The following is a 72089-nucleotide window of genomic DNA, read 5'->3' as shown; positions in this document are numbered from 1 at the left end:
CTCCTTGTAGCCATTTTTTTCCCTTATATTTCTGACTATGTCTTTGTTCACCCTAAGAAGTCATGGATTACACTCAGGAGGTACCAAGTGATGGGTGTCAAGATCCCACTCTGTCCTGTGCTCATTGACAGCCATTAGCATGGCATATTCCAAATGGGAATATCCATGGGATATTCCATGGGAGACGTCCTCTCCCTGAGCTTGGTGCTTGGCTGTTTGTAGTGAGGGGTGGAGTAAGGGAAGACAGCTTGCCTCATTGCCCAGTCTGATTGAGGTGCCTTCGTTCTGAAAAACAGTGCACACAAAAGCAGTAGGCTCCAGAATCTGGTCATCACAGAAAGAGCCCTTTACTGAAGATGGCACAAATGCCTGTTTTCATACTTTAGAGAAACAGTTGGGGGCACCTCACAGGTACCACACAGACAATGCTCACTCCATCCCTGATGTGGAAAAAGCAAGGCAAACAAAGACCCAGGGCTCTCCAGGTCCTTCTTAGGGAAGAAGACAGGCCTTGGATGACAGTTCTCCCAGGAGGAGAATGTAGAGGGTTCTTTGGCTAAGACCTGTGGGTTTCGTCCCACAGCTAGATTTCTGGGATATGGTGCTGGGAAGTTGTTTCTACATAATTCCCCTTCCATTCATTCAATGGTCTTGGTCTCCTCTTACATCTTTACAGTTTTGTACAAACAAGGTCTCCTAGAATCCATTCAAAGTCCGTGTCTCACAGTCATATCCTCTGCCTTCCACCTGGCTGTAAGGTCTAATCTTTCTGACTGTGGAAGATATAATGTCATCCTGGTGATATTAATTGTGTTTCAAAAATATGTTGCGACCCAATGGTGCTGGACAATTGAAGCTGCCCAGCAGAGGATGTTTGTATAGACTGGGCCAGAGGTTTGGGGAGGGAGATGGCCTCTGTCTGTGTCGAGGTGAAATGAAGTAAGACTTCTTACCTAGTTATCCCAATTCCCGATGGAAAAGTCTAGCTTTGGGCCTCCTTACACATATTCCCTCCCGTTGCTGTATTTCTGGCTATATTTTTCTCCCTTAGGAGTCATGGATCCATCCCTCATTCAGCTGGCAACCTTTGGTAGGCCGCAAACTCCCACTCTGCTCTTGGGCTCATTGAGACGTACCAGGCTCTGATCTAACAAGGGAAAGAAGGCCTTTAATCCGGAGTGCTGGGGGATTGGGCTGTTGGGGTATGGAAGGGGAAGGCAAGGTACCCTCCCTCACGGATCTGGAAGATTGACTTGCCTTTATTCTGATAGCAGACATTTTGCACATGGGCAGCAGGGCCAGGAGGTAGTCAGCATGGGGAAAGACCTTTCCAGGAATAGTGAACAATGTCCTTGTTCCAGACTCCTGAGCAACAGCCAGCAGAGCCCAATAGCTACAGGTCATGCACTGATACCTCTACCAACCGATAGAAAAAGCGGGAGGGACAGACATAACTAGAAATCTCTGGCTCCTAAGGAAACAATGCACACTTCTTGCTAACAGTCGCTCCCAGCTGTAGTCATTCAGAGGATTCCCTTTGCCTAACCCCACAAACATTTCTTCTTCCAGATTCAACCAGGTCGATGAGGCCTGTGCTGGGCACTTCATTCTCAACATTTCCCACATCTCATGCATGAAGAACTCTGACCATCTGTGTCTCCATGTCCACCCATTACCCTGTTTTTGAATAAGGTTCTGAATGAAATATATTCAGAGCCATTGTCTTAGAGTAATATTCTCTTCTTTTGGCTTGTGAGTCTGGTGGAGACCTTGTGATGGTGAGACAGGTATTGCAATGGGACCCTCTCAATCGGGTTTCAGAACATAGGGTGTATGAAGGCGCTGAGGCAGAATACTTGTGGTAGGCTCAGCCAGAGATTAGGGATGGAATCTGCCTTATGGATGGGAAGAGGGTAGGGAATATAGATTATCTCCTTCCTCTCTTTGACCCATATCCATTTGAATGCAGAACTTTGTCCTGGGAGTCATTACTAACCCATTGCTGCTTTTCTAATTTGGTCTTGATTCACACACCAAGACCTTGGGGCTGTCCCATACACAACCAGTGTCCATGGATTGCAGGTGAGATTCCAGGCAGTTCCTGACCCAATGCAGTGCTCTAAGATTCTGATGTCTGAGAGGACAGCTAGCAGTCCTGTCACTGAGCCCTCAGTACTGAGCAAGCTAAAGTCATCATGGGAATGGGTAGCCACACTGACTCCCACCACTAATTGATGGAGGTACCCTCATTTGGAGAAACAGTCTGTGCAGGTGCATTTTGCTGCATGACCTGATCAGAGCACAAAAATCCGAAGCCTCCATTATTTCTTCAAGTAGAGAGGGGAAAGCCTTGGTTTTGGATGTCTTTCCTGCCATCCTATCGGAGATGGGCAGCAGAGATGCAGCAGGGTGTATGTGGAGCACTGAGGTGTTGTGTTTGCTAGGTGTGTGGTGTATGGAAGGGGCATGTGTATGTGGATTATCAGCAATACGTCTCTGGTGTATGTGTGTTGTGTGCATTTCTGTGCATGGTATATGTGAAAGTGTGTGTGGGGAGGTGAACTGCTTGTGCTGTATACGTCGTGTGGTGTGTGGTGTCTGGACCATGTGACGGATATGTTTGTGTATGTGATGTGCTTTGGGTATGTTCCATGTAAATTGCGCATGTCGTTTATACGTATGGTGTGTGTCCAATGCGATTTTGAAAGCAGTGTCATCGTGTGGCACGGGGGAGGTTTGAATGCGTGTGGTACTTGCAGTGTGTTGTGGTAGGCTTTGTCCCTGTGCGGCGTGTTGGTGTTTATGTGTTTCTCAGGCACTGTGGCAGGTGGAAGTGCGGTATTTGTGGTGTGTAAGACTAGGTAGGTGTGCAGAGTGTGTTTGGTGCGTAGACCTTGGTGAGTTGGTTACAGTGTCTGTTGTAGTGCGCTGGGTGTGAAACAAGAGAATTTGGTGTGTTGGTTGAGAGGCAGGTTCTCCACATTGTTGTCTCCCAGGATTGAGGGTATGGAACTTTCCTTAGAGTTCCTCGAATAGGGTTTCAAACATGTCTAACGTAGTGAAACAAGATGTTGGGCGAAAGATGGTTTCTTCGTGGTTTATTTTCAAGGCGCTGAGTGTATGGTACTGTCATTATGCATTCAGGCCTAGATTTCCCATCCCTTCTCAGCTGGGGAACAAGAGGCTAGTTGAACGATATTTTCTTTCTCCACAGTGTTTTATCACAGAGTTGAGTATATACACGGTACTGTCCCTTAAAGGGAAAGGCTTAAAGCCCCGTATATATTTTCAAACACATCCAATGCGGAGTGAAACAAGTTAGTTCAAAGATGTATTCCCCAGGGTGTTTCATACGGTTTCCTACACTCTCGCTGTAGGCCCTTCCTGTGTTTTCAAACAGTTCTCACTGAGTGAAACCCCATGTTCGTTGACAGATGGTTTCACCACACTGTTGTCTCACAGGGTTGGGTACATGACAAAAGTTTCGGTGTCGGCCTGGCATGGCTTTGAAACACTTGTAACTTAGTGAAACAAGGTGTTAGTTGAAGGATGCTTTCCCCAAGGTGTTGGTTGCTAGAGTTGAGTACACGGTAGCACTTTAGGCCTAGGCCCCGCGTAGGTCCTCACACACTTCTGGCATAGTAAAACCAGATGTTACTTGAAAGAGTTTCCCCACAGTATTTCCCCCCCACCCGAGGAGACGAGCTCATAGTTCCCAGCATTGGTTTACACGCCCTTCTAACTGAGCGAAACAAAATGTTCATTGGAAGATATTTACCCCACAGTGATGTCTCACAGAGTTGTGTCTATGGCATGTCCACGCATGGTTTTAAACACTTCTAAAGTAGGGAAATCAGATGGTAGTTGAAAGACGGTTTCCCCACAGTGTTGTTTCACAGAGTGTAGTGTGTGGCACTTAGCTTACTGTAGGCCTCCCATAGGTTTTCAAACAGTTGTCTCTTGGTGACATCAGACGTTAGTTGAAAGGCTGTTTCACCACAGTGCCGTTTCACAGAGTGGGGTGTATGGCACTATCCGCCTGACCCGCATGGAGTGTATGGCACTATCCGCCTGACCCGCATGTGAAGTCAAACGTTTCTAACAGTGATAGCAGATTTGAGGGGAAATGTGGTTTCTCCACCGTGCTGGTTCGTGGTTGCGTATATGGCACTTTCCGGGCAGGCCCTGCGAAGGTTTTCAAACTCTTCTAACTTTGGGAAACCAGACGTTAGTTGAAAGAGTTTTCCTCCACAGTACTCTTTCACACTGTCGAATGTACGTCGCTTTCCACATCATCCCCTCCCCCTGCGCCCCCCCCCCAAGTTTTCATACAGTTCTACCTTAGTGATACAAGATGTTAGTTCAAAGGTGATCTTCACAAAGTGGAGTTGGACAGAGATGAGTATATGGCACTTCTGGCATTGGCCCCACAGAGGTTTAGAAACACCTCCAACTTAGTGAAACGAGATGTTAGTTGAAAGATGGTTTCCCCACTGTGTTGTTTCACAGAGTAGAATATACGGCACTTACCCTGTCGGACCGCCTAGGTTTTCAAAGCCTTGTCATTTATTGAAACCTCAGGTCAATCGACAGATTGTTTCACCACAGTGTTGTTTTACAGAGTTGAGTGTATGGCACTTCCAGCATTGGCCCTGCAAAGGTTTTAGACACTTGTAACTTAGGGAAGCAAAATGTTAGTTGAAGGATGGTTCCCCACAGTGTTGTTTCACAGAGTTGAGTACACGGCACTTTAGGCATAGGCCCCGCATAGTAGTCCAACACTTCTAACAGACACTATGTGTTACTTGAAAAGAGGGTTTCTCCACAGTATTTTTCACAGAGTCGGGTTTATATCACTTTCCTCACAGTCCCCAGCACTGGTCTGCAAACACTCCTAACTTACTGAAACATGATGATAATCGAAAGATTTTGATCCCACAGTGTTGCTTCACAGAGTTGAGTACATGGGGCTTTCTGACTGGGATGTGCATTGGTTTTCAAATCAAACACTTCTGAACTAGGGAAATCAGATGGTGGTTGCAAGGTGGTTTCATCACACTCTGGTTTCACAGTTGACTAGATGGTACTTCCCTCATAGTTCCCCACGTGGGTTTTCAAACACTATCCAACTTAGAGAAACAAGACTTTAGTTGAAGATGGTTTCCCCAAAGGGTTGTTGGACAGGGTTGAGTATATGGCCCTTCTCCCTGGAGCACCTGTAGGTCACTTAGTGAAACAAGATGGTGGTTGAAGAGGTTTCCCCACAAGGCTGTTTCACAGACTCATTTAGCACTATCTGCATAGTCCCCGTGTGGGCTTTCAAACACTTCTAACTTCGGGGCACCAGACGTTAGTTGAAAGATGATTTCTCTACAGGCTTCTTTCACAGAGGTGAGTGTATTGCACTGTGCTCATAGGCCTCGCATGAGTCTTCAAACACTTCAAACTCAGTGAAACAAAGTTTAGGTGAAAGAGCGCCTCCCCCAACAGTCTTATTTCAGGGGGTTGAGTATTTGGCACTTTGTATGTAGGTCATGCTTGGGTTTTCAAACTACGTTAACGGTGTAAAACCAGATGTCAGGTGAAAGGTGCTTTCCCCACAGTGTGCTTTCGCAAAGGTGAGTGTACGGTACTTTCCTCATAGGGCGGGCGTAGGTTTTCATACACGTCTCACCGAGCGATGTTAGTGGAAAGATGGTTTCCTCACAGTGTTTTTCCACCGATTTCAGTACATGGCACTTTCCACATGTCCCTTTCCACATCGATCCCCACAAAGGTTTTCAAGCACTTCTACCTTAGTGATAAAAGATGTTGCTTGAAAGACGGTTTCCGCCAAGTGCTATAGAAGGCATTTTCGGCACAGGTCCCGCAGACATTTTCAGAAACTTCTGACTGAGTGAACCGAGATGTTAGTGGAAAGACGGTTTCTGCACGGTGTTGTTGTTTCACAGAGTCGAGCACATGGCACTCGCCGTCTAGGCCCCGCATATGTATTCCAACCCTTCTGACTCAGGGAAGGATTGTTTCTCCACAGTGTGGGTTCACAGAGTTAAGTGTATGGCTCCTTGCACGTAAGCCATGCAAAGGATTTGAAACCATTTTCACTTTGTGAAACAGGATGTTAACTGAAGGATGTTTATCCCACAGTGCTGTCTCATAGAGTTGAAAACACGTGCTTTCTGCCTAAGATGCGCACAGTTTTTCAAACACTTCTAACCGTGAAACAAGATGTTAGTTGAAAAATGGCTTTTCCACAGTAATCTCTCACAGTGTCAATAAGTCCCTTTCCTAATTGTTCTCCGCGTAGCTTTTCAAACACGTCCAACTGAGTGATGCAAGAGAGTAGTTGAAAGATGCTTTCCGCAAAGTACAGTTTGACAGAGTTGAGTATATTGCACTTTGGGCATAGGCCCCACGGAGTTTTGAAAACCTTTTAATTTTAGGGAAACGAGATGATAGTTGAAAGATGGTTCCCCCGCAGTGTTGTTTGAAAGATGGTTTGTCCACATTATTTTCTCACGACGTCGAGTATATGTCACTGTCCTGATCGTTCCCCATATAGATTCTCAAACCTTTCTAATTTAGTGAACCGAGATGTTAGTGGAAAGACGGTTTGGCGACAGGGTTGTTTCACAGAGTTGAGAATATGGCCCTTGGCCTGTAGGCGCCGCACTTGTCTTCAAAGAGTTGTCGCTTAGTGAAACCTGATGTTAGTGGGAAGTTTTTCACCACAGGGTTGTGTCACAGAATTGACCATTGGGCACTTTCGCCGCAAGCCCAGCAAGTTTGTCAAGGAGTTCCAACAGTGAAGTGGGATGTTAGCTGCAAGGTAGTTTCCCCACAGCGTTGCTTCAACAGAGGTGTGTCAATGGCACTGACCGCGTAAGCCCTGCATAAGTGTCCAAACCGTTCTCACTTAGTGAATTTAGATGGTAGTTGAAAGACTGTCTCAACACAGTGTAGATTGCCAGAGTGGCGTATAAGGCACTTTAGGTGTCGGCCACATAAGCAGTTTGAACCACATCTACCATAGGGAAACCTGATGATTTTTGAAGGATAGTTTCAGCACAGTGTCTGTTCCATTCAGAGTTGAGTATTCGGCACGTTGGTCATTGGCTCCGCAGAATTTCTCAAACGCTTCTAACTTCTGAAGCAAGATGTTCGTTGAAGGATCGTTTCCACACAAAGTGTCTTTGCCAGAGTTGAGTAAAAGGCACTATCCCTCAGGCCACCCATGTATGTGCCAACGAATTTGTGACTTAGTGAAGCCAGATTTTGGGTGATGGCTTCCCTTCAGTGTTGTTTCCACAGAGTAGAGTATATGGCACTTACGTTGTAGCCCCCGCGTAGAATTTCAAGGAGTTCTCACTAAGGTGAAATCAGGAGTTGGTTGAAAGAGAGTTTCACCACAGTGTTGTCTCCCAGAGTGGAGTATATGGCACCATCCGCCTTGGTCCCGAATGTGTATTCAAGCGTTTCGAACTTCGTCCAAGCAGATTCTAGGGGAAACATGCTTTCCCCACCGTGATGTGTCCAGAGTTGCGTCCATGGCGCTTTCCACAGTAGTTCCATGCATAGCTTTTCAGAGTCTTCTTTGTGAAACTGGATATTTAGTTGAAAGCTGTTTGTCCATGCTGTTTATTCGCAGAGTTGATTACCTGGCCCTGGCCACATAGTCCCCGCCTAGGTTTGAATACGCTTCTATCGAGTGAAACGAGATGGTAGTTGAAAGACGGTTTGTCCACAGTGTTCTCTCAATGTCAAATGCATGCCACTTTCCACATCGTTCCCCGTATAGGTTTTCAAGCACTTCGAACGTAGTGATATGAAATGTTGGTTGAACGACGGTTTCCGCAAAGTGCCGTTTGCCAGAGCCGAGTATATGGCAGTTCCGTCACCGGCCCCGCATAGTTTTTGAAACCCTTCTAACTTGGTGAAATGAGGTGGCAGTTGAAAAATGGCTTCCCCACGGTGCTTTTGCACAAACTTGAGTATATGGCACTTACTGTGTAGGCCCCGCCTAGGTTTTCAAAGAAGTCTCTCTCACTCAGTGAAACAAGATGTGAGTTGAAAGACGGTTTCACCACAGTGTTCTTTCACAGAGTGGAGTATAGGTCACTTTTGGCATAGGCCCCGAAAGCGTTTTCAAAGAGGTCTGTCTCAGTGAAATCAGATGAGCGTTGAAGGAGGGTTTCAAAACAGTGCTGTTTCGCAGAGTGGAGTATATCGCACTATGTGCCTAGGCCCCGCACGTGTAGTCTAACTTTTCTAATTTAGTGAAATCAGATCTTAGATGAAATGTGGTTCCTACTCAAGTGTTGTTTCGAGAGTTGAGCATATGGCTCTTTCCTTGTAGGTGATCCATACGTTGTCAAACTATTTTAACTTGAAGCCAGATAGGTAAAAGATGCTTTGTCCACAGTATTTTCGCACATAGTTGAGTATGTGGACCTTTCCACATAGTTCCCGCATAGGTTTTCAAATCCTTCTTAGTGAAACAAGATGGTAGTTGAAAGGTGGTTTTGTCCACAGTATTCTCTCACAGAGTCGTGTATATGTCACTTTCTCCAGCGTTCCCCGCGTATGTTTCCAGATACTTCTAACTTAGGGCAACAAGCTGTTAGCTGATAGATTATTTTTGCCAAGTGCCAGTCGACGCGGCTGAGCATATGGCTCTTTTGGCCTAGGCCCCGAATACGTTTGCAAACAGTTCTCACCTGGCGAAATCAAGATGAGAGTTGAAAGAGAGTTTCAAAACACTAGTGCTTGGCAAAGTGCTGGTTGGCAGAGTTGAGGCTATGGCACGTCCGGCATTGTTTCTGAAACAACTCTAACTTCGTGAAACGAGACAGTTAGTGGAAAGAGCGTTTCCCCACAGTGTTGTTTCACAGAGTCCAGCATATGACACTCTCTGCCTAGTCCCCGCATTGCTCTTCAAACAACTCTAACGTAGTGAAAGGACATGTCAGTTGAAAGATGGTTTCCCTACAATGTTGTTTCACAGAGTTCAGTATATGACACTCTGCCCAGGCCCCGTAGATGGTTACCAACACGCCTTTGTGACGAGAGATCTTCCTTGCAAGACGGTATCCCCACAGTGTGTCACGGAGTAGAGGATATGGCAGTATGCGCATAGTCCCCGCCAGGGCTTTCAAACACTTCTACCTTAGGGAAACGAGATGGTAGTTGAAAGATAGGTTCCCCAAAGTGCTACTTGACAGAGTTGAGTACATGTAACTTTCCTCATAGGCTGTGCTAAGTTGTCCAACAAATGCCAAGGTAATGAAACAAGATAGTAGTTGAGGGATGTTCAACTTGGCTGGATGTCCTTTTCCACATCGTTCCCTGCATAGGTTTTTAACAATTCTCACTCAGCGATACAAGATGTTAGTTGAAAGCTGGGTTCCGCAAAGTGCAGTTTGAGAGTTGTGTGGCACGTTGGGCATAGGCCGCGCTTGTTTTCTCAAACACTTGTCACAGTGAAAGGAGATGTTAGTTGAAAGACGGTTTCCCCTCAGTGTTGTTTCTCCGTGTTGAGTATATGGCACTTACCCTGTAGTCCCCGCATAGGTTTCAAGCGGTACTCACCTAAATTAGCGAAACCAGATGTTAGTTGAAAGATTGTGTCTCCGCGGTGTTGTTTCCAAGAGTGGTTTCAAGGAGTATGACCCTTTGGGAATAGGCCCTGCACAGGTTTTCAAACAATTCTACCTTGGTGAAACGAGATGTTAGCGAAAAGATGGTTTTTGCACAGGAGTCTCTCACAGTGTCGTGTATATGTCCCTTTCCACATCTTTCCGTGCATGGGTTGCCCAACATTTCGAACTCCGTGATGCAACATTGAGATGAAAGATGGTTTCCGCACAGCGCAGCGTGATAGAACTGGGTGTGTGGCACTTTCGACATCGGCCCCGCCTAGTCTTTCAGACCTAGTGAAAACGAGACGTTTACTTGCAAGATGGTTTTCTCCCACCCCCCCAATGTTGCTTCTTAGAGTTGCGTATATGGCACTTGCCATGTAGCCCCCTCCCCACACGCATCGGTTTTCAAACAGTTCTCAGTGAAATCAGATGTTAGTTGAAAGGATGCTTTACCATGGTGTTATTTCAGAGCGGAGTGTATGGCACTTTACGTGATGGCCCCGTAAGGGGTTTCAAACACACCGAACCTAGAGAAACCAGATGTTTGTTGAAAGTCTTTCACCCCAGTGTTGTTTCACAGAGTTGAGTCTATGGCACTGTCTGCCTAGGCCCCGCATGTGTAGTCAAAAACAATTTTCCCTTAGGGAGACCAGATATTAGGTGAAAGATGTTTTCCCCGCAGTGTTTCACAGAGTTGCGTATGTGGCCCTTTCCCTGTGAGTGATTCATAAGTTTTCAAACTATCTTAACTTACTTTGTAAAACCAGATGTGAGTTGAAAGACGCTGCGTCTCCACGGTGTTGTTGTGTTTTGTTTTGTTTTTTTCTTTCACAATGTTGAGTATATGTCGCTTTCGGCATAGACCGCGCACAAGTTTCCCACCCCTTCTCCCTTAGCGAAACAAGATGTTGTCGGATAGACGGGTTTCCTCACAGTGTAGTTCCCATATTACGGTATATGGTGCTTTCCGCATAGGTCCCGCATAGGTTTTCAGACAGTTCTCACTCAGGTGAAACGACATTTTAGGTGAAAAGTTGGTTCCCCAAAGTGCCGCTTGACCGGGTTGAGTGGCACTTAACCCACGGTTCCGCATAGGTTTTCAAGCACTTCTAACTTAGTGAAACGAAATATTACTCGAGAAATAGTTTCCACACAGTGTTTCACTGTGCTTATACGGCACTTTCCGCACAGGGGCGGGAGAGGTTTCGAGCATGTCTAACTTGGGGACAGCGGGTGGTAGTTTCTTTGAAAGAAGCTTTCCCCACAGTGTTGTTTCACAGAGTTGAGTGTACGGCACTATCCTCCTAGGCAACACATTGTTTCCATCAATTTTTAGCAGAAGGAGATGGAAGGAGCCAGATCGCTTCCCCATAGTGCTCCCTGACAGATTTGAGTATATGGCACTTTCCGCTTAAGCTCCACTTTGGTTTTCAAAGACGTGTAACTTAGTGAAACGTGATGTTAGTGGGCAGACCTTTTCCCCTACGTGCTGTTTGACAGAGGATAATGGCACTTTTCTCATGAGCCCCACAGTTTTCCCACACTTCACTTGTGCAACGAGATGTTTGTTTAACAACGGTTTCAGCACAGTGATGTGTGACAGAGTTGAGTGCCTGGCACTTTCCTTGTAGGCCCCTCATGGGTTTTCCAAGACTTCCAACTTAGTTGAACCAGTGGTTTTTGAAAGTTAGTTTCCCTACAATGATGTTTCACAAAGTTAAGTCAAAGGTGCGTTCTTTATACTAACAGACCCAGGATTTCTCCACTTGTAACAGTGAAACATGATATGAGTTCCAATATTCCTACACAGTGTTGTTTCACAGTGTTGCCTCTAGGGCACTTTCCTTGTAGGTGTCGCACGGGTTTTTCAAACACTTCTAACTTAGTGAGCCAAGGTGTCAGTTGAAAGCCCCACAGTGCGGCTCTACATATCGTAATATATGGCACTTCCCTCCTAGGCCCCCTTAGGTTTGCAAACACGTCCAACTCAGGGAAACAAGATGTTAGTTGAAAGATGGTTCGTCCACAGTATTCTCCCACCGTGTCGAGTATATGTCACTTTCCACATCGTTCCCCACATGGGTATTCAACCATGTCTAACTTGGCGGTACGACATGTTAGTTGAAAGATGATGGTTTCCGCATGGTGCTGTTTGAGAGACTATAAGGCACTTTCGGCAAAGGCCCCGCAAGTTTTCCAAACATTTTTAACGTAATGAAAAGAGGCGTTCGTTGAACGTCAGTTGAACGTTTCGTTGAACTGTTAGTTCTCCACAGTGTTGCCTCACAAAGGAGAACAGACAGCGCGTCCCTTGTGGGCACCATATAGGTTTAAATTACTTACTGAAATCAGGCCTAAGTTGAAAGGTTGTTTCACCACAGTGTTGCCTCACAGAGTTGACTGTACGGCAGTATCCCAATAGGCCCCGCAAATCGTTCAAACACTTCTAGCATACTAAAGCCAGATGGTATTTGAAAGTGTCAGGACGCTGTTGTTTCACAGTCTTGAGCTTATGGCGCTTTCATGGCGGACCCCCATGGGTTTATAGACACTTAACAGCGAAACCAGATGATATGTGAAGATGCGTTCCCCACAGTGTTGTTTTACAGCGTTCAACTTATGGCAATATCCGCATAGGCCCCCTCATGGTTTTTCAAACACGATTTTCGAGGTTTGTGATAACGTTTGCGGGGGGGAAATAGTGACTGTGACATACCCTCCATCCTGTGTAAAAGTATTGTGGAGACAGGTTCTGTCAACTAAAATCTCGTCTCCTGAGAAGTGTTTCAAATGCTATGCGAGGAACGATGAGGAAGGTGACAGATACTCGAGGGCGTGAGAAAATACCGGGGGCGAACCAACGTTCAACTAACATCTGGTTTCACTGAGTGGGAACTCTTTCATAACCTATGCGGGACCTACACGGTAAGGGCTGTATACTTAAATCTGAGAGAAACAATGTGGAGAAAGTACCTTTCACCTAACTACCATCTGGTGTCACAAAGGCAAAATGCTTTGAAATCCTTCGCAAGACCTACAAGGAAAGGGCCATACCCTCAACTCTGTGAAACGGCACTGTGGGGAAACCATCACCCCAAATCTGGTTTCACTAAGTTAGAAAGGTTTGGGTACAGTGTATGCGGGGCCTAGGATAGTGCCGTTTGCTCAACTCTGGCAAAAGATACTGTGGGGAAACCATCCTTCAACTAACAACTTGTTTCCCAACTTACAAGTGTTTGAAAACCTATGTGGGGTTTGATAACCTATGTGACGAAAGTGCCATGTGCTCAATTCTGTGCAAAAACAGCGTGCTGAAACTTCACCAGAACACATCAGGTTTCACTATGTTTGGTGTGTTTGAAACCCCGCAGGAGTCCGACACATTAAGTGCCATATACACCACTCTGTCCACCCACACTGTGGTGAAGCACTCAACCAACATCTGATTTCACTCACTGAAAACTCTTGGAAAACCTATGCGGAGACGACAAAGTACGTGCCATTTACTCAACTCTGAAGCAACAGTGTGGGAAACCATCTTGCAAGTAACATCTCGTTTCACTTAGAACTGTTTGACAAACTCTGCGGGGCTTGTGTCGTAAGCACCATATATTCACTTCTGTGAAACAGCCCTGGGGTGACAAACTTTCCAACATCAGGTTTCACTGAGAACTCTGAAAACAAATGCAGCGCCTACATGGTGTGCGCTAGATACTCAACTCGGTGAAACAACACGGTCGCCATACCATCTCTCAACTAACGTCTCGTTTCACTCAGAAATGTTTGAAAAATCTGTGCAGGGAACGATGAGGACAGTGACTTATACTCGACACAGTGACAGATTACTGTGGAAAAACCGTCTTTCAACCAACATCTTGTTTTCACCGTTAGAAGTGTTTGAAAACCTATGTGCATCTTAGGCGGAAAGTGCCATGGACCCCACCCTGTGAAACAACACTGGGGACAAAGTATCTTTCACCTAACATCTGATTTCCCTAACCAAAAAAAAAAAGTGGTTTCAACTCTTTTGCATGACCTACCAGGAAGGAGGCAAGCACTTAACTCTGCAAAACGGCATTGTGAGAAAAACATTCATTCACCTGAAATCTGGTTTCACTAAGTTCAGTTCACTTAGTTCAGAGCCTGAGTTCTCTCACTGAGCACAGGAGCAGGTGGGAGTTTCATGCGTACCCGGTTGAGCTCCCTGAGTTTCTGATAGCTCCATAGCTCCTCAGGGAGAAAACAAAATGTCGGGAATGCAGCAAGGTGAAGGCAGTGGGCATAAAGGGCTCCAAAGTTTGGCATACACAGTAGGAGTTGGGAGCCACTTGGAAAGGAAGTGTCTTACTTCGTTTGCCCTTGGCCCAAAAGAAGGCCAGCTCCCTACCCAATCTCCTTCGCCCAACCGACAAAAGAACACCCTTTGAGGGGACCCTTCCATTGGCCTGGATCTCCGAGTCACCACATCCTTCTGGAACCCAAAGAATTGATGAGGAATGAGCCCTGTGGCCAAAATCTTTCCCACAGTCTCCAGCCGGGACTGAATCAGACTCCCAAGTGAAAGGCAGAGGATATGACCATGAGACAATGACTCTGAAAGGATGATGGGAAGAATCTTTCCTCTACAAGAAAGCAAAGATGTGTAAAGGTGGAGAAAGAGGGTCAGAGCTCTTCAGAGTTTGAAAGGGGAATTATGTGGTGAAGGGAGGGTCCAGAAACAAGTATGTCATTGGAGTCTTGTGAGCCAGAGACCCTAACAAAGAGAGGGAAAATTTGGCTTTTGTTGTGTTTCTCCCCATCGTGTCCAGTAGATAGGGGCAGCAGGGGCTCCGAGTTATCAAGAACATGCTTCCATGCGATGATGAAGAGGTGGGGACGAGGCCTTGATGCACCATGTTTTCAAAAGGATTTCTGTGCACTGATCAGGTCATGCAGCAAACTGCACCTGCACAGACTGTTTCTCCAAATGAGGGTATCTCCATCAATTAGGGGTGGGAGTCAGTGTGGCTACCCATTCCCATGATGACTTTAGCTTGCTCAGTACTGAGGGCTCAGTGACAGGACTGCTAGCTGTCCTCTCAGACATCAGAATCTTAGAGCACTGCACTGGGTCAGGAACTGCCTGGAAACTCACCTGCAATCCATGGACACTGGTTGTGTATGGGACAGCCCCAAGGTCTTGGTGTGTGAATCAAGACCAAATTAGAAAAGCAGCAATGGGTTAGTAATGACTCCCAGGACAAAGTTCTGCATTCAAATGGATATGGGTCAAAGAGAGGAAGGAGATAATCTATATTCCCTACCCTCTTCCCATCCATGAGGCAGTTTCCATCCCTAATCTCTGGCTGAGCCTACCACAAGTATTCTGCCTCAGCGCCTTCATACACCCTATGTTCTGAAACCCGATTGAGAGGGTCCCATTGCAATACCTGTCTCACCATCACAAGGTCTCCACCAGACTCACAAGCCAAAAGAAGAGAATATTACTCTAAGACAATGGCTCTGAATATATTTCATTCAGAACCTTATTCAAAAACAGGGTAATGGGTGGACATGGAGACACAGATGGTCAGAGTTCTTCATGCATGAGATGTGGGAAATGTTGAGAATGAAGTGCCCAGCACAGTCCCCATCGACCTGGTTGAATCTGGAAGAAGAAATGCTTGTGGGGTTAGGCAAAGGGAACCCTCTGAATGACTACAGCTGGGAGCGACTGTTAGCAAGAAGTGTACATTGTTTCCTTAGGAGCCAGAGATTTCTAGTTATGTCTGTCCCTCCCGCTTTTTCTATCGGTTGGTAGAGGTATCAGTGCATGACCTGTAGCTATTGGGCTCTGCTGGCTGTTGCTCAGGAGTCTGGAACAAGGACATTGTTCACTATTCCTGGAAAGGTCTTTCCCCATGCTGACCACCTCCTGGCCCTACTGCCCATGTGCAAAATGTCTGCTATCAGAATAAAGGCAAGTCAATAATCCAGGTCAGTGAGGGAGGGTACCTTGCCTTCCCCTTCCATACCACAGCAGCCCAATCGCCCAGCACTCCGGATTAAAGGCCTTCTTTCCCTTGTTAGATCAGAGCCTGGTACGTCTCAATGAGCCCAAGAGCAGAGTGGGAGTTTGCGGCCTACCAAGGGTTGCCAGCTGAATGAGGGATGGATCCATGACTCCTAAGGGAAAAAAATTTAGCCAGAAATACAGCAATGGGAGGGAAGGTGTGTAAGGAGGCCCAAAGCTAGACTTTTCCATCGTGAATTGGGATCAACTAGGTAAGAAGTCTTACTTCATTTCACCTCGACACAGACAGAGGCCATCTCCCTCCCCAAACCTCTGGCCCAGTCTATACAAACATCCTCTGCTGGGCAGCTTCAATTGCTCAGGACCACTGGGTTGCAACATATTTCTGAAACACAATTAATTAATTAATAGTACCACGAACAATATCTCTTCCTGGAGACGTACCTTCAATCCTTGGACTAGGTTGTGTACCAGACCCCATGGATTTGGCGTGTACCTGAAACCTTGTTAGAAAAACAGCCTTGGGAAAGGATTACAAGGTGAGTGAAAGTTGTGCATTCAAATGGGCACAGGTCCAGTCAAGGAAGGAGATATCTATCTTCCTTTCCTCTTCCGCACACAGGAGGTGGGATCCTACCAAAATTCTGGCTTATCCCACACACAAGCATTCTCCTTGTGTACAATCACACACCCTAAGTTTGTGGATGGCCACAGAATTCTGAAATCAAATTGAGAAGGGCCCAATGCAACAATTATAGCACCATCAAAAGGACACTACCAGACTCCCAAGGAAAAAGATGAGGATGGTACTCTATGATATTGGCGCTGAGCAGATTCCATGAAGATCCATTTTTTAAAAAAAATGTCTCATTGGTGGAAAAGGAGACACACACTGACAAAGTTCTTCATCACACATGAGATTTGGAGAGTGTTGAGAATGAAGTAGCCAACACAGTCTGTCTTTTGTCCTAAGTCCATTTTTCCCCAGATCTCAACTGTGGGCCCCTCTTAGGGCCAGGGCCCAAGGTAGGGTTACGGTTAGGTCTCAGGAGGTGACAAGTGTGGAACTCTAGCAGCACAGTGGTCTCCTTGGACAGCTTCAATTTAGCCTGAAGGTCAGGCTTAGTGTATGGCTTTAGAGCTGACCATGATGTTGGCCAATGTTGGGTTTGGCTTCAGAATCGCCCTAGTTCATCTGTATCCCTGCTTTGGAAATGGCATAGTTCCATGCTGAATAATCCTACCAAGATAGGGGCTCCAAATCTGTTCTGTTCTCAGACGTAGGAATTGGGCCTCCACAGGGAAAGGGCCTTGGCTAGGGTGAGGGTTATGTCCCAGGAGATGTCAGCGGCTAAACCAACACCAGTACATTGACATCCTTGGAGGGCTGTGTTGATGCCTGTTAGGGTGCAGAACAGATATAAGGTTTTGGTGCAGTGGATGCCTGATTGTGTGCTCCCAGTTTAGATTTTGGCTTCAGATCCCATTCTGAGGCTCCATGCAGGCCCTGAAAATATCATGGTTAGGTCCTGGGTCCCTGTTAGGTCCTAGGATGTGACAGGTCTGAACCCAGGCAGCAAATGGGCTACCGGAAGGTAGAGTTGAGGGCGCAGTTTTGGATGTGGGTCAGGCTTAGTCTTTGGATTCAAGGGCCGGCCTATAGTGGGGGAGCCAAGCTTAGGTTTGGTCTCAGGATCTTCTTTGTGCAGCTCCATTCCTGCTTTAGAAATAGCATGGCCACTTTCCAAGTTCCATGGTGAAGAATCCTGCATCAGTTATGGGCTGCAAATCCGTTCTGTTCACAGACCTAAGAATTGGCCCCCCATAGGGAACGAACCTTGGCTAGGGATTAGGGTTAGGTTCCAGGATATTTCAGGGGCTGAATGAACATTATTCCGATGACCTCCCTGGAAGGGTGAGTTGAGGGCGACTTTTAGGATGCAAGACAGGCATAGGGTTTGGTTGCAGTGGACCCCCGATTTTGTATCCCAGGTTTAGATTTGACACTAGGTCTCCTTCTTAACTTCCATTCAGGCCCTGGAAATATTATGGTAAACTCCTGAGTTTCTTGCTCAACAGTTTGATGCCTTGCATTGATCCTTAGTCTTTTTTTAAATCTCAGACCTAGGAGGTGGGCCCTGTTTGAGCCAGAGCCATGGCTAGGGTTAGTTTTAGCAACCAGGAAGTGCCAAGGACAGAACCACCCACAGTACAGTGATCTCAGTGGAGGGCTGAGTTGAGGGTGCATGGTCGGGTGTGGATCAGGCTTAGAGTTGGATTCAGAAGCCAGAAGATTGGGTCAGCCAGGGTTGGGTTAGGTCCTACAATCCCCTCCTGCAACTCCATCCCAGCCATGGAAATGTTATGGTGACATTCTGGCTTCTACCCTGAAAGAGTCCATATTGGCCATTGGCCCCAAATCCATTCTTTTCTCAGACCTCTATGGTAGGCCCCCTTAGGGCCAAAGGCCTGCCTACGGTTAGGGTTAGGTCCTGGGAAGTGCCAGATGCTAAGACTGCAGCCGTGCAGTGATCTCCCCAGAGGGTTGAGTTGAAGACGTGTGGTAGGGTGTGGGCCAGGCCTCACAGGCCTCCCCTTTGTGCAACTCCATCCCTCCTTGGAAATGTCATGACCATTTTTTGTTCCCTTGGGATTAACCTGCGCTGGTCATGGCCCCAAATGTGTTCTTCCTTCAGATATAAGGGGTGGGACCCCTGAGGAAAAAGTCTGGGTAGGGTTATGGTTAGGTCTTTGGAGCTGCTGGGGCCTGAAATGACACCATTTAAGGCATCTCCCTGGAGGGATGAGTGTCAGGTACTGTTAGCATGTGGGATACCCTTAGCATTTGGTTCCAGGCTTGAGTTTTGTCACTGAATCCCCTTCTGCAACTCTCTTCTGACCCTGGAAATGTCATGGCCATCTCCTGTTTTTCTCGTTGCATAATTCTGTGCTGGTCATGGGACCCAAAGTGTTCTTTTATCTGCTTTAGTAGGTGGGCCCCTTTCGAGCTATTTTCCAATTATCAGAGAAACCACCACACACATACCACAGAAACACACTTCACATATACACTACCCACCCCAAGCTTACACCACATATACAGAAGACACATGCCACTTCCTTTGCACATACACTACATATACCACACACACTGCATATATAGATACAAACATGACACAATACACACCCCTACACCACACCTATTCTGAACACAGCCCACACTTTGTACAAACACATACATCACATAACACAAGAGTATCACACAACCACTTCATACATAAACCACACACACACCACACAAATATCTTCCACAATTTACTAAACATAATATACATATAACACACACACACACAATCCCAAACATGTAACACAAAACACACTCCACACATATAGCACATACATACCATACACGCACCACACACACCACAGTTATATTACACAAACTCCCATATGCCACACCACCAAACCATACATGCACCAATGACACAACGCATGTGCCATGCAGAAATCTACATTACACGTGGACACGAATACCACAATCACAACATATACACCACACTTACAGAACACATAAAGACACAGCACCTATAAACCACTAACACCCCATACACACACCACACATGGCAAACAAATGCCATACACAGACACAAACCACATATACACAACACATACCATAAATGCAGAAAAGACAAATGTTCTCAACCACAACCATTCCAAACATATACCAAACACACCACACATTTACCCCCTGGCTCATACCAAGACACCGCACACACCTTGTGATTAAATGTCTGAAACTACACTTTTCAAGTGTCTTTCACATTCATCTCATAGGAAGGTTGTTGAAACATTCTTTATTAGTGTGTGCTGGGAGAGCTAATATGGCAGAAGTGTATCTCATCCCTTGATATGAGATAGCTTGATAGCTAGCACATCATTCTAATACTCCAGAAATCAACCTGAAGACTGACGGACAACTACATGGAGAGAAGAAGCCACATCAACGAAGGTAGGAAGTGCAGAGAGGTGGTTTGGGGGAGAAACAGATAAAGGGTGCTGCAGAGGAGATATAGCCTGCATTGGGGAAAAGGGTGACAGAGAAAGGAGCACACAGGGGAACACACAAGGTGAGTATTTTCTCAAAGTCATGTGAAAATTTGATCATCACTCCTCATCAGGGAAATACATATCCAAACTGCAATGAGATACCACCTCACATCTGTTAGAAGGACTAAAATTAACAACACAAGAAACAACAGGTGTTGACAAGGATGTGGAGAAAGGGAAACCCTCTGACACTGTTGGTGGGAATGCAAACTGGTACAATGACTCTGGAACACAGTAAGAAGTTTCATAAACTGTTAAAAATAGTACTACCCTAGTGCACCTGGGTGTCTCAATCAGTTATGCATCTGACTCTTGCTATCCACTCAAGTCAGGATCTCAGGGTCATGGGATTGAGCCCCCTTTGGGCCCTGCACTGACATTGTGGATCTTGCCTGAAAGTCTCTCTTCCTCTCTCTCTCTGCCCCTCCCCGCTTCTTTCTCAAATAAACGAATTACTTTGAAAATCGCCCTTTAAAAAGAACTATCTTATTATCCAGCAATTGCACTTGTAGATATTTACCCAAAGGATACAAAAATAACAACTTGAAGAGATACAATGTTTTTAGCTGCATGATGAACAATAGCTAAAATGGAACAGATATAGATACAGATACAAATAGATATAAAGAGTGCACTTTGTAATGTGCACTGGGTATTGTATGGAAGGGTGGAATTATTGAATTATACCCCTGAAATTCATATTACACTTTATGTTAACTAACTGGAATTTAAATAAAAACTTTTTAAAAAATTCTATATTAGCCATAGATAAAGGTCCTGTGCTGAAGTGCCTAAAGAATCACTGTGTTTCAAGTGACACTCTTTTTTTAAAAATATAATGTATTGTCAAACTGACTTCCATACAACACCCAGTGCTCATCCCAACAAGTGCCCTCCCCAATGCCCATCATCCATTTTGCCCCTCTCCCCCGCCCCCCATCAACCCTCAGTTTGTTCTCTGTATTTAAAAGTCTCTTATGGTTTGCCTCCCTCCCTCTCTGTAACTTTTTTCTCCTTCCTCTTCCCCTCCCCATGGTCTTCTGTTAAGTTTCTCAAGATCCACACATGAATGAAAACATATGGTATCTGTCTTTCTCTGACTGACTTATTTCACTTAGAATAATACCCTCCAGTTCCATCCATGCTGCTGCAAACGGCAATATTTCATTTTTTCCCATTGCCAAGTAGTATTCCATTGTTTGTAGCAGCACTTTCAACAATAGCCAAATTATGGAAAGAGCCTAAATGCCCATCAACTGATGAATGGATAAAGAATATGTGGTTCAAGCGACATTCTTGTCCCTCATAGACATATATAGTAACACTTTCCCCACAACATCTCTGTGTAAACCCTTATGCTTTACTGCTGAAAAGTACCCTTTGTTCCCAAAGGGTTTTGAAAGCTTCTTGGGGATATGTAGTCAAAAGTATTCTTAAACCCATGTGTAGAAGTACTAGGAAATGGCCTAGCTTTAGGTGCCTAAAGGTACAGTGTGATAATGCATTCTTCACACAGCATTAAGTGTATATATAGTAGGAACTATTGTTTAAACCCTCTGTATTTGCACGAGGGAATGTCCATGTTCTTTGTTCCCAGAAAAAATGCTTTTCTTTTTCTTCTTTTTAAAAATTTTGTTTTAATGTTTATTTCTGAGACAGAGAGAGACAGAGCATGAGCAGGGGAGGGGCAGAGAGAGAGGGAGACATGGAATCAGAAGCAGGCTCCAGGCTCTGAGCTGTCAGCACAGAGCCCGACACGGGGCTCAAACTCACAAACTGTGAGATCATGACCTGAGCCGAAGTTGGTCGCTCAGACAACGGAGCCACCCAGGTACCCCAAAAAATGCTTTTCTTAAAGCATTTGTGAATTACTTTCTCATAAATATCCAGTAAGAAGTTTACCTTCATCCATCTATATAAGAATTTTGGAAGGCACATATACTGAACTACCTGAAATAGCTGTATTCTAAATGAGGATTTCAAATTCCTTTTCATTACATATAAGTACAAGTGTTCTTAAACTTGTTTTTATGAATGCTACGGAAGGGACTTATATTTAACTGCCTAACTACAATGTGCTTAATACATCTTTAATTTGGTGTTTAATTTGTATCTAGTTGGGTATTTTGTTTAAAGTTTCTTTATTATCAAATAGCTATGCACTTAATTGCCACAAACACCATTGTGGCTGAGGCAATTTGAGTTAGCTTCTTAGATTCATCCAATAAGAAGTGTGCTTCAATCCTCTGAATAATCACTAGGGACTGTACAGGTGCTTTGCCTGAAACAGCCATGCACTCAGTAAAATCTCTAATATTAAAAAAAAAAATGAAATAACAAGTTTCTTCGTATAAACTCCTATGCTTAATGGCTTAAAACTACCCTGTTTCAAGACTGGTTAATGACTTTCAATACAGGCAAATACACTCATTGGAACACTCTATACGAGAAAGAGGAAATGGCCAAGGGTTTAAGTGCTTAAAAGTACAGTGTTCTCTGTAAGGCTTTCACGTGGGATTTCACGTATATGTAGTTGGGCCATTTGTTTAAATACTCCATATTTGTGAGAGGCTGATGGCAATGTGTTTAACTTCCTAAAAGTAAAGGCTGTATGTCAAGTGGCTTGCATAGGCCTCTTACACAGAAAAGAAGTGCTTAGAGTAAAGCCCTAGAGAATGGATATGGCCTTAACTCCTTGAATCTGCAGTGTACCTAAACTCAGTTAGCCTTTTTGGTCAATGTAGGATGAAGTTCTAACACCTGTGTATGCAAACTAAGGACTGGTCTGCTTAATTTTCTAAAACTACTTTGCTGAATGTGTCTTACATGTAGCTTTTCACATACATCTCACTGGAACATTTATTGAAACAGTATATATTAGCAATATAAATGGCCATGTGCTTTACCTCCTAAACACATACTGTGCTTCAAGTGGCTGTCAATTCCCTCTTTAAAGTGTTTTTTTTTTCATTTTTTTATTATTTATTTAATTCCATTTAGTAAAAATACAGTGTTATATTAGTTTCAAGTGTATAATCAGAGTGATTCAACACTTCCATATATATCACCCAGTGCTTATCATGAGAAGTGCACTACTTACACCCCAAGACTATTTAACCCATCTCTCCATCCCTTACCTTCTGGTAACTATTAGTTTGTTCTCTACAGTTTAGAGTCTAATTCTGGGCTTGTCTCTTTCTTTCCCCTTCGTGTGTTGCTCATATATGTTTCACTTAGATTGCTGGCCCTGTTCTTTCATGGGGGATAAATTTCTCTGTCTTCTCACTTTCTCTATGTCTCCCTGTCTGTTTCTGTATACAATATATGTTAATAATACAGAAAGGCCATGTGCTTAACTTCCAGAAGCAATACTGGACCCGAAGCATATTTGAGTTGGCATCTTCAATTTTTCCAGTAAGTACTGTGCTTAAGTAATTCTGAATAAGAAGTAGGAATGCCCTTGTGCTTAACTGCCTGAAAGATCTGTGCGTTCCATAGGGATTTCATTAACTTTTAGGTTCGTGTGGTAGCAAGTCCTCCTAAACTTCATATAAATAGAATGGAAGGACTTTATGCTTAACTGCCCCCAAGTACACTGTTTGTAAAGGGTCCGGAGGTTCCACTTAGACATTCGTACAAGAAGTACTTCTTCATCCTTCTGTGTAAGTTCTAGAGCATGGCGGTGAGCCTGAAATTGCAGTGTGCTTAAGGCAGATGTCAATTAGTGTTTCAGATAAATGTAGTAAGAAGTGTCCTTAACCTCTCTCTCTGTAAACTCTAGCAAGGGGCCTTGGGCTTAAGTGTCAGAAACTTCATTGTGCTTATAGCATCATTCCTGTAGCCCTCATACATATCATAGGATCTTTTGTTGAAGCACTGTCTATTAACAGTAGAAAATGACCATGTTCTTAACTGCCTAAAACTACCTGGTGCTTCAGATATTCTTCATGTAGTCTTTGGCATAAGTCTCATAGGAGCTTTCATTGAAACACCATGTTAGCAAATGGAATGGCCATGTACTTCTCTGCCTAACTATGCTGTGCTTCAAGCCTAGTTCAAAAAGATTTTTGGATACACACAGTCATAACTAGTCTGACTCTGGTGTAGAAGCTCTGGAAATGCTTTTGCTCTTACGTATCTAAAAGTACACTCGGGTTAATGCATCTTTCGTGTCACTTATAATGGACATCTTGTATAAACTTTTCTGTAAACCCTGTCTATTTAGCCTTAGGAAATGCTCTTGTTTTTTTTATAAGATGATCTTTTTTTTTTTTTATTTTTTATTTTTTTTTTATTTATTTTTGGGACAGAGAGAGACAGAGCATGAACGGGGGAGGGGCAGAGAGAGAGGGAGACACAGAATCGGAAACAGGCTCCAGGCTCCGAGCCATCAGCCCAGAGCCTGACGCGGGGCTCGAACTCACGGACCGCGAGATCGTGACCTGGCTGAAGTCGGACGCTTAACCGACTGCGCCACCCAGGCGCCCCAAGGATAAGAACCATACGATTGCATCAATAGATGCAGAAAAGAACATTTGACAAAATACAGCATACTTTCTTCATAAAAACCCTTAAGAAAGTGGGGATAGAAGGAACTTACATCCACATCACAGAGGCCTTATATGAAAGACCTCAGCTAATATCCTTGATGGGGGAAAGCTGAGAGTTTTCCCCCTAAGGTCAGGAACATGACAGGGCTGTCCACTCTCACCACTGTTGTTCAACATAGTACTGGGATCCCTAGCCTCAGCAATCAGACAAAATTAAGAAAGAAAAGGCATGCAAACTGGCAAGGAAGAGGTCAAACATTCACTCTTCACAGATGACATGATACTCTATAGGAAAATCCAAAAGACTCTACCAAAAACCTGCAAGAACTGATATGTGAATTCACCAATGCTACAGGATATAAAATCAAGGTACAGAAATTAGCTCCATTTCTTTACACCAATAATGAAGCAGCAGAAAGGGATATGAAAAAATTAATCACATTTACAATTTCACCAAAAACCATAACATGCTTAGGAATAAACCTAGCCAAAAAGGTAAAATACCCGTACACTGAAAACTATAGAAAGCTTATGAAGGAAATGGAAGAATTATTCCATGGAATAATGGAAATGGAAAAATTATTCCATGTCCATGGGTTGGAAGAACAAATATTGTTAAAATGTAGATACTACCCAAAGCCATCCTCACATTAAATGCAATCCCATCAAAATAACACCAGCATTCTTCACAGAGCTAGAGCAAGCAATCATAAAATTTGCATGGAAACGCAAAAGAATCGAAATAGCCAAAGAAGTGTTGAAAAAGGAAACCAATGTGACAATAAATTTCATATTAAGAAAAACTACAACGATAAAACCTCCAAACAAAATAAATAAAAGCCATGACAAATGTTTTAACTCTAGGTTATAAAAACATTTTTAAAGATATGACACCAAAATAAATGTCCATGAAAGAATAATAAATTGGACTTTATTAAAATTAAGTCCTCTGAGAAACACTTTAAAAAAGAATCAACAAAGTTTTTGACTGGGAGACAATTTTACAAACATAAAAAAAAGAAAGAAAGAAAGAAAACCAAAGCTGGAGGCTCCACAATCCCAGACTTTAAGCTGTATTACAAAGCTATAATAATCAACACAGTATGGTAGTACACAAAAACAGAAACATAGATAAAGGGAATAAAATAGAGAATTCAGAAATGGACCCACAAATATATAGAAAATTAAACTTTGTCAAGCAGGACAGTATCCAATGGAAAAAAGACGGTCTCTTTAGCAAATGATGCTAGGAGAACTGGAGAGCAACATGCAACATGAAGAATGAAACTGGACCAATTTCTAACACCACACACAAAAATAAATTCAAAATGGATGAGAGACCTAAATGTGAGACAGAAACCTACAAGTAGGTTTCAAGACAGGAAATTCTACTGCTGTAAAACTGTCTGTAAAAACAGACAGCAACCTCTTTGACCTGGGCTTCCACAACTTGTTACTTTACATGTCTCCAGAGACAAGGGAAATAAAAGCTAAAATGAACTATTGAGATCTCATCAAGACAAAAAGCTGCTGCACAGTGAAGGCAACAATCAACAAAACTAAAAGTCAACCAACGCAATGGGAGAAAATATTTGCACATGACATCAGATAAAGGGTTATTATCCAAAATCTCTAAAGAATTACCAAACTCAACACTCACAAAGCAAATAATCCAGTGAAGGAATGGGCAGAAGACATGAATAGACACTTTTCCAAAGAAGACATCCAGAAGGCTACCAGACACATTAGAAGATGCTCAACATCACTCACAGAAAAAAAAAAAACAAATGAAAACCACAATGAGATACCACCTCACTCCTGTCAGAATGGCTAAAATTAAGAACTCAGGCCACAACAGATGACGATGAGGATGCAGACAAAGGTGAACACTTTTGCACTCTTGGTGGGAATGCAAACTGGTGCAACCATGCTGGAAAACAGTATAGAGGTTCCTTGAAACATTAACATTAGAACTACTCTATATTTTCCAATAGCACTTGAAGCTTTGATACTTGATGGTTGTAAATGACCAAGTGTTGCTTAATCCATGAAAGACATGTTGCAATTTTTTTCAAAGAACTTTTAAGTGCAGTCCTGAATCCACATCACGTGTTTAACATAATTATTGTGAGGAGACCCCGTGTTGTATGAAAGTATGTAATCACAATATTGTACACTTGAAATGAATATTAGACTGTGTGTTAGCTAACGGGAATTTAAATAAAAAAATTAAAAATAAATAAATAAATAACTTTTAAGACACTTAACCTAAAAGAATTGAAAAACCAAGGGGCATAGCTCTCCTTTTAATTATTTCAGAAAAATTATCTTACAAATGTAAATTTCATGGGGAGTTGCCTTTTATTTGACTACAGGGGTATGATCTGCTTTTTCCATATTACCATACTTATTTTTGCCTTGTACATTTTCACTCATCTTCAGTGTAGATTTATATTCACCTTGAGGAGACCAAGTAAGCATATTCTAGTCTTTAATCTCAATGGCACTCATTAATTCTAAGTCACATTTTAGTGCTTTCCTCTAGACGAATTGTGTGAGTGTATCACCATATCCTCTCTACTATGACTTGCAGTTTTCTTCTCCACAAGTATACACATCCCTGGGTAAGCATGAAGCAGTTAGTAACTGGCTTCTTATCAATAGAGCACAAAGTGATGAGATATCATGTCTACGTTTAAAAAACATCAAAGCTATTATGTCCCTGTTTCTCTCTCTTCATTGATTTCTCTCTCTCCCTTCCCCTTTCTCTACCTCTCTCTCCCCTCCCCTTTCCCTAACTCTCCCTCCACTTCTCTTTCTTCCTCTCCCTCTCCTTTTCTCTCCCTCTCCTTCTTCCCATGTCCCTCTCCCCTTCCTTCTCCCTCTCCATCCCTCTCTCTTTCTCTCTCTCTCCATGCCAATGTGCCCCCCTCCCCGTTTCCCTCATTTTTCATTGCCTTGTAATGGGAAAAAGCACTGATGTTAACATTGATTCCATGGACAGGCACATATAGGACAGAAGAGAGAGAAACCACATGCTAACAGGCAGAATGGAAGTCATGCTCTGAGAGCAAACTGAATCCTGACAATAGTCACATGAATGAGCTTGAGAGGAAATATTCAGTTGAGCCTCAGTTGAGACCACTGCTCCAACTTCATTGAGACCTAGAAATAGAGCGCCCAGCCTTGTTTTGCCAGGATTACTAGTTTCCAGTTTATGAGCTATTCAATATTCATGGTTTGGAGGTGCTGAGTTTTGTAGACTGTTGCAGGGAGGAATTGATTGTTAAAAGTCTATCAGACCCAAGGATGAGACCCAACTATCCATCCCCATCTCCTTTCTCATTTCCCAGGTCCCCTCCAGCCAAACTGACTGCCTTCCTTACCTCCTTTGGTCAAATTCACTTCTCTCAGTGAGCCTCTCACCCACGTGACTTGTCCTTGACTCACTGCTCCCAGATGTGTGCAGGGCTGGCTCCCTCTTCCTATTCTGGTTCCAGTAAGAATCTCAAGTGAGGCCTTTCAAACCCTCCTACACAGTGGCTCGCCAGACCTCCCTCACTGCACCCTGCTTTGTTTTTGTCTTAATTGCTATTTTTTTTTGGTCATGTTTTTGCTTTTGTAACTTTCACCCTTGGACTACGAGTTCTTGACAGGCCGAGAACACTTGTTCAATTACAGCACCACACTTAGGTGAACCAAGGTACTTGGCACTGGGTGGGTGCTCAGGGCATAGTGGCTGAATAAACTGAAAGATTGTCGAGTCCCCCTTTCCTCATTCTGACCAGCTCAGTCTGTGGAGATGGTCACTCATAATAATAGGTGCCTGATGTTTCTGAGGCAGGGGAAAGGTCAGAATGACCTCTGTATGATTCTTCCCTCCAGCTGCTGTAACAAATCTGAGCACAAACACATTCAGGAGGCTGCCTCCCCTTTGGTGGCCAGCACTAGCACTTAATCCCCACAGAGGAAACTTTATTTGGGTATCCTCAACGCAGAGTGTCTCCTGAACACCAGTGATAAAAGAGAAGACACTCAGTTTATGGACAAGGAAACTGAGTCCTTTCAAACTATGGTCCCCATTTTACTGTGGCCTAGCGTGTGTGCTCATCCTAGTCCTAAGAGCTGAGAATGGTGGGCGATAGGACCTCAGACTCTTCTCCAGAGACTACTATGGAGATGGCCTGTTCCCCTGCGAGACTATGGGAACTTTAAGAATCCCCTTCATGCTATGGAATTTTGTACATGTTGCCAGGAGAATAAATGTCCCTGCTCCATGTCAGATCTGTCTCCAAGTCTTTCCTCCTTTTTCCCTAACACTTACAGGCTATAAGCCCTTCCTTAACCACCATTCCATTATCTCCAGTGATGAATCCGTTTCTGTGTATGCATGTCTGTGTGCTCAGTTTAATGTGGAGAGGAGAATGATCTAAATTGGGAGGAGTTAGGTAGGGCTCACCAGGATCCTAAAGGCTCTCTTTCCAAAGCAAACTGGATAGACAGTGTTGAGCTTTGGCCTAGAAAGCCATATTCCTCATTTTTCTTCTGGACTCTGCTCACATACTGTGCCCTAAGCCAGTCTCAGCCTATTCCTTGGCCTCAGTTTTGCAAATATACAAAGGGTTGAATGTGGACTGCATAAATGCATGTGTAGGGGGATATGTTCTCAGACTCCATCAACACTAGATTCATCTGAGCAAACTGAGGCAGACACAGATGCACAGGCCTTTCTAACATGGGTAAATGACAAAGGACATACAGCAGGAGTGGAAAGGACTCATGCCTGGGACCTGTGTTTAGTTTCTATGTAAAGTAAGAATAAATTTGTGCAATGTTGAAAAATATTATTTTTATGCACATTGTTACAGCAGCCAACCTTAAATGATAGAAGTCTGGGGAGAAGTTAAGATGGCAGTGAAGTAGGTGGAACCTGGGCTAGTCTCATCCCTCGAACACAGATCAACACTATATCTCTTTTGAATACCTGGAAATTGATCTAAAGGTTAAGAGAACAATATGCATAATTTGAGGGAGAGAACATGGCAGGTACAAGGTGTGGAGTGGAGATTTGGGGGAGAGTAAAGCTTCAGTGCCACAGATGGGTGGGAGCCCTTTGCACAGGGAGGAGAAAGAAAGAGGGGGAGAGAACAGTGTATTGGGTTCACACAAGAAAAACACCCCCCCCCAAACCATTGATCAGGGAATTGTGAAGAAGTGAATATTGCAAGTTTTTGCAAACAGTGTAGCTGAAGTTCTGAGTTTTTGGAAGTCTGCATCATTTACTAGAGTAGGCCTTGGTAGGCAGTGGTACTCAATCTCCTGGGTTGCACTGGGATAGAAAGGTCCCCTTCCCTCAGTGCATTTACAGGAGGGTATATTGGCTCTTCAAGGACAAAAGACATGGCCGGCACCTTTGAGAGGGTATTGAATAGCAGGGGACAGAGACACATGCAGAGGGAAAATAAAGTGGTTACAGCTTTTTGCTGTGCTTCAACATAAACTTTAGACACGTTTGCAGCCCAAGGACTGCTTTTCTTGGACAGAAAAGTGCCAGTGCAACACTGCAAAGCTCTCCTCTGGAAAGGGGGAAGCAGGTTTACACCTTGCCCGTCCTTTCAAATTTGGAATTTTGAATCCCAGTCACACACCAGAGATAAACACAGGAGAGCTACGGCACTGGCATGTCCATGGTCTGGGCACAGAAGGGTTAAGGGCAGGGATCTGAGAGAAGCCTGGGACAGAGAAGGGAAGATCGTTTATCTGTGAGGGCTACCTAAACAGTGGCAGGCATCAGGTCCCCTACCCAGGAAAAATAGAGCAGGGTAATGCCATCTTCTCCCACCCACCAGCATGGTAAGCCTTCAGTGAGTAGCACAGCACCTCCAGTTGAGGCTGGAGCTGCTTACACCAAACCCCGCCCTCTGACAGGGTCATCTTTACAAGAGCAGGTATGATGGGCAGCAGGCCTCTCCCCCAGAGGACCAACACAGCTATACAAGGCCTTCCACATGCACTTAATCTACTGATCATAGACTGCTCTAAAGCCTTGTGGTGACTGGGTGGCTCAGTTGGTTGAGCGTCCAACTTCAGCTCAGGTCATGATCTCATGGCTCATAAGTTTGAGCCCCATGTTGGGCTCTGTGCTGACAACTCAGAGCCTGGAGCCTGATTTGGATTTGGTGTCTTCCATTCTCTCTGCCCCTAACTGCTCATGCTCTATCTCCCTCACTCTCTCAAAACAAAGTAAACATTAAAAAACAAACAAAAAACAACAAAAAAATAATGCTCCAAAGCCTCAATTTCAGTGTTTTGGTTCTGGTGGAAATAGGACCAGGCATTTTTTTTTTCTTGAAAAAAAAATTGCAGTTCTTTTGTTTTTTTATTAGTTTTATTTTAATTTCCTATATCTCATTTTTTTTTTTTTTTGGAAAGGCTACTTTTTCTTTCTTTCTTTCTTTCTTTCTTTCTTCCTTTTTTTTTCTTCTCCTTTTTGGCTATCTTATCCTTTGGAATTAGGCTTATGGTTTTTTGTTTGTGTGTTTGTTTTTCTATTTTTGTTCCTTTACTTTTTTCTTTTTGGATGAGGCTTTTATTTATTTATTTATTTATTTTATTTTTTTTTTAATTTTTTTTTTCAATGTTTTTTATTTATTTTTGGGACAGAGAGAGACAGAGCATGAACGGGGGAGGGGCAGAGAGAGAGGGAGACACAGAATCGGAAACAGGCTCCAGGCTCCGAGCCATCAGCCCAGAGCCTGACGCGGGGCTCGAACTCACGGACCGCGAGATCGTGACCTGGCTGAAGTCGGACGCTCAACCGACTGCGCCACCCAGGCGCCCCTAGGCTTTTATTTTTTTAAATCGGGCTTATTATCTATTTTAAATTGGGCTTAATGTTTACTTTTGAGCGAGTGAGTGAGAGCGAGAGAGAGACGGGGGGAGGGGCAGAGAGAGAGAGAGAGAAAGAGAGAGATACACAACACAGAATCCAAAAGAGTCTCCAGGCTCTGAAATATCAGCACAGGGCTGACCCAGGGCTCAAACCTAAGAACCAGGAGATCATGACCTGAGCTGAAGTTGAACACTTAACTGAGCCACCAAGGAGCTCCAAATCAGGCTTATTTAAAAAGAACAAATCAAAGCACATCTAGTCAAAGTTCCAAACACTTCCCACTGCAAGCAAGGAGGAACTCTGCAGAGGACTGGGCTGGAGGAAAGAGCAGCCAAATCACAACAGCAGAGTGCACACAGCATATACCATAAACACGTCCCGAAGTGCCAGGCCCTTGACAGTGTATAATCCCTTCTTAATATAGTGTTACACCAAGAATAGAAAACATAACAAGCTTTCACAACACGACAAAGACTGAAACCTAGACAAAATGACAAGACAGAGGAATTCTCCCCTCAAGATGAAGAAGAAACCACACCCAGGATTTTGCTCAAAACAGATAGAAGTAAAATATCTGAAGAATAATTTAGAAGAGCAGACCTAAGAATGCCTGCTGGACTTGAAAAAAAAAAAACCATAGAAGACTTCAGAGAAACCTGTGCTGCAGAAATAAAACACCTAAAAAGTAGTCAGGCTGAAATAAAACATGCTATAACTGAGATGCAAAATTGACTCATTGTAATTATAATGAAGATGGAAGAAGCAGAGGACAAAATAGGTGCTATAGAGGATAAAATTTTGGAAAATAATGAAGTTGAGAAGGAGAGGGAAAGAAAACTATTGGGTCACAAATATAGACTAAGAGAAATAAGCAATTCTATAAAGTGTAATAATACCCTTATCATAGGAGTGTCAGAAGAATGGGGAAAAGGGACAGCAAGTTTATTTGAACAAATTATAGCTGAGGCCTTCCCCAATCTGGGGAAGGGAGCAGCCATTCAAGCCCAAGAGGCACACAGTGAACTCCCCTCAATATCAATAAAACAGGTCCACACAAAAATATATCATAGTGAAACTTGCAAAATGCAAAGAAAAAGAGAATTCTGAAAGAAGCTAAAGAAAAAACGTCCTTAACCTATAAGGGTAGATCTATAAGGTTAACAGCAGACCTGTCTATAGAAACTTGGCAGGCCATAAGGGTGCGGTATGATATATTTAATGTGCTAAATGGGGAAAATATGCAGCCAAGAATACTTTATCAAGCAAGGCTGTCATTCAGAATAGGAGAGAGAAAGAGTTTCCAAGACAAGTAAACACTAAAGGAGTTATTGAGCACCAAACCAGCTCTGCAAGAATTGTTAAAGGGGACATTTTGAGTGGGAAAGAGAGGCCAAAGGCAACGAAGACTAGAAAGGAACAGAGACATTCTACAGGAACAGCAACATTACAGGTAATACAATGGCACTGAATTCATATCTATCAATAATTATTTGAATGTAAATGGGCTAAATGCTCCAGTCAAAAGACATAGCATATCAGAATGGATTAAAAAAATCAAGAACCATTGAAATGGTGCCTATAAAAGACTCGTTTTAGACCCAAAGACACATTGAGATAGAAGGTGAAGGGGTGGAGGGCCATTTGTCATGCTAATGGACATCAGAGGAAAGCTGGAGTAGCAATACATATATCAGACAAACTAGATTTTAAATGAAAGATTGTAATAAGTGATGAAGAAAGTCCTAATCGCTTCTCGGCCTTTTGGCTAAGATCAAGTGTAGAAAGTCTTATGTCATAATAAAGAAGTCTATCAAAGAAGAAGATCTAACAATTGTTAATATTTATGCCCCCAGCTAGGTACAGCCAATTATAGAAACCAATTAATAACAAACTTAAAGAAACATATTGATAATAATACAATAATAGTAAAGGACTTTAACACCCCACTTACATCAAAAGATAGATCATCTTAGCAGAAGATCAACAAAGAAACAATGGCTTTGAATGACACACTAGACCACACGGACTTAACAGATATATTCAGAGCATTTCACCCTAAAGCAGCAAAACACACACTCTTTTTGAATGCACACGCCACATTCTCCAGAGTAGATTATACTAGGTCACAAATCAGCCCTCTTATATTCAGACCACAATGCTATGAAACCTGAAGTCAACCAAAAGAAAAAAAAAATGGGAAACACCACCAATACATGGATATTAAAGAACATCTGACAAAGAATACATTGGTTTACCAGGAAATCAAAGAGTAATAAATAAAAGAATCATTTTTAAAAAATACATGGAAGCCAATGAAAATGAAAACATGACAGTCCAAAACCTTTACTATGTGGCCAGGCGGTAATAAGAGGGAAGTATATAACAATCCAGGCATTCCTCCAGAAAGAAGGAAAGTCTCATGTACACAACCAAATCTCACACATCAAAGAGTTGGAAAAAGAAGAGCAAATAAAGCTCAATGCCAGCAGAAGAAGGGAAATAATAAAGATTTTTAACTCTCTTGAGTTAGCTGCCTCCTGTTTGCAGGACATTGATGAGACAGGGTGACTTGAATATTGCCTCTGCTTTTCGGGACATAAGCATCAAATAGTGTTGGGTGTCCTCAGTAACGGATTATTTCTCAGTAGTTGGCTGTGTAGTCCTACAGCTCTAATGTGGGTCTTGTGTTAGAAGAACAGCAGTCAATTGACATAAAATAGCCTTGTTTCTGAATATAAAAGAGGGAAATTACTGCCCAGGTTCTTAGCATATCTTTTCTGTCACAGCTATTGCAGCATTAACTTCACACAGCTGGGTTGTTTGGAATTTATTTATGTATTCAGTTATCGTTTCAAAAAGGACTTACTGGATGCCTAGCGTATACAAGACACTGTGCTCAGATAACTTCAAAGGTGAATAAGTCTCAGCCCCTGCCTTCAAAACTTTATAGGCTACTAAGGAAGACATTAAAAAAAAGCATTGCATATTAGGAAAATGTGCACATGGCTGTGATCTCACCTACAATGAAGTTATACTAATTAGGATGTTTTCCACTTTAAGTAACACAAACCCAACTCAACTTGGTATTTTATTTTATTTTTTAATTAATTACTTATTTTTTTAGTTTACATCCAAGTTAGCATATAGTACAACAATGACTTCAGGAGATTCCTTAAGCCCCTTACCCATTTAGCCCATTCCCCTTCCCACAACCCCTCCAACAACCCTCTGTTTGTTCTCTATATTTGAGTCTCTTATGTTTTGTCCCCCTCCCTGTTTTTATATTATTTTTGCTTCCCTTCCCTTAAGTTTATCTGTTTTGTATCTTAAATTCTTCATATGACTTCAGTCATATGAGATTTATCTTTCTCTAATTTCACTTAGCATAATACACTCTAGTTCCATCCGCATAGTTGCAAATGGCAAGATTTCATTTTTTATTGGAGAATAATAATCCATTGTATATGTATACCACCTCTTCTTTATCCATACATCCATCAATGGACATGAGGACTTTTACCATACTTTGTCTATTGTTGATAGTGCTGCTATAAACATGGGGGTGCATGTGCCCCTTCGAAACAGCACACCTGTATCCCTTGGATAAACACCTAATAGTGTAATTGCTGGGTCGTAGGGTAGTTCTACTTTTAATTTTTTGAGGAACCTCCATACTGTTTTCCAGAATGGCTGCACCAGTTTGCATTCCCACCAGCAGTGCAAAAGAGATCCTCTTTCTCCTCATCCTCGCCAACATCTGTTGTTGCCTGAGTTGTTAGTGTTAGCCATTCTACATTGACAGGTGTGAGGTGGTATCTCATTGTGGTTTTGATTTGTATTTCCCTGGTGAGTGACGTTGAGCATTTTTTCATGTGTGTGCCATCTGGATATCTTCTTTAGAGAAGTGTCTATTCATGGTTTCTTCACATTTCTTCACTGGATTAATGAGTGTGTGTGTGTGTGTGTTGTGTGTGTGTGTGTGTGTGTGTTGAGTTTGATAAGTTCTTTATAGATTTGGATACTAACCCTTTATCTGCTATGTCATTTGCAAATATCTTCTCCCATTCCATCGGCTGCCTTTTAGTTGTGCTAATTGTTTCCTTTGCTGTGCAGAAGCTTTTTATTTTGATGAGGTCCCAAAAGTTCATTTTCAACTTTGTATATTAAAAAAGGAGTGTATTGGCTCACCAAAGTAAAAAGTCCAGAGGTAATTAGCTTCAAGCAAGGCTTGATCAAGGCACAAAAATGTGATAAGAACCAGGCTCTTATCTCCTTTCCTTCACTAAGAGCCCACTTCTCTGTAGGCCCTTTTGTCATAGTCTCAAGATAGCTGCTAACTATTCTCAAGATTACATGCTTCTAGACTAAAGATAGCAGGAAAGAGTGAATTCTCTTCCCTTTTATTTTTAGCACAAATAAAATTTCATGGTCTTGTTAATTCTATTGGCTGATGAATTAAGTGATTATCTCTAAAAATTATTTAGAGCGGGAATGGGATGTGTTGATTTTTTTAATTTGGTCAGTGCTTACTCCTTTCCCTCACCATCCCCCAAGTCACAGATGGGATCAGTTCAACCAAATTATAGTGTTGGTCATTTGAGGATAATATGAGAAAGGGTGATGTGGCTGGGAGAAGGAGGTCTCAGGATTGGGTCTAATTAAATTGCGATTTGCTTTTCCTGGAACCAATTTCTTGGACAAGATTGAGTATGTGGGAGTCAGACGGCCAAGCTAAACTGTAGCCTAAAGGTTGAGGGTGACTTGGAAGAGGTTGGTCCCATCAGAAGAGCTTGGGGATCTATCATTCTGTTCAGTGATGAGATTAAAACTTCACAGTAAGTTCAGCAGGGGGAAGCTTAATATGAAGAACTGTTAACTCCAATAGCAGAGTAGAGTTATAATGGTTTGGGTAGCAGGAAGAGAGCTCTAAGCAACATAGGAATAGCAGATATAAGGAGCAGCTGCTACCCCAAAGACTGGAATGGAGCACTTCAGGGAGACCATCCCAGCCACTCTGAGCTGGGGCCAAGATCCAGATATTCCTACCTCACTGGGTGACAGAGAGGTCACCGAGGTGCCACACAAGCTAATGGAACTTGCTGGAAATCTGCCCTTAGTGTGCTCATGGGGTGCTTGTGCCATAATAAAGGAGATAGATTCAGGTCAGACAACAGACTTCAGCTACAGAGAGCTTCACACACCAAGGGAAGGAACCAAGGGATGAGAGCAAGAGAAGGGACTTGGGGTGTTCTCAATAATATAATTGATTCTGTCTTGCTGGAGCATACAGGGCAAGGTGGGGAGAGGCACTAACAAAGTTGGATGGGGCAATACAAGTTGTTTAGTGCCTCAGATAACATGAGGATTCATTTGGACTCTGTGTGGATTATGGGGAGCCACTGAGTACTTGTAAGCCTTAGAATCAGATTTGGGATTTATATCAATAGTTTTGGTAGCAATATGGAGAAAGAATTAGAAAAGGGGTGCATCCGAGCAAGGAGACAGATGAAGAGACCAGTGAAATTATCCAGGCCAGTGACTGAAAGGCAGGTGAAGGCAGTGGCAGTGCATGTTGTGAAAAGGAGGTAGGTTTTAAAGATATTAAAGAGGTGGAATGACTAGATCCTGGAGACTGATCAGATGGGGCAAGGCTCTTAATGAGTGTTCATCGTCAACTGATCAGTACAACCCAAACCCAAACTCCATCAACGTCATAAACCTATCCTTTCTGGGAAACTGAGACAGTAGAGCTGGAGAGTTAAAAGCACGAACTCTGGCGCAGACTACCTTGGTTCAAATCCAGGTTCCCAACTCACTTGCTGTGAGACCTCTTGGGAAGCTAGTGTAACCACCCTGACCTCAGTATATCCTGCATAAAGTAAAAAATAGGAAAGCTATCCACTGAAAAGAGCTGTTTTCTGGGACGAAATTACGTATATATAAGCCATTTAGAACAGTGTCTGGTACATCCCATAAGTACTCAGTGGCACTGGCTAGTGTCATTTTTCTTGCAGCAGCTGAAAATAACTTTGGGAATATAAGCTGTATTATTGTGCTTTATAAAACATGACACGTTAAGAATACATGACAATAGCATTTAAGCATTCTTGCTTTCTGATGAAATCATTTTCTTCACTTGTTAACAAGAAGACAAAATTTAATCAGGAGGAGCGGCTTATGAAGGAAAGAAAATATTTAATCAAGAAGGCCAGCTTTAGGGAGCATCTGGGTGGCTCAGTTGGTTAAGTGTCCGACTTTGGCTCAGGTCATGATCTCATGGTTCATGGGTTCAAGCCCCGTGTAGGGCTCTGTGCAGACAGCTGGGAGCCTGGAGTCTGCTTTGAATTCTATGTCTCCCTCTCTCTCTGTCCCTCCCCTACTTGCACTCTGTTTCTGTCTCTCAAAAATAAATAATTGTTAAAAAGTTTCTTTTTTAAAAAAAAAAGCCAGAGTTAGGCAGAGACATAAAATATGATGGTGCTGTGGTATCGCAGTCAAACCAGAGTACATGATTAAACAAGTAAAGTAATAGAATGTGGAATCTTACATCTACTTAGCCAACTACTGGAATCTTAGCCAACTACTGTTTCCAAGATACTATATATTTTTGAATGTTTATTTATTTATTTTGAGAGAAAGAGAGAGTGAGAAAGAGGCAGAGAATTCCAAGCAGGCTCTGTGCAGAACCTGACACAGGGCTCTATCCCATGAACAGTGAGATCACGACTTGAGCTGAAACCCAGAATCAGATGCTTAACCGACTGGGCCACCCAGGTGCCCCCAAGACAATATTTTTAATTTAGCTGTAAAACTAGATCCTAATAAGAGAATTATATAAGACTTATTAAATAGTTTAGTTCAGGTCACTTAAAATCCAATCAACCCCATATCTATGGGAGGATCCTGAAATGAGGTTAGTCTGTCCCAACAGGATTGAGGATCCTTACGCCCTGATTTGTGGCCCTGGTATGGATGGTAAATATTGATGGGAGAGCCAGGTGACACTGTCCAGGGGGGGTGAAGGATCGACTCCTCAGTTCAGTACCCCCATCCCTATATATCTGCCTGACTCCTAGGAGCTGCTTAATAAGTATTGAATGACTACATGAATTCAGACTACTTTCGTATAATGAAGTAAATACAAGAAGTTCCAATCAGGAAAATGGGAGACTGATTTAAAGAGCTGGTTGCCAACAATTTGACAAAGCTGTAGTCTGTGGAAGGCAGGCTTGCTTTAGGAATGGGGATAGAGGCTATTTTGAACAATCTCTGTGAAAAGACCAAGATTTTAAGAGTTTTAGGTGACAAGCTCCGAAAATAATACCTAAATCCACTAACAAGGGAGGAAATTTTAATATCTTTTCTAGCTCTTTGAGTCTTTTCAGCTGTACCCTGCCCAAACTGCCAATATTAAGGACAGGTTTACCTGGTTGAGCAAAGAGTTCTCACTTTGGTGTTCACAGCTGGGCCTGCTGTGGGAGGAGAACACTTAATTGTGATATCCAGGACTCCAAGGGCGTTCTTAAGAAGGGAAGCTATGGCTGCTGCCTCTAAAGGCTTCCTTTATCAGCTCATTGGAAAAGACTTCCCAGTTCTGGACAGGTGCGTCTCTCAAGCATCCCCCTTATAACACCTCCCAGGAGCTCTGCTCTGCTTAGAGTCCTCGCTGGCAGGCCTTCACTGTGAGGCTTCCACTCTCCCAAGTGCCTGGTCTGCAGATGTTCCAAGCGCCTTGCCTCTTGGAAATTATTTGGGAAAACCTCTTCATTAGATACTTTCCTTAACAGATACTCCGATACTTAGCTAGACGCTGAGTGGCAGGTCAGTGTCTCTGTTTAAGGAGCTAATTCTTGCCGGTTATTCTAAGTGTTTGCTATTTTGCATTTCTTTCTTTCCTTTCCTACATATACAGAATATGTAGTTTGAGAAAAGAGTACAGAAGTCTTTGTTCCATTTCTGTCATATACTTGGATCTATTCAAGTTCTCTGTTTCTTTTTACATTCCTATTGGCATTTTATATATTTAGAATTTATTGCAGATACATTTAAAATTCATTAGCATGAGAGGTTTTATCTTCATCTTTTTTATCTTACTGTTTAAATTATCTCTTGTTGATAGCCTCTTGTGGGGTCTGTTTTTAAACGTTCCATCTGTTGGGGCATCTGGGTGGTTCAGTTGGTTAAACATCTAACTATTGATTTCGGCTCAGGGCATGATCTCAAGATTTGTGAGTGCAAACTCCACATTGGGTTCTGCGGTAACAGTGTGGAGCCTGATTGGGATTCTCTGTCGGTCTCTCAAAAGTTCCATCTGAGAGTTTTATCATAAATACAGTATTTAGCCCACTTATATTTATTTTCTAATTGAGCTTAGTTAGCCATCTTCATTTTTTCCATTTACAAACCTTCTTCATTTCTTCCCTAATTCTCACAATAACTTTGTGTAATATGTAAACATTTATTACCTTCATTTTATTAAATGACACTGAGGGTCTGAAAGGTTAAGTGGTTTGCCTGGATCATAAGGCAAACAAGTGACAGAGCTGGGGTTCAAACACAACGGTCTGACCTCACACCAAGCCTTCCTCACACATATTGACTCATATCTAACAATGTGGGGCCTAGGGAGGTTTTCCTCTTTTTTTTTTAAATTGTTTATTTATTTTGAGAGAGAGCATTGGGTAGGAGCAGAGAGCCAGAATCCCAATCAGGTTCAATGCTGTCAGCATAGAGCCCGATGCAGGGCTTGAACTCATGAGCGGTGAGATCATGACCTGAGCTGACATCAAGAGTTGGATGCTTAACCAATTGTGCCATCTAAGTGCTCTGAAAAAGTTTTTGGAAAAAGTGTCCTGAGTATTCTGTACAAGAACTGACTTTTAAAGTGTTTGTTTGGCTTATATCCCTGTAATTTCCTTTAATCCAGACACCCAGAAAGAAATTATCATTGGCTCTGTTTAAAAAGAACAAAAACAAAAAAAGGACCAACTTGGTTATTCTATTAATTTTGACTTCTCAGAAGAAGTGTGTCTTGTCACTGCCTTTTTTTCCCTTTTCCTTCTTGTCTCTTCAGCACACACCCCCCCCCCCCCCCCATTTGTCTGCTCCCACCACTCTCTACTATGGTCCCATTTCTTCCAGACCTTGGACTGATTCTGAACCCGTGTTTCTACATGAGAACTTTGCATTACTTGACCTTTGGAGATCCTTGTAGATTAAAACTCTAAGTATGGCTAAGTCTACCTTTACACAGAGACCCCATTGTTGGTGTTTCTTTTTAAAAGAACTTCACTGAATTAGAAACATAAATTCAAACTAGCATCTGGATTCTTCAGATACAGTCAATAAGAAAATGTAAGGTATAAACCCAATTGGTCTGATTAATATTCAGTAAGAAGCCTGATTTATATATGTATTAGAAAACAAATCCAACATTTATCTCCTTCTGAGATAATTATTTTGCTCTTGGCTGGAACCTGTTTTTACGTCCTCTGAAAAGATTTACAGCTCAAATAAGCACCAGGAACAAATTAACTGCCAAGAGCTGTCCTCTCCATGATGCTGATAGCCGTATTAAGATATTACAAATCTATTAGAAAGTGAGACATCACTGATTTGTTGTTTTAAAGGTTTGAGGTATAAGATTCTAATTAAACTATGAAAATGCTTTATCTGGCCTATTCCATACCATAAAATGTAACTTGATTTGAGTCCCTAAAAAATATCTTTACACACAACAGTCCTTTTTTTTTTTGTTCAATGATTGTTACTGTTTTTCCTTGAGTATTAGCCTGGATAGAAATTGAACAAGACTAACATTGAGAAGTGAAAGTATTTTATATTTTTCACAGTTAAGAAAAGATTCAGAATTTCTATAGGAAATGTGAATGGAAACAATTTTATGTGGAGTCTAGATTACAAGCATTCTAAATAACTTCCCTGGCTTGATACAATTCTTAATAAAAATGGGTTAGCCTATTTAGTAAATTGAATGGCACGTCTACAGAGAAAAAGGTTGATGATCTCCATTATCACTGGTTTATATACATGATTGTCTTCCTCCACGCAGTGAAACTTGCTAAGGCTGTTGAATTAGGTATCTTTGTGATTGTGTCAAGATTAAAGGTAGATAACTGTAGCTCAGAACTGCTAAACTCTGGCTTTTTCTAGTTATTTTAGTGGTCCTTTGTATTTCCGCATTGTCATACGATGAACTCCCTGCATGTTCCCTTTACATGCTTCAAATACAAAGAGCTAATCGTAATTTTTCATTAGGCCCTGCATTTTCTTCACTTCACGTGACTGAGCTGCCTGCTCTTTTTCTGTTGCCTCTATTAGAAGACAGCATTAGCAGAGGTCTGTCTACTAGGGTCCCTTTTTGTATAGAAGAACTTTTGATTTAGCAAACACATACCTGTCTTGTGCCTTAGTCAGAATTTTGTTCTTGGTTATTTCCCCTGACAAAATAGCAAGTTGACTGATGATGATGATGTCCTGGATTACTTCATATCTCAATTTTCGTTTTAATTTAAATCGAGACCCCAGGTGTTTAACGTTACCAGTTGTGGAAATCTTCACACTGTAGTAAAGTCACTCTGGAGGGGGCACCTGGGTGGCTCAGTTGGTGAAGCGCCAGCTTCTGCTGGGTCATGATCTCCTGGTTCATGAGTTCGAGCCCCGCATCGGGCTCTCTTGTCAGTGCGGAACCTGCTTCAGATCCTCTGTCTCCCTCTCTCCACTCTCCCACATGTGTGTGCTCTCTCAAAAATAAATAAAAACATTAAAGTCATTCTGGAGAAGAGACTTTAGTACCACCCAAATCCTCGAGTCATTTATTTTATTTTTTCTAATGTTTTTTATTTTATTTTGGAGAGAGACCTAAGGTGACTGGGGGAGGGGCAGAGCGGGACACACAGAATCTGAAGCAGGCTCCAGGCTCTGAGCTCTCAGCATAGAGCCGACGCAGGGCTTGAACCCACTAACGGGGAGATCGTGACCTGAGCCGAAGTCAGGGCCACCCAGGCACCCACCAAATCCTCAAATCATCTGTAAAGGAGTTCTTAGTGAAATTCCTAATTCAAGGCTAAGACCTCTCTGCAAAAGTTGCATGATCCAGTTGGCAAGAATTGGAAGCAGGGCACATCATTAGGGAGGCATGCCTGCTCTCATTCTGCTCACCTGCATTCTACCCCAGCTGACACCACCTGCAGTGACAACGAAGCTTCAGATGCACTTGCTTCTCCACAGGGAACAGCTCCTCTTTGCAGTGGATGGCAGGGAGTGAACTCGGTTCACAGTTACAGGCCGTTCAGCTCTGGCTGCACAGGTGTTGCCAAGAACTGTGGTTGCAGATTCAAGCGCACTCACGCTTCGGGGAATTCCTTCAGTTTTTGTTGGTGAAGCACTTCCTCCTGAAGATTTCTAGAATTAGTCTTCAAATTCCATGGTTTTTTTTTTTCTTCGATCGATTTTCTTGTATGTGTCTATGTGAAATTATTAGTCTGTATTCCTCGTCAGAATCCTAACCCAATAAATGACAATTGATACAGTTCTAGTGCTTCGAGAGTTCAGGCATTATCTTTTTAGGTAGAAAATATCCTGTGTGTTGTGAAGAAATATTCTGATTATAAGTACTTATTAGTGGTACTTCCATTTTATTTAAATGTGAATCCCTAGGCATAATTTTTTTTTTTTACAAATGACCATTTCTAACACGTTTAATATTTAAATTCTATCCACTGATAAATGTTCCTTCTTACCTCAGGTGGAAGAGGCCTTGGAAGCTGTCAAAAATGCTACAAATGAACAAGACCTTGCAAATCGCTTTAAAGGATTTGGCAAAGCAATGGTGACACTGAACTATGTAGCAGCAAGAAGACAACAGGTGGGGACAATTCAGGAAATGCTGGGCGAGAAAATGTGTGTTTAAGTAACCTCCTCGCTTGGTAGGCTTAAACAACAGATCAGTCTTATCTGCTGGTTATCAAATTAGCAAATGTCCTCAGAACCTATGATCAACAAAGGTTGCTTATTACATGGGCCAGTTTTCATAGCATTGTGGGCCCTGGGGTACTCTCTGCCCCCTGCCTACCTAGGGTAGGTCACAGGCCTCCTGTGTGACTGGTGGGAACCACTGTAACCTTTTTTCCACTGTAAGAAAAGCTCCCCCATCAAAAAAAAGAAAAAAGAAAATAAAAGAAAGAAAGAAAAAGAAAAAGAAGAGAAAAGAAAAGAAAAAAAAGAAAAAAAGAAAGGAGGGGAGAGTGGTTTCATGTAGTGCAGTGGATGCTTTCTGAGCACCACCCTTTGCCCTCACTTTTTGTTTCCTAGCCCTATAGACCCCATCATGCATATGCATAGCCCAAATGTGCAGCATGTTGAGTGACCCCTTTATGAAAGACAAGAGGACTATGCAAAGAAAATCAAGGAAAGGCAGAGAAGAAAATAAATGTGTTGGGGTGTGGGATAACACAGGTTAAGTGTGAGTTACTCTGATGAAGGTGACTGACGTAGTGTCTTCTGTCGTCCTTTTGTCTAGAGCTAGCAGTCTCAATTTAGTCTATTCTAGTTGTTTGTCAAGTACCATTAGGATTTTATCCTCAAGGAATTTGGTTTTATTTTTTTCCCCTAGGAAAAACATCTCCAGATGTGAAAGGGTCAGTTAAAACTCCTTCACCCGTCCTCTTGACTGTTCCTAGAATTCAACACGTAGGGCAATTCCTAGTGATTCAAGATGGTCTGTGACCAACAAGCAAGTTTTATTCCACAAACATTTGTCGAGTGTTCTTCTGTGCCAGGTTGAAGGAACGTTGGTATTACAAGCTGGACCAAGATCTAGTTTCTGCCCCTAACATGCTTGCAGTATTCTTTGTGTGAGAGAGGCACGCATGTGATTTGAGATTACTTGATGATTTAAGCGTTTTGTCATCAGCAGACTCAAATGAGCTCTTGTGTGATAGTCCACAATGTAAGATGGGTAGGAGTGAAGTTACTCTGAAACACCAATGTGAGACCAAGAAAGCTACTTAGCTACTTCAAACAACTGAGAAGAAAGCCATTGAATCTTGATCTTAGTGAACCACGCGGGCAGTTGGGAAGAAAGGTAGGGCCCAGGACATTGGGAGTCTTGCAGAAGTTTTGGATTTTATTGTAAGTGGGTGGGTAGTGTTTGAATAGTTCAAAGTTTGATATCAGTGTCTCAGAGTCGTATTTTAGGATTCTAGATATGCTGTGCAGAAGAGAATGGAAGAGGAGAGACCGGCTATAGTTGGGGGGGTGGGGGGAGCTGAAGTAGTCTAGGGGAGAGATGGTGGTCTTGATTCGTTTGTGGTGGTGGAAATGGAGGAAACTGCAAAGAATCCAAGTTTATTTTGAAACTAGAACTCTGAGGACCTGATGTGAAATTGGACATGTTAGGAAGTGACAGCAACCAGTTCAGTTCTAAGGTTCTGGTTTCAGCACATGAGTAAATGTTGGTAAATTTACAGAGATGGGAAAGACTGGGTCAGTTGGGTACAGAAATTAATATTTCATATTTAGATACATGGCTTCTGAGATGCCTGTAAAGTCTCCAGGAAAAAATTTCAAATAGAAGAGAGTTGTGGGTTGATGATGGACACATCAGGTACTGGTGTGTATATAGATGTGTATTAAAATTCATAGATGTGTATGAGATTTATATGAGAATACCCCTAAGTATCATTCATTTCATTAATACCTTATTTTGAATTAACTGCTAGTTGAGTCTCTTTCAAGAAAATTTAGAAAACAGGTAGAATTTGAAGAAGGAAAAAACCATAGAACATCCTACCACACAAGAAAAATGTGGTACAATTTTGGTATATTGCATTTTAGTTATTTATCTTCATATTTAACATATTTATAATCATAGTTTGCATACAAGTATGCATATTATGTTCTGCCTTTTCACTTATCTTGTAAATATTATTCATGTCATTTATTGAAAACTATAGTATGCAGAGTCTTTGAAATAAATAAATGCTTCAGTCATTTACTTAGCCAATTCTTCATAATTTAAAAAAAAAATTTTTAATGCTTATTTATTTTTGAGACAGCAAGAGACAGAGCATGAACGGGGGAGGATCAGAGAGAGGGAGACACAGAATCCGAAACAGGCTCCAGGCTCTGAGCTGTCAGCACAGAGCCCGACGTGGGGCTCAAACTCACGGAGCACGAGATCATGACCTGAGCCAAAGTCCCCCGCTCAACTGACTGAGCCACCCAGGTGCCCCCAATTCTTCATAATTTAACATTTAGATTTTTTTCAGGGTTTTTGAAATGTAAGTATGGAATGTTTCCTCAAGTGTTTTTATAGAGAGAATCCCCCTTCCATCTCTTCCTTTTTTAAGTGTAGGTACCCAGTAATATAATATGCAATTTCTGGACCAGAGTTGTGGAGGTTAAAAGGCTCTTCATGACTAGTCGGGAGAAACCTTTTACTTTGAATGCCTAGATAATTATCTGGCATAGAAAGTACACACATGTGTTGGTTACCTATTGGTGTTCATGTTTAGAACCAAAAAGAAATGCCCTCAAACTAGAAATCATGTTGGCGGGCTAAATTCTTTAGTGCATAAGCAAAAGAGGATAGATGGTTCAATTAATTATTACTTAATCTGCCTTGACAATCCTAGATAACCAATCCATTGTGCTTGTCTCAGAGTTGTTTTGACACACAAAAGAAAAGATACAATTGTTGCCAGGTCATTCATATAACACATACTGAATAAACAAATAAAAACTGAACCCCAGTGATTCAAGTAACCTTCAATGATGTTTTGAAACTGGAAAAATTTCTCTGAGATCCTCAGCTGGCCATCGTACATGGCCTCAGAGAGCAGCGCCGCCTTTAACATTTCCGTAAATGATGTGAACATTTTCTTAACAATGCTCTTAAAGCTGAAGATCAAGAGATTCCCAGGTAGTAGTATTTTGACAGCCCAAACAAGGAAGACACATCACCTTTGATCTATTTTTATTCCCTAAACTCAGTGATTGAGCTGCCATTAAAGATAGCTTTAAAAAAATAAAATGAAATGAACCCTAGTCCGAACCTCAAAATGAAGTGGCAGATATGCACTAAGCAAAAATCAGAAGAGTTTGATTTCCCATGTTTGTAATTGTCATTGACTATAGGGGCAAGCAATATCATAAGACTGAAGTCTGGGTTTTCCTCTGCTGCTTAACTAACTCCTATCCATGCAGGCTACTTGTCTGTATCTTGGTTTTTACATTTTCCCCAGCAATATTTGAGTGCCTTTTATAGGCCAATCATTTGCTAATATGTAAAGGGCCACTAAACAAGATCGGGTTTCCTGCTCTCAAGAGATACAACACAGGAGGGACACGTGCTTAAATATGTAACTCCAGTACAGTATAATAAGTATTGATGATAGGAGGGGATAGGGGCTTGTGGGAGCAGATAGAAGGAGACATCGCCTAGAGAGCTGGATGGAATAGGTTCCAGGAAGATGGGCCGTGTTGAGTGAAAGGGTTGGGTAGAAGAGGGGTACTCCAGTATTTCATATGGAAAGAACACCATACACAAAGTCCTGGCAGCTAGAGAGAGGACAAGGGAAGGTAGATGGTTTACAAAATTCAGTGGAGTTCGGTGCGTCTGACTCAGAGTTCAATAACAAACGTTTCCATGGCAAACTCCATGGATGTGACAGGTTTCATGTTTTGCACACACAGGAGCTGAAGGACCCTCACTGTCGGAATGAGATGGCAGCCCCCCAAGGGGCTCTAAAGAAGAATGCCACAATGCTGTACACAGCCTCCCAAGTGCTTCTCCGCCACCCAGATGTTGCTGCCACCAGAGCCAACCGAGATTATGTGTTTAAACAAGTCCAGGAAGCCATTGCTGGCATCTCCAATGCTGCTCAAGCTACCTCGCCCACCAATGAAGCCAAAGACCACACAGGCATCGGTGAGCTGGCTGCAGTCCTGAATGAGTTTGATGTAAGTGTCCCAGTGGTGCACACAGAGGGGTATACATTTGTATTGAAAAAAATGATTTGGGGATGAAGGGCCACAGTAGCATACATGAATTTACCCCTCGTGGAAGCTTAGGATAAAAGGTAAATTATATTGTATTTCTGTTGATGGGAATCCAACATAGTGGCAGAGCCTAGTTTTCTTGTATTCAAAGGATCTAACAACAATGTTGAAGAGGACCTGATGTTAGGCAAGCAGAAGCCCTGTAAATCATTAACTTTTTTTTATCCCACTGGTTATTTAGGGACCATTCATCACTTGGATGATGATCTTTATTTTTAAGGGGACAAATGTCATAAGCAGTGTAGGTATAGATTGCCTCTATGTTGTGCCTGGGTGAAGAACTACCCTCAATGTGTTCATTTTAAATCATTGACAAACGTTGTTGCCCACTGATCCCACATGGGATCGCCATCTTCCTTGAATAGACCCCTCTGGGTAATGCCTCTGCAGGACCCATGAATGACCCACACTCTGCACCTGCTGTTTCTGGGGGTGTGTCCCAATGAGTGAAGCAGTAGGAAGATGGCATCAAAGTGAATGGGAGGCATTCATGTAATCAGTACCCCAGAATGAGAGCCCTCACTTCTCCTAGATCAGGATATGGACCCACCTATGGGATGCTGGAATTCATCTGAGCTCATTCTGTGTTCAGTGTGAGAGTCTAAGTGTGTTGTGAGAACTACCAAGATTTAAAATAATTGGTATCTGCTTTCAAGGATTCTATTTCCCTGTAAGGAGATGGGAGAAGTAGAATATATTAAATACCTTTCAAGGGATAAAACACAGTATTAACGAAATTCATAAGAGAAAAATAGGTTACTTAATAGCTGTGGAGAAAGATGATGAGCTTGCTTTTGGATCTGTTGACATGAATTTTTGGCAGGAGATGACTGGCTAGAGAAGAGAATCGGGAACAAAGCAGTGATTGCTAGAGACCTAAAGCTGGAAGATCTAATGGAGGAATAATTATGATACTTGACCTAGCTGTTTTCATAGGGGTGTCTCCTCTTTTAGTTTTTTCAGTCAGTCAAAATATATAGAGATAGCTTAGACCATATACTGTTTCCTATGTTTTTTTCTTTTCTTCTTTTTTTTTTTTTGCTCAAGATTAAATATAATAAATTTAAAGTGCCACAGGATCACCTGGGTGGCTCAGTTGGTTAAGTGTTGGGAGAGGAAGTTAATAACTCACATATCACATTCAACTGATTTCATGCAAGTGACAGGTTATATTTATTTAAAGATATTTGGAAATTTAGGGGCAACTGGGTGGCTCAGTTGGTTAAGTGTCCGGCTTTGGCTCAGGTCATGATCTCATGGTTTCTGGGTTTGGGCCTGGCTTTGGGCTCTGTGCTGACAGCTTGGAGCCTGGTGACTGCTTCAGATTCTGTGTCTCCCTTTCTCTGCCCCTCCCCACTCGTGCTCACGCTCACTCTCTCTTAATAAACATTATTTATTTATTATAAATAATGTTTCAATGTCTTAAATAATATTTTTTAATGTTTATTTATTAAGTATTTACCACAGGGATTGGGGGTTAATATGTAATTCACAAAGTTTGAGGAGACAACTGAAAATCCATTGGAGCTAACAGAGTTCAGTAAGGTTATCAGTTTTAAATTATACGTCCACAGATTTGCAAAGTGCAAAAACATAGAGTAATGGAAAAACAGATCCTATTTTTAAAAAAATGATCTTGTTGATAGAAATGAAAAATAGTTTGTTGGCTTTATTTTATTCCTTATTTCCTTATAAATGTTGGAAATCATCCTGATACAGATGTGGAAGACTAGAAACAAAACATAAAAAGCTGAGTGGCAAGTTCTACTTCTGGGTATGATATCACAATGATATCACAAGCCTGGGTAGGAAAACTATTGATTCTTAATTTTTACAATGTTCAGACAATCCCAATAAAAATTCTAAGAGTTCTTTTGCAACTTGACAGAGTAATGATGAAGTTTTTTTTCTGGACTAAGAATGAATAAGCCCATATTTTAAGGAGATGAAAATGAGCGGGTGATGTACTCGATATTAAAACATTCTAATGCTACATTAATGTTAAAAGTGTGCATTAGACCAAAAAATGCCTAGTCAATTTAAACGGAATAGAAATTTGCAAAAAATCTCCAATACAAAATTATCTTATGAAATGATAGTTTTTAAAATTAGTAGGTGGATTAGTCAGATTTTGACAAAACTATATTTTTATAATCCTATGTTAACTTCAAAAAGTAAACAGTAAACCCTGCCAGGACCTAGTAATAGGAGTAGAAGCACTGAATGCGGAAAAGTCCCTGGAAGGACAGTCAGACCCTTCAGCTGCTGCCACCTTCTGCCCAAGCGTGAGGACTCCACCTTCCCATTTTCTTTGTATCCAGAACCTTCTCACTGAAAGGAGCTTTAACTAAAAATGAGGTTCACTATACAAAAGGCTTTGGACTCATAAAATAAAACTTAAGCCTGTATGGGGAAAATCTATTAGCAAAATATGTTGGAAATACTTAAACATTTGAAATGTTGGTTTGTGTGTATGTGTGTGTGTGTTATTTATTTTATTTTATTTTTTAAAGTTTATTTATTTTTAAATATGAAATTTATTGTCAAATTGGTTTCCATACAACACCCAGTGCTCATCCCAACAGATGGCCTCCTCAGTACCTACCACCCACCCTCGCCTCCCTCCCACCCCCCATTAACCCTCAGTTTGTTCTCAATTTTTAAGAGTCTCTTATGTTTTGGCTTCCTCCCTCTCTAACCTCTTTTTTTTTTTCTTTTTTCTTCCCCTCCCCCATGGTCTTCTGTTAAGTTTCTCAGGATCCACATAAGAGTGAAAACATACGGTATCTGTCTTTCTCTGTATGACTTATTTCACTTAGCATCACACTCTCCAGTTGCATCCACATTGCTACAAAAGGCCATATTTCATTCTTTCTCATTGCCATGTAGTATTTTGTTAACTGTAGTGATACGCTGTGCAAATATGGCTTTGGGAGGTTGATACAGAAATGTAAGTTTCTTAAAGAACATGACATATTAACTAAGTAATTCACTGTATTTTCACTATTACACTAGGTAATTTTTATTAGTTAAAATAAGTGTATTATGTCAATTCTATGCTTATATAATACCAGACTACTCAATTATATATTGGCTAAGTATATTAATCAAGTAATATTTTATTAAGAATGTATACTGGTTCACAAGCTATAAAAATAACTAAAGCATTATCTAATGTTTAAAACTTTATTTCTCAGAGATTGACAAATGTTTAAAACTTCATTTCTCAGAGATTGACAAAAATCATCAGAGAGAACCATCTATATTGGTGATTTATAGATACTAATTCAATTGGGTATGGTTCCCTAAAAATTTAGTAAGTGCAGTTTCAGTACTTTCTCAAACATAGTAATGCTAATAAAGTATTACAGAATATGACCAGACATAAGGTAATTAGCCATTTGTAGATGTGTTGTTTTTTCCACCATTTGACACCAGCAAATCTAGACAGTCCTTAAGGATATTTGAAATTATCACTAAACATTAATGTTCTCCTTCTATTGGTAACAGAATTCTCCATTTCTGTTCTTTAGTTGCGTAATGAATACTTTGTTTTTGTTGTTTTTATTCTGCGGACATAGTGACTTGAAATTGATTTTTGAATTCAGACATGTGTCTTATATCCTAAAAGCTATTCTCAGATATTAAACAAATTGATACCACATTGGGAGGGAAACTCACTCAAACTTCCTGTGAATTAGGTTTCTGGCAATATCCCTTCCTGATGCTAGGTTTACTGACTTGCCAACGTGAAGGAGATTTTCAAAAGGAAAGTATGTTTGAGATCCTGAAGTGAAAGGAACTATAGAAATACACAAGTCCATTGTGAGCATGGCTAGCATGCCTTAATGTTCAATTTCAAGCACGATTTGTATTGGTCATCAGTATGCAAAACCCAGTTTTAGGGGCGGTAGGATGCAGAAGTGACGTAAAGTTTGATAGCTGACTAAAAACAAGGTAAAAATTAGTATTTTTACATTAATTTGTTAAGTTGTAGGATTGATTTTTTTTTTTTAATCTAGGTAGTTAAAATTGTGGCTCAATGCATGGTGACCTATTTTCTGGCACTATTTTTCTGCCTACATGAAGAGTTGATGTAGTGATTTATGAAGCAAAGGTATGAAGAAAAAACCCAGGATTTTAACAACTTGAAACTGTCAAGGGAGTTTCTAATGATAAAATAGCAAAGAGAAAATGATTGCTAACCAATGGAAAAATCAGCCTCTGTTTAAAATGTGGCAGCTTGAGGTAGTTAATTTTATTGGTTGAAACTACTAAGGAATACTAAAAAGAATTTTAAAAATATAGTGACTACTCAGAAATAAATCCTATTAAAATGTCTATTTTACTGCCAGAAAACTTGAAAGAGTGAGAGAGAGGAAAATTAAAAGTTATTCCTACAGAATTTCTATTTTAAAGAGAAGAGAGTATACTATATCTTGTTTTTTGAAGCTTTTGTAGATGAAGGCACTTGAGAAAAATGGAAATTAACACCATTCATGGACCAGTCTTTATAATTGGTAGCTATTTGCATTTTAAACGTTTGTTTTAAATCAGATAGTAAGTAAACACAATCTCAAATTCCTCTAACTTTATTACCTTCTTACTTGTGAATTTTCTTACTTTTCCCCACCTGCCCTGGGTATTTGCTTGATTAGTAATTATTTTCTTGGACATTTCGTTTCTCTTTCTCCACTAGGAGAAATTCCCTCAGCCTATAGAAAAATGTATTTCTCTTCTACAGTCTAAGAAGAAAATAAAGCATTAGTTTACTATATTTACCATTTTTCTCATACTTCACTCTTCTCCTTACACAGTTCTTTAAGAACAGTTGTTAAATAAGTCAATGCCAGTCCTTGTTTCCGTGTCTTGGCTACCACTAGCTCCTACCTTTTTGAGCCTTGTCATGCAACTTTTACTGCCCCTCCTCTGTAACTCTGTGTTTGAATCTTTAAGGACCCCCAAGTCTATGTGATTTTACTTGCTAGTTCTCAACTACTTTAAATTTCGAATGGGGGGGTGGATTTTAATAGCATTAACCATATTCTTTTTTTTTCTTCGTATTATTTCTGATTTGCAAGATTTATTTTTATTGAAGAGTAGGACAATCAGACCTCAAATATATTGAGTGAAATATCACCATGACATACCAACTCTACATACATTGCCCTTGCTATTTCTACCTGATTTTTCACACCCTCTTCCCTCTGGTATTTCTCCCATTTTCTCCCTCTTCTTTCTTTTTAAGTATAATTGTGTGGATCTAATTGTAATTCTCTTACTGCTGGTATTCAGTGGATAGAAGTGTTGGAATGTGAGCATAAGACATCATGGAGCATCTACATCACAGGCCAATGAGGATAGCAAAACTCTTTATCTGACAAGGGTAGGGCACATAGACCAACTGCACTGATGGGAGAATTGTCCTCTGGGGAGCATCTCCATGTTAGGGTGGTCACTGCCCCAAGGTGATTCCAACTATGTGCACTTCTCAGGTATGTATGGACAATCTAGGAGATCTAGTTGGAAAAACGTGGTTAAGAAACAGGAGTTAGATGGTAACTCATTTCATAGCAAGACGCCAGCCCATTTTTGGGACATGGAGGTTTCTGGACACCCAAGCATAATAACCCTAGCCCAGGGTTTAGAACCCAGGGTTGGAATACAGGCCCAGTGGAGAGCTGGAGTGCTAATACAGGTATCTTAGGTAAGAAGCCCAAATGCATGACCTCATGCAGACCTATGCTTCAGGAGACTAAAGAAGTAGAGTTTTTCAGTTGGTACTCTACTCTAAACATCTCTCTTAATACCTTTTGAATAGTGAGATTAATTCTTAGATGCTCCTGTTGAAAGCCTGATCCCTTAAGGAGCCATGAACCAGAATTCTGGCTGGCTCAGTGATTCTTAAAGGGTTTTATTGACTCATGGTCTCTCCAAGGAGGCAAGAAGGAATGCCTCCTTAAAGTAGTACATTTTCACAGAGCACCTTGTTGAGCTCCTTCCCAGTTCTAACCCTCCCTTTTGCTGTGGAAATCAACATAGTTCTTTCTCAGAGAGGCCTACCCTAGGTCTCCTCTTCTCCTGTGATACTCCGTAAAGCCATTCTGACTGCAGACATGTGGGAACACTCACATTAGGTTATGGAAAAGGTAAGCTTCCTATGTATTACATTAGCATGAGGACAGAAAAAAGAGGAGAAATCCCTGACAAAATACTGTAAACATACTGATGAAGAAAACTCAAGATACAGCTTATGTCCTAAAGCAGTTAGCAAGAAGCAAGCCAAATGCATAAAAATTAAAGCCAGTAAGCAGGACCATTTAGCTTCTGGAAAGCAATTTTGGGTTCCTAATTCAGGTACTAAAAAGAGGAAGAAGGCAAATTCAGCAACTTTCTGTCTGAGTGTATGCCAATATTTTTGAAGGCTTAACATCTGTAGAGTTGTATCTGTTGTTCTTTAATGCTTTTATTGGTACTTTTTTTTTTTAAAGTAAGCTCTATTCCCAACATGGGGCTTGAACTCGCAACCCAAATAGCAAGAGTCGTATGCTCTGCTGACTGAGCCAGTCTGGCACCCCTATTAGTACTCTTCAATAATCTCTGCCATATTCCTATCAAATGGTTCCCATTTAATGGCCTTTGGAAGTAGCCCAGGATATTGGGAAGAGCTCAGGACTTGGATTGCAGTGTGTGGCTACTACTCCAAGCTCTGTAAAATTTTAAGAATGTGTGACCTTGGGTTGCGGAGATAGTATCTCTAGGCCTTGGAAAAAGATTTAGCTACAGGATAGCTAAGATGATTAAGAGTATAGAGTATGCCAAGTGAGATGTAAGAAGGAAGGACTGCAAGGTATAAAGGAGTAATACTCTGTAAACAGCTATAGTTACTGCGATGCATAAATGATGTGCTATACACTTACCTATGTAGTATGCACCTACATACTAGTGTGTGTTGGGGGATGGGTAAAATTAGGGAGGATCAAATCATAGATTTCCTGGAGGAGGCAGTGCATGAGTAGGAATTAACATGCTGATGTGTGAATGAGTATTTCTCAGAAAGAACACCATTTCATGTGGCAGCATTAATCACTAAAATAGTTCTGGAACCGAGGAATGAGAAGAAACCTGGCTGAGTGAGCTGGAGGCAGATCCCGGAGTGCTCTGTAGGCCTTGCAAGGCCAAGGACTGAGCTTCAACCTGAAGGCATTAGGAAGTTGCTGGTGCTCCAGGCAGGGGAATGCATGGTCAAATTTGTGTTTTTAAAGTGACCTCTGCCTACAGGGTGGAGAATGGACTCAGAAGGGACAAAGCTGCAGTGTAGGAGGGTGGTTATGGCGAGCAAGGTGACCAGTGCCCTAAATCCATTGTTGGAGGAGGAATGGGATAAATGGGTGGGTCTGAACCATGTTGAGGAAGGAGAGTGAACAGGCCTTGACAATTGTACTTGTCGTTTTCATATATGAAAAGTTAATGTTTTGTACAGTAGTCTTTAGTTAAAAAGACCAAACATTTGTAATTCCAACTATGAAATCTGGGGAAGTTTCAGTTGTTTGTGGGATATTTGATTTTTTGCATAAAAAAAAACCTTCTCACGCTTTTTTTTCCTGGCTCTTTAATTCACGTATATACACTACAGTATGATTATTAAATGCCTAGTAATTGACATAGATCTATGTTTTGGATAATTTAAATCTAAACTCTACATCTAGGATTTTCCTAATTAGTTTAAGTTATTTATATGCAACTGAGCTTTCATTAGTATGTGCTTACTAATGCACATTTTACTTTTTAAAAACTAAATTTTAGAGACACTTTTAAAAAAATGGGACATGGATTTCCCCATCTGAGAGGACATAGTATCAATGACTGGGGGTTAGTAGGGTCCAGAGATTCTCATCTTTTTTCCAGATACTATCACAATGTACTGCCTGTAAATCTGTCTGCTCTTTTCTACTCTGCCAAATTAAACTCTTGAAAATGGCCTTTTAAGCTTTTCTGGCTTAATGTGGTATTACAGCATTCGTTATCATGTACTGACATCTGGTGGCCAAATCGAACATTAGGAACACTCCAGTGCATTCCTGTATGCCTGTAAACCTAGCACAACCTAAATATGGGCCAAGACTCCCGATGTAAATATGGAGAAGGTGTACTCTGCCTTCACAGAACTTTCAGTCGGCTTCAGGCACCCTTCTGCACACTAAAATTATGCCATGGGAATTGCATTAATCCTTTTCGGAAAACTAGCTCTAGGAAAGTGGTAAAGATGGATACAGAGGCAGATGAGTTTGCAAGAAGAGAAGCTCCAGGCAGGAGGTAGAGCTGAGGGTCGTTCTGCTGGCTGTGTGTGGGACCAGGTCAGCCAACATCAACCAACAACATATTCTCTGCTTCCTGAGTCATACCACGTGCCTCCCCAGGACCACTATCCTCCTTTTTTGTCCAAGAAATCTTACTGTGGGATACTGACTCCTCCGATGACTTCTTGTCTGCAAACAGCTTTAATTTAAGGTGTTGTAAACCAGGAATATTTTCTGATCGTATCATTTAAATTTTTATTTTCTTAAAAGCTATTTCAAGGAAATATCCCAAGACAATTTAGTTTTCTATATTTCACTTAGTAAATATGGAGCTACAAAAATCATTGAGAGAAAAAAACAATATGATTTGAAATATTTGAAAGTTGTATTTGAAATTTCAAATCCTTATTACCCTCCATGTTGTCTGTAATTAAAATCATATTTTCAATCTTTTTATTTCTTTTCACAAGAGAAAATGAAAATCTTTTCTTCACTGAATAATGTTTTCCTTTTTAAAAAATTTTTTTTTAATGTTTATTTATTTTTGAAGGAGTGAGACAGAGCGTGAGTCGGGGAGGGGCAGAGAGAGAGGGAGACACAGAATCTGAAGCAGGCTTCAGACTCTGGGCTGTCAGCACAGTGCCTGATGCGGGGCTCGAACTCATAAGCTATGAGATCATGACCTGAGCTGAAGTTGGACACCCAACTGCCTGAACCACCCAGGTGCCCCAATAATGTTTTCCTTTGAGAATATTGGCAGATTCTGTGCATATGAGCTCACCTTTATTTCAAATAATTAGTTCTAAATGTAACTGATTATTGATGTAATGGATCATCATATTCTACATTGTCTAAACGTGTGATGGCAAATACCATGTTGATTATCATCTAATTAGTTATACTTTAAAATTGGGGAACCAAATGAGCTCTTTTATCTAGTGAACTATTTAGTGGTGAAAAATAGGATTTATTTAAAATATTGACCTCCTTAGTCTTAGTTTCTTTCGTGATTTCTTACGTTAGAAGTGCTTGTCGTAGCCCTTCAGGATTATACCTTTCCCTTTTATGCACTCTCCATATTACAAGTAGGCATATATTCAGTACTCATTTATAGGATTTGGTTTGATTCCGTGATGAGGTAAACACATGTGCTCATGCACACACACACCTGCTCCTCCCCCCTAAAAACACTAATTTTGATTTCTTATTAACCAAACTCCTTAATATACATCCTGAACTTCTCCGACAGTATTTTCTGGAAACTTTACTGTAACCTATTGAGTCCCATTGTTTATTTATCCAAATGTTCTCTGGGGCTGTTTTGTTCTTACTGCACACATTCATTGAGCTAAGAACGGAGGGGAACGGTTACCCAGAGATGCAAGTGTGGTAGTAAATTTGTCAGGTGGCTAACATCACTGAGGGCATGACTGGGGCCCATGCTAGTCGTCCTCGTTACAGTGGTCATACTTGTGGACAATGGCACAGCATGGCATAGGACAAACAGAACAAGCTTGTGTTTAAATCTGACCATACAACTCTTCCCTCCTTGCCTTTGTTTCTGCATCTATAAAATGGGGTAATAATGTTGACTTACCAAGATGGTGATAATAGTTATATGGGATAAACATTCTTGGGTGCCTCATCCTTGGTGGGCACTTAGAAATGCTAGTTGTCTTTTTCTCCTACTTCTCTTTACAGAAGTCACAGACAGATGTCTTCCATCCAAAGTTACTGTGGAAACTATTGGCTAGAAAATGCTTAGAGAACAGTTCCTAACTGAAAAGTTGTGTTCTTCCTTGGTCACATCCAGACCTCCAAGAAAAGTCTGGCCAAAGTGTAGATTAAATTACCACCTGGCCTAAGAATTAATTTCTTAAACTTTTTTATTGCAGTATAGTTGACATATAATGTTATATTAGTTTCAAGTGTGCAACATTGATTCAACAGTTCTATACATTATACGGTACTGACTACACTAAGTCTAGCTACCATCTGTCACCATACAACACTATTACATACAATTGATTATACTCCCTATGCTGTACTCCTCCTCATGCTTGTGACTTAAAGTTGAGCTTTAGTACCTCTTAATCCCCTTCACCTATTTTGTCCATTCCCCCACCCCCTCCCTCTGGCAAACACCAGTACCCTTCAGTCCATTTCTGGTTTGTTTTGTTTTTTTTAGGTTCCACACATAACTGAAATCATATGGTATTTGTATTCCTCTGCCTGACTTATTTCACTTAGCATAATACCTTCTATGTCCATCCATATTGTTGCAAATGGCAGAATCTCATTCTATTTTTACAGCTAAGTAATATTCCTGTGTGTGTGTGTGTGTGTGTGTGTGTGTGTACACAGCACATCTTCTTTATCCATCTATTGATGGACATTTCAGTTACTTCCATACCTTGGCTATTGTAAATAATGCTACAGTGAACATAGGGGTTCATACGTCTTTTCAAATTAGTGTTTGTTTTCTTTGGCTAAATAGTAGTAGAATTGTTGGATCCTATAGTATTTGTGTTTAATTTTTTGAGGAGCTTCCATACTGTTTTCATAGTGGTTGTACCAATTTACATTCCCACCAACAGTGCACAAGGGTTCCCTTTCTCCAAGGATAATTTTTTTTAATGTTTGTCTATTTTGAGAGTGAGAAAGAGTGAGAGAGAGTGAGAGAGGAGGAGCAGAGAGAGTGCAAATCTCAATCAGGTTCCGTGCCATCAGAGCAGAGCCTGAGGTAGGCTTGATCTCACAACTGTGAGCTGAAATCAACAGCTTGACCCTTGACTGACCAAGCCACTCATGTGCCCCTCTCCAAGGATGAATTGTAAAGAGTGAAGTTGTAAGTCTAGTGCTAGCACTAGGAATGTACGTTTCTCCCTTGGGTTTATTTGGTAATTCTCATTGCTTCTGATGTGGTGAGAGACCCCTTTATCTTCCTATTAAATATCAGAGTTATTCAGGTTTGGTGGTCTCTTAAGATTCTCCTAGTACACCAAGAAGGAAAAGAGTGGCTGACAGAAAGGGGTAAAAATGGAAGATGAAATGATGGCAAAGATTGGTGTTCTTCCTTCATCCAAGAACCACAATGCAAAGGAATATATAATTATTTTTTAACATGTTCTACCCAGGTGATAACTTTCTACCACAGTTAATTAGCAAGACACGACACTTGGTTTAAAAAGCCTAATACAAAAGATAAGGAAAAAACACCGTGAAAAGACATTATTAATGCCTACACTTAATGCTCAGCTTTTCTATCACCAATATTCTCTTAAAAACCTCCAGGATTAAACCCCTCAGTTTTGATGAGGAGAAGAATGGATCCATATTCCTGGAATAGAACATAGACTCGTAAATCAGAGGGAATTTCTAATACCTGGATGATACAGAGAATCAAAGATTAGTAATAATCTCCTTTTATTGTTGAGTTCATATAACCCAATTTGTAAAATAACCCAATTTAGTAGTGTAGAAAGTGATTTCCGAAGAACTCACTTAGTTCAAAGTGATAGAAACTATTATCCTTCTAGCCCAAGTATGGATATGTCTTTCTATTTCAGAGGTATTGGCCAAGAATGGTACACGAAGTGCTTCCTCTAAATTTCTATTAAGTCCCTAAAAGTACTCCCCCCCCCCCCATTAATGATGCAATCTAAGTAGAAGAATGTGCTTGTGGGGAGCCTGGGTGGCTCAGTTGGTTGAGCGCCTGACTCAGGCTTATGATTCATGGGATTGAGCCCTGCATCAGGCTCTGTGCAGACAGCTGACAGCTTGGAGCCTGCTTTGGATTCTGTGTTTCCTTTCTCTGCCCCCCACTCACACTGCTTGCTCACTCGCTCTCTCTCAAAACTAAACAAACACTAAGAAGAAAAAAAAGAATGTGCTTGCAATGCAGGTGCGGCTTCCAGACAGGTCCTGCCTTCTCCCTCTCTTACTAGTTTGCCTTTCCTACAGCTTTTCTTTGAAGAAATTCTGCAGCTGACATGCTTGTCTCCCAGGCCCAGGCTTTTAGTATATTCTCTGAAAGGATGAGACACACACGTACATCTGTGTGAGGGGTCTTCCTGTCCTCTTCGTACTTCTTCATGCTTAGCCTTCATCATACTTCTTAAGCTTATTCTGATTGCTGAGGGCCTCTAAGCTGGTAATGACCTTGGTGTTATTTTTTTTAAGTTTATTTGTCTTGAGAGAGTGTGAGCAGGGGAGGAGCAGAGAGAGAGGGAGAGAGAACATCCCAAGCAGGCTCTGTACCCAGAGTGGAGCCCGATGCAGGGCTAGATCTCAAGACCGTGAGATCACAACCTGAACAGATACCAAGAATTGGAGGCTTAACTGAGCCGCCTAGGCACCTCTTCTTGGTGTCATTTTCTTTTACTTTTCCTTCTCAGTTTTTGATGTATGTTTAGAAATTTAAAAATAAGCTTTCATAATCATATTTTGTATATAATGTACACAATTTTTTCTACATAAGAAAGAAGCTGTGATCTTTCCTCCTTTCGTTTTTCTTTTGTTCTAAATACATCTTGCAGCTTCATTTCTTCCAGGAGATGCTTATGCATATTATTTGAAAGACCAAATGAATTCCTAGTTGGGAAGTTTGAACTAATTGCAGTGACACCCCCCCCCCCCCAGGATACTTTCTAAACCTAGCAAAACTGACCAGATTTGCACATAAGTTAAGAATCTTCTTTACCTGAAAACAAGTATTACTCTGAAGAATATTTGCATGTATTTGAATGAATGATGCGAAGATTTTTAAATCCTCCATTTGCTCAAAATAGTCTGTTTGGCATAGCATTTAAACACAGAAGCATCATCAACCAGAAAAGTTTTCTCAGAAATTTCTTTCTTTCATTTTGTTTTAAACAAAGATCTCTGACAGATGTGAAGAAAGATGTCATTTGTGGATATCTGACGTAGATCTCCTAGGGTGAAAAAGGTAATGTGCTTGATCTGTTACTAGCCTCCTAAATGTGGCAGCCCTTTGGTCTGTGGATACAGGCTGGTTTTATTTTCACACTCTCTCAAGCCTCACATACCAGAATCACTTTTAAAATCTGGAGCAGCGAAATAAGCCGAAAGTGACACAAGGAAGATGCAGACTTAATACTAACATTCTAGGGGCGCCTGGGTGGCTCAGTCAGTTAAGTGTTCAACTTCAGCTCAGGTCATGACCTCACATTTTGCGAGTTTGAGTCCCACGTGGGGCTCTGTGCTGACAGCTCAGAGCCTGGAGCCTGCCTTGGGTTCTGTGTCTCCCTCTCTCTCTACCCCTCCCCTGCTCGTGCTTTGTCTCTGTCTCTCAAAGTAAATGAGCGTTAAGGAAAAATTTAATACTAACACTCTAGCACCTAAGAAATCACTTCCCTACAGCAGGTAAATTTGAAAAAAAAATTACAGTGAAAATACCCAATAAACCTGAATGTATGTTTTATGTGAATATATATGAGTATGAATTATAACATATATAAACTCACACCAGATGTTTATGGTTTTTCTTTGGCTTGTGATGACTGTTAAGAGTTTTTTCACCTATATTTCTTCCCAAACTTTGACAAGTGATTCCTTAATTAAAAAATATATTTTACGAGGGGTTCCGGAAGATGGCGGTGTAGGAGGACGCTGGGCTCACCGTGCATCTTGCTGATCACTTAGATTCCACCTACACCTGCCTAAAGAACCCAGAAAACCGCCAGAGGATTAGCAGAACGGAGTCTCTGGAGCCAAGAGCAGACGAGAGGCCCACGGAAGAGGGTAGGAAGGGCGGCAAGGCAGAGCTCGCTCCACGGACTGGCGGGAGGGAGCCGGGGCGGAGGGGCGGCTCGCTGGCCAAGCAGAGCCCCCGAGTCTGGCTGGCAAAAGTGGAGGGGCCGGACGGACTGTGTTCTGACAGCAAGCGTGACTCAGCGTCTAGGAGGTCATAAGTTAACAGCTCTGCTCAGAAAGCGGGAAGGCTGGAGGACAAAGGGAGGGAGAGCTGCTGAGCCCCCGGACGGCAGAGCTCAGCTTGGCGGGGAACAAAGGCGCCAGCGCCATCACCCCCGCCCATCCCCCAGCCAAAATCCCAAAGGGAACCAGTTCCTGCCAGGGAACTTGCTCGTTCCGCGCAAACACCCAACTCTGTGCTTCTGCGGAGCCAAACCTCCGGCAGCAGATCTGACTCCCTCCCACTGCCACAGGGCCCCTCCTGAAGTGGATCACCTAAGGAGAAGCGAGCTAAGCCTGCCCCTCCAGCCCCCATGCACCTTGCCTGCCCACCCCAGCTAATACACCAGATCCCCAGCAACACAAGCCTGGCAGTGTGCAAGTAGCCCAGACGGGCCACGCCACCCCACAGTGAATCCCGCCCCTAGGAGAGGGGAAGAGAAGGCACACACCAGTCTGACTGTGGCCCCAGCGGTGGGCTGGGGGCAGACATCAGGTCGGACTGCGGCCCCGCCCACCAACTCCAGTTATACACCACAGCACAGGGGAAGTGCCCTGCAGGTCCGCACCACTCCAGGGACTATCCAAAATGACCAAACGGAAGAATTCCCCTCAGAAGAATCTCCAGGAAATAACAACAGCTAATGAACTGATCAAAAAGGATTTAAATAATATAACAGAAAGTGAATTTAGAATAATAGTCATAAAATTAATCGCTGGGCTTGAAAACAGTATACAGGACAGCAGAGAATCTCTTGCCACAGAGATCAAGGGACTAAGGAACAGTCATGAGCTGAAAAACGCTTTAAACGAAATGCAAAACAAAATGGAAACCACGACGGCTCGGCTTGAAGAGGCAGAGGAGAGAATAGTTGAACTAGAAGATAAAGTTATGGAGAAAGAGGAAGCTGAAAGAAAGAGAGATAAAAAAAAATCCAGGAGTATGAGGGGAAAATTAGAGAACTAAGTGATACACTAAAAAGAAATAATATACGCATAATTGGTATCCCAGAGGAGGAAGAGAGAGGGAAAGGTGCTGAAGGGGTACTTGAAGAAATTATAGCTGAGAACTTCCCTGAACTGGGGAAGGAAAAAGGCATTGAAATCCAAGAGGCACAGAGAACTCCCTTCAGACGTAACTTGAATCGATCTTCTGCACGACATATCATAGTGAAACTGGCAAAATACAAGGATAAAGAGAAAATTCTGAAAGCAGCAAGGGATAAACGTGCCCTCACATATAAAGGGAGACCTATAAGACTCGTGACTGATCTCTCCTTTGAAACTTGGCAGGCCAGAAAGGCTTGGCACGATATCTACAGTGTGCTAAACAGAAAAAATATGCAGCCGAGAATCCTTTATCCAGCAAGTCTGTCATTTAGAATAGAAGGAGAGATAAAGGTCTTCCCAAACAAACAAAAACTGAAGGAATTTGTCACCACGAAACCAGCCCTACAAGAGATCCTAAGGGGGATCCTGTGAGACAAAGTACCAGAGACATCACTACAAGCATAAAACATACAGACATCACAATGACTCTAAACCCATATCTTTCTATAATAACACTGAATGTAAATGGATTAAATGCGCCAACCAAAATACATAGGGTATCAGAATGGATAAAAAAACAAGACCCATCTATTTGCTGTCTACAAGAGACTCATCTTAGATCTGAGGACACCTTTAGATTGAGAGTGAGGGGATGGAGAACTATTTATCATGCTACTGGAAGCCAAAAGAAAGCTGGAGTAGCCATACTTATATCAGACAAACTAGACTTTAAATTAAAGGCTGTAACAAGAGATGAAGAAGGGCATTATATAATAATCACAGGGTCTATCCACCAGGAAGAGCTAACTATTATAAATGTCTATGCGCCAAATACCCGAGCCCCCAGATATATAAAACAATTACTCATAAACATAAGCAACCTTATCGATAAGAATGTGGTCATTGCAGGGGACTTTAACACCCCACTTACAGAAATGGATAGATCATCTAGACACACAGTCAATAAAGAAACAAGGGCCCTGAATGACACATTGGATCAGATGGACTTGACAGATATATTTAGAACTCTGCATCCCAAAGCAACAGAATATACTTTCTTCTCGAGTGCACATGGAACATTCTCCAAGATAGATCATATACTGGGTCACAAAACAGCCCTTCATAAGTTTACAAGAATTGAAATTATACCATGCATACTTTCAGACCACAATGCTATGAAGCTTGAAATCAACCACAGGAAAAAGTCTGGAAAACCTCCAAAAGCATGGAGGTTAAAGAACACCCTACTAATGAATGAGTGGGTCAACCAGGCAATTAGAGAAGAAATTAAAAAATATATGGAAACAAACGAAAATGAAAATACAACAATCCAAACGCTTTGGGATGCAGCGAAGGCAGTCCTGAGAGGAAAATACATTGCAATCCAGGCCTATCTCAAGAAACAAGAAAAGTCCCAAATACAAAATCTAACAGCACACCTAAAGGAAATAGAAGCAGAACAGCAAAGGCAGCCTAAACCCAGCAGAAGAGAAATAATAAAGACCAGAGCAGAAATAAACAATATAGAATCTAAAAAAACTGTAGAGCAGATCAACGAAACCAAGAGTTGGTTTTTTGAAAAAATAAACAAAATTGACAAACCTCTAGCCAGGCTTCTCCAAAAGAAAAGGGAGATGACCCAAATAGATAAAATCATGAATGAAAATGGAATTATTACAACCAATCCCTCAGAGATACAAACAACTATCAGGGAATACTATGAAAAATTATATGCCAACAAATTGGACAACCTGGAAGAAATGGACAAATTCCTAAACACCCACACTCTTCCAAAACTCAATCAGGAGGAAATAGAAAGCTTGAACAGACCCAAAACCAGCGAAGAAATTGAATCGGTTATCAAAAATCTCCCAACAAATAAGAGTCCAGGACCAGATGGCTTCCCAGGGGAGTTCTACCAGACGTTTAAAGCAGAGATAATACCTATCCTTCTCAAGCTATTCCAAGGAATAGAAAGGGAAGGAAAACTTCCAGACTCATTCTATGAAGCCAGTATTACTTTGATTCCTAAACCAGACAGAGACCCAGTAAAAAAAGAGAACTACAGGCCAATATCTCTGATGAATATGGATGCAAAAATTCTCAATAAGATACTAGCAAATCGAATTCAACAGCATATAAAAAGAATTATTCACCATGATCAAGTGGGATTCATTCCTGGGATGCAGGGCTGGTTCAACATTCGCAAATCAGTCAACGTGATACATCACATTAACAAAAAAAAAGAGAAGAACCATATGATCCTGTCAATCGATGCAGAAAAGGCCTTTGACAAAATCCAGCACCCTTTCTTAATAAAAACCCTTGAGAAAGTCGGGATAGAAGGAACATACTTAAAGATCATAAAGGCCATTTATGAAAAGCCCACAGCTAACATCATCCTCAACGGGGAAAAACTGAGAGCTTTTTCCCTGAGATCAGGAACACGACAGGGATGCCCACTCTCACCGCTGTTGCTTAATATAGTGCTGGAAGTTCTAGCATCAGCAATCAGACAACAAAAGGAAATCAAAGGCATCAAAATTGGCAAAGATGAAGTCAAGCTTTCGCTTTTTGCAGATGACATGATATTATACATGGAAAATCCGATAGACTCCACCAAAAGTCTGCTAGAACTGATACATGAATTCAGCAAAGTTGCAGGATACAAAATCAATGTGCAGAAATCAGTTGCATTCTTATACACTAACAATGAAGCAACAGAAAGACAAATGAAGAAACTGATCCCATTCACAATTGCACCAAGAAGCATAAAATACCTAGGAATAAATCTAACCAAAGATGTAAAAGATCTGTATGCTGAAAACTATAGAAAGCTTATGCAGGTAATTGAAGAAGATATAAAGAAATGGAAAGACATTCCCTGCTCATGGATTGGAAGAATAAATATTGTCAAAATGTCAATACTACCCAAAGCTATCTACACATTCAATGCAATCCCAATCAAAATTGCACCAGCATTCTTCTCGAAACTAGAACAAGCAATCCTAAAATTCATATGGAACCACAAAAGGCCCCGAATAGCCAAAGTAATTTTGAAGAAGAAGACCAAAGCAGGAGGCATCACAATCCCAGACTTTAGCCTCTACTACAAAGCTGTAATCATCAAGACAGCATGGTATTGGCACAAAAACAGACACATAGACCAATGGAATAGAATAGAAACCCCAGAACTAGACCCACAAACGTATGGCCAACTCATCTTTGACAAAGCAGGAAAGAACATCCAATGGAAAAAAGACAGTCTCTTTAACAAATGGTGCTGGGAGAACTGGACAGCAACATGCAGAAGGTTGAAACTAGACCACTTTCTCACACCATTCACAAAAATAAACTCAAAATGGATAAAGGACCTGAATGTGAGACAGGAAACCATCAAAACCTTAGAGGAGAAAGCAGGAAAAGACCTCTCTGACCTCAGCCGTAGCAATCTCTTACTCGGCACATCCCCAAAGGCAAGGGAATTAAAAGCAAAAGTGAATTACTGGGACCTTATGAAGATAAAAAGCTCTGCACAGCAAAGGAAACAACCAACAAAACTAAAAGGCAACCAATGGAATGGGAAAAGATATTTGCAAATGACACATCGGACAAAGGGCTAGTATCCAAAATCTATACAGAGCTCATCAAACTCCACACCCGAAAAACAAATAACCCAGTGAAGAAATGGGCAGAAAACATGAATAGACACTTCTCTAAAGAAGACATCCGGATGGCCAACAGGCACATGAAAAGATGTTCAACGTCGCTCCTTATCAGGGAAATACAAATCAAAACCACACTCAGATACCACCTCACGCCAGTCAGAGTGGCCAAAATGAAGAAATCAGGAGACTATAGATGCTGGAGAGGATGTGGAGAAACAGGAACCCTCTTGCACTGTTGGTGGGAATGCAAATTGGTGCAGCCGCTCTGGAAAGCAGTGTGGAGGTTCCTCAGAAAATTAAAAATAGACCTACCCTATGACCCAGCAATAGCACTGCTAGGAATTTATCCAAGGGATACAGGAGTACTGATGCATAGGGGCACTTGTACCCCAATGTTTATAGCAGCACTCTTAACAATAGCCAAATTATGGAAAGAGCCTAAATGTCCATCAACTGATGAATGGATAAAGAAATTTTGGTTTATATACACAATGGAATACTACGTGGCAATGAGAAAGAATGAAATATGGCCTTTTGTAGCAACGTGGATGGAACTGGAGAGTGTGATGCTAAGTGAAATAAGCCATACAGAGAAAGACAGATACCATATGGTTTCACTCTTATGTGGATCCTGAGAAAATTAACAGAAACCCATGGGGCAGGGGAAGGAAAAAAAAAAAAAAAAAGAGGTTAGAGTGGGAGAAAGCCAAAGCATAAGAGACTGTTAAAAACTAAGAGCAAACTGAGGGTTGATGGGGGGTGGGAGGGAGGGCAGGGTGGGTGATGGGTATTGAGGAGGGCACCTTTTGGGATGAGCACTGGGTGTTGTATGGAAACCAATTTGACAGTAAATTTCATATATTAAAAAAAAAGATGACTATTTAAATAACACAGTGGAAAAAATATATATATATTTTACTTGAAAATATTGGAAACTGTTCACAGATATACTGCAAATATAAAAATAATACCTCTATGTTCTTCAAGCTTCACCTGTTGTTAGTGTTTTACCCCATTTACTGTTTTGTGTGTGTTCTCTCTTTCTCCTTCAGGCACACAGACTCCTTAATTGTCAAATGGGTAAAGTCAGCTTTATTATATATGCTTACACACATAACAGACACTCTTTCCCTAATTATATCTACTAAAAATTACAGATCTTTTAAAAAAAATTAACATTTATTTATTATTGAGAGACAGAGAGACATAGAGCATGAGACACAGAGGGGTAGAGAGACGGGGAGACACAGAATCTGAAGCAGGCTCCAGGCTCTGAGCTGTCAGCACAGAGCCCGACGCGGGGCTTGAACTCACGGACTGTGAGATCATGACCTGAGCCAAAATCAGGCGCCTAACCAACTGAGCCACCCAGGTGCCCCCAGAATTACAGATTTTTTAAAAGGGATGACACCAGCACACGTATTAATTTGCTAGTTTTGCCTGGTTCAAAGGGTTATTTGATGAAGGGCTGTGGGTACGATACAATCTTCCCCAATACGGTCTTTACACAGTAACATCCATAAAAAAAACTGTGTTGGGGTGCCTGGGTGGCTCAGTCGGTTAAAGCGTCAACTTCAGCTCAGGTCATGATCTCACAGTCTGCGGGTTCGAGCCCCACGTCAGGCTCTGTGCTGATGGCTCAGAGCCTGGAGCCTGCTTTGGATTCTGTGTCTCCATCTCTTTCTGCCCCTCCCCCGCTTGTGCTCTGTCTTCTCTCTCTGTCTCTCAAAAATAAATATTAAAAAAAATTTTTTTAACTTGGGTCTTTGTAACTAGAAGGTTAGAGCAATCAGCTACCTAAGTTTGACCTGAGTCAAGTTTGTTCCTGGTTGATCATTGCATACTTGTTTTTAAGCATTTTATAAAGTTTAAGAAACATTTAAAAGGTGGGGGGAAAAGTGATGTTCAATTAGATGGTGTGAACAAAGAAAACTTAGGACATTTTAATAAGGCACTAAGTATTCTTGAGGAGTAAGAGGGAGGGAAACCTGCAGAATCTATTCATTTCTGAAGCTAATTCATCGCAAAGGCTTTTTTGTTCTTGGGAGCACCATAAAACTTCAGAGTTGGTAAAGATACTGGAGGTCATGTGGTTAACTTACCATAAGATAGAAAGTCTGTACCTAGCATCCCTCATAGGTGGACCTTCTGCCTTTGCAAGATAATATTGGGAGGAAATCACTGGGGGTGATTTCTTGTTGTATTTTACAGAAGCTCTAATATTTGAGAAATAAAGTTCCTTTTTACACCAAAATTTCCTAAGTAAATTTCCAAAGCACCTCATCTGTCCCCCCTTCGTTAGCCTTTATCACATTTTATGAGGGTCATAAATACAAGTCCTACTTGCAAGACAGGGCTGAGAAATCCTTGAGGAGCAAATTCTATTGCAGTCTCCTCCCTTAATCATCTTTCACCCATGATTAGTAGTTAATAAATATTTTGGAGTACTTGATTCTGCCAGATCTTCCTGTCATATCTCGACAGTGGCCTAGCAAGTGGTTTTCTTTCCATCCTTCCAACCTTCTTCAGCCCATTTTCTCACATTGCTACTAACTTCTTTCTAAAAACCAGAAGTGTCCATGTTTCTCTTCTGCTCTGTCTGACAAGAAAATTTAAAAGTCTTTCCGGTGTCCCCACACAATACGGGTAGATCAGCTGTTGTTCGTGGGTCTGGAAGCAGAGGAAGCCATTAGTTTTGTGTTTCAAATGGGACTAACTTGGTTACCTCTCTGCCTTTCCTGGTGCTTGAGCAGGTCTCTAAGCCTTCGTGTTTCCATAGGTAAAATGGTTACCTAGGTTGGTTATTAGAATTAATGGCATCATCTACAAAAACATTCTGTAGACTGGTTGAGGCAAACACTAAAACGTTAGTTAACCCAGGTGCTAGTGAGATACAGTTTTTATTAAGTTTTTGCATTAAAAGTTTTTTAACATTGATTTCTTTTGGGAAAATGATCTACATTCAGTTCTTTGGTTAAAAGTTAGATACTGAGTTTCAAGGTTTGCTACTTTAACTAACTTTATATTATAAATTCAGTAGATATTGACAAATCTCCTGAAATAGACTCTACAATATTAGATATTTATAGTCAAAGGTAAGGAACTGCATTCAAATTGCCACACACTTGAAAAAGGGAATTAAAGTTTTATTACTGCTGAAACCTATGCTAAAAAATAAGGTATAAAACTGGTGTGTACTTGTGTTAGACCCAAACACTTCAAATAGTTTCCCAAATCATGGCAAGTAACTTTGATTTACCATCTATTTCTTTTACTAATGTCAATAATACTAATTCTGCAGTTTGTTTGTTGTGGTCCTCTGAAGTCCATTGTGTTTTATTTATGATTGTGCGTTTATAATTATGCAAATATGAATTGCACATAGATTAATTTTATCTGAGCATAATTGTTATGTATGATAAAATAGTCATCCTTTAGTGACCACTCTATATTCCTATGTAAGGAGTAATTAACTTAAAATCAGTACCTGGAGGGTATCTGTGTGCAGGAATGGACTGGGGAAAAGTAGAGAGATCCTTTGGAATTCCTATACAACTTTCTATCTGTGTGCCATACTTACTTAAGCTTTGCACAGCCTTGTAAATTACAGTAAGGAAAGGCTAATTTTCTCATCACTTAACTGCTGCCAGGCTGGAGCAGAACATTCTAGCAGATAAATAGCTGTGGCAAGACCACACACATTGTTGATAGTTTAAATTCATGTAGTACAGGCCTTACACAGGTGCCATGTGCAGAACAGATAAGTGGTGGGGAGAGCTGAGCCATTAATTTTTCCATTGAGACGTTGGCAAGGGTGAGGGGTGAGAGGCTATAGGGAAAAGCAAGAGGAGTCTCAGTGGCAGAAAGAACATAGCAATATTGATAAATTGAGAGAGACTAAAAGAAGAGACCAAAAGGAACTAACAATTAGTACTACACGCTTAGGTAAACAGCCCTTATCCAGCCAACAAAGCTAACACAGCTGCCTTTTCTTAGCAGATTGCTGAAAAGTAATAAGGCTTTCCCTGTCTTTCAAGCAACTCCAACCCATGCCTTTCCACGGGGAGTTTTTCATGAACAGTTAAAAGAAGCAGCAGATGTCCAAGTTTTTCATGTGTTTTAATAATTCATATCCTTTTGAATTGTGTCCCATCAAAGAAATTACTGTGTGGTAGCAGTTTCAGTTCTGGTGCGTAACACTGCCTCATACTTAGTAAGCTCTCAAGAAATGTTTGGGAAATTAAGAATATGGATGAAGGAATGACAGTACCTGCTGGATCGCAGATGAGGCAAAGTGAGTCAGTCAGTTTGGCCAAAGGGTTGTAATTACCGTCAGAACTTACATTTAAGGAAGGAGAAAAGGTACTAATACAGTGAAAGGTTGTTGATAATAATTTAAAATGATACATAATAATTATAACAAGAGAATATAGATCTTTGACCTTGCCATGTACTTTAGCAAAGTCAAAGGTTAGGTTAGAATCAATATATCTTTTATCTTGGAATCTTGGATTTTGGAGAGCTTAAAGTCATCAAGCCATCTGCCTTAGGAACCAGCCACTTGGGTAGGTTTAACTTTGGAGCTAACCCTTGTCATCCTAAAGCATCTCTTTCCACGGATGACTTCTTCTTCAACATCCTGTTCCCTTGGACTTCCATGAATAACCTCATTTTGCTTCATTTTTTTCTTGCCTCTTTGACCATTATACCTCAGTCTCCGTGGTTTTCTCTTCTTTCCTGCCACCTAAATAAGGCTTTTCCCTAGAGCTCTGTCCTTTGCCCCACCTGATTCCCACTAAATGGCCTCTTTTCTTGGAATCCCTTGTACCCCCATGTGTTTCTCTAGTACCAAACTCTCCCAAGCTCCAGACCTATGCCCGGCTGCCTATGTGACATGTTAATTTGGATGACTTCAAGCATCTAAAAAAGTTCTCAGACTAAATCTAGTTTTTTTTTTTTATCTCTCATCAATGCTAAATTTTCTTCTTGTATTTTTCTTTTAGCTAAAGGTACTATCTTTTTTTAATGTGATCACTCAATCCAGAAAATTGAGGGTCTTCTCCACTCTCCTCCTCAGTTTATCTTGAAGTCCTCTGATTCAGTTCCTTTTACAACTCTTGCTTTGGACTCACACCTTCATCTTTATGACCACTGGCTAGTTCAGGCCCATGTATTTTGCCTGGATCATTGAGATAATTTCCTAACTGCTTGTCCTGCCCCCCTCCCAACTTCTTCCCTTATATTCCATTATCTCTGACAGTCTGCCTTTGCAAAAATGCAAACAGGGCGCTTTGCGTTATTTACCAGCAAAATTCCACCTTCAGGATAAACTTTAAAGTTCTTAGCATGGCATCAAATTATTTCAGTAGGCCCCTGACGACCTCTCTCATTTCCTATCCTACTTTTCTTTGCCTTCCATTCTATGTTCTGCTACAATTGTTTGTTGTCAGATGTAGAGTGACTATTTCGTTTATGTGCTGCCACTCATGGTATTTTCTCTGTCTGAACTTCCTTCTCTTTTTAACCTAATATATTTATATTCATCCGTCTTTGAGTAGCTTCGTTTTTGAAGTTAATTCTCTACACAATGAAACCACTATTACTTTGATGTTAGTATTATACTTGGTGCATATTAATATTAAGTATGTTACTATGTCTCTGGTTTCACGTTTCCAAATGTGAGCACTGGGAGATTAAAAAGCAGGTCTCATTTATATTTTCATCTGCGCAGTTAGCACACAGACATGACATAAATGTTTCTTGAATGGGTACCGAAATGAATATGCTCACTGTTTCGATCTTAGTGGCTATGATTTCTCCACTTAAAATTTCTTCTTAGCTTTCTGGACTATTG

The sequence above is a fragment of the Panthera onca genome, chromosome A3, assembly GCF_046562875.1.
Source record: "Panthera onca isolate mPanOnc1 chromosome A3, mPanOnc1 haplotype 2, whole genome shotgun sequence".
Lineage (NCBI taxonomy): Eukaryota > Metazoa > Chordata > Mammalia > Carnivora > Felidae > Panthera > Panthera onca.
The sequence above is the reverse complement of the archived record's forward strand: the minus strand, read 5'-3'. Positions refer to the sequence as shown.